Source organism: Rana temporaria, chromosome 6, assembly GCF_905171775.1.
Source record: "Rana temporaria chromosome 6, aRanTem1.1, whole genome shotgun sequence".
Taxonomy (NCBI): Eukaryota; Metazoa; Chordata; class Amphibia; order Anura; family Ranidae; genus Rana; species Rana temporaria.
The window spans coordinates 12,543,773-12,604,720 of NC_053494.1; the positions used below are offsets into that span (position 1 = coordinate 12,543,773).

General features: G+C 48.7%; 1 gene segment (V, D, J or C); it reads right to left on the reverse strand.

Moving 5' to 3' along the window:
• Positions 1 to 35,065: 35,065 nt before the first annotated feature.
• On the reverse strand, positions 35,066 to 55,119 carry LOC120943113. The segment is given in 7 exon segments: positions 35,066 to 35,357; positions 40,292 to 40,396; positions 40,511 to 40,810; positions 42,835 to 43,164; positions 45,200 to 45,526; positions 51,310 to 51,415; positions 55,033 to 55,119. Coding segments are annotated over 6 exon segments (1,209 nt in total).
• Between the last annotated feature and the right edge of the window lie 5,829 nt (positions 55,120 to 60,948).

The window sequence follows — 60,948 nt, forward strand, 5'->3', positions numbered from 1 at the left end:
CAACTGGTGTCTGGGGATAGAGGTTCACCATCTTCTGTCCATGGAACCCAGAAGATGCTATAGGTACTGAGCAGAGGTTAGCAGAGCTCGGCCCTGCGGTCAGTACTTCAGCTTTGGGAATGGCCATCTCCAGATTTTCCACTGCCGATTCACTGGCATACTGCTGGACAGGCACAATCCTCCATTCAAAATCATCCCATGCAGAAACCGGATCATCAAGGTCAGTCAGCGCTTGCTGCATCCGCCATAAGACCTCCGGGTCCATAGCTACAGGGGCAGGTTGGCAAAGCCCACTGTTACTCTGCCACATTGCCGATTCTTCAGCCAGGATTTCATCACTGTCAGCTGATATTTCCTCAAAGTTCCATGTAAAGGGAACCTCACCCTGCTGCTGAGCGAAGTCTAGCAGCTGTTTGTAGGCGATTTCCAGTTCCCATTCCTGAGCGGCCAGGAATTCCAAATCTTCCTGTAACCAGTGCACTTCCGGGACATTCAGTCTTCGCTCTCTGTGCTCCATTATTTCCTCCCAACGCCACTCCCGATCGCTCCCAAAGTTGGGATCCCTGGACATCCTCCAATACAACAATCCCAGGCCATCATAGCCAAAGCCTTCCGTGGGGCTGTCATCCGCTGACCACGGGCACTCTTGGACTACATACCACCGGAGGGCTCTGTAGCTCTCGTCCAACCGCATCTCTGCCCGGATCAGCCTGCTTAACTCTGCTGTCAACTCCTGCTTCGGTTGTTCCCCTAATAACAGCATTCTTACTTCATACTGTGACCAGTACCTTACATGGATGGAGGGGAGAGCTTTTCCCTGGTGTCGCTGCTCACGGGCTAGCGCTTCTTTCCAGAGTTCGCAGCGGATCGAATCAGACCATCCAAGGAGGACCTCCTCTGATACTGGTCCTCTGCGCTGTATCTGCTTCTCTCGCAACCTCCTGCTGAATTCCTCTTCCATGGTTACTGGTATCTGTACCTCTCCTCTTCTTTCCTTTGGTGCTGCTTCTTTAGGCGTTGTCACCGATCGCCGTATTTCTGCAATTCTCAGCTCCTGTTGCCGCTCTCGTTCTCTCTGTTGTCGCTCTCGTTCTCTCTCATCCTGCCGCTGGAGGTCTCTAATGGTATTCTGTATGGCGGTCTCTGATGGGTTCGCACCATATAATGCCAACCGCTGTTGAACTCGCTGCTGGAACAAGTCTTCAACTGACCGGGGTCCTGCATCACCATCCCTCTGATCCATCTCGGCTAGCGCAATGATCAGGGTGGCCTTGTTCTTCCCACCGGTCCCTCCACGGCTCTCAAGCAAGTCTTTTAGCATGGTTCTCCTGCAGGCTGCATAGCTGGTCATTCATGGTGGTGGTTTGGAGTTGTCCCAGTAACTGGAGAGCAAATCCCACCGCTGCCAACCAATGTGACGAGATCCTTCCTCGCCCAGGTCCTGCTCTCCCGACACTCCTCTACTACCAGTGAGTCAGCTTGCAGATTGCAGCGTCTGATGGTCCAGTCATCCAAGGTTCCGGGGTCCGAACTACAGCTATGTGCCATTCAGACCCATTAAGAACAAACACCAGGCAGGCTGTATGTAAGTTCAAGCAGGACTCTTTATTTTCAATTACACAGCACACTTTTATACAGAATTTGGAACATCCCACTCCCAACAACCGCTTTCCTATTGGTCAATTGTAAAGTATATCCAGTCTTCACTCAAGTCCTCCTTGACCATGCAAATGAGGACTTGAAATTGTCAACAGGGATTGGTCCACTAGCTTGGATAGAAAGACTTGTGTAGTGAGACAGAAGCCCCAGGGGGTAATCAATGTACACAATAACCCGGTCTACTTAATTACTACCTCTGAGAGGTTACATTGCTTTAGACAATAGAATGCTAATTCAATACAGCTGACAGGAGGCTTCTGACCTTTAGAACAATAAACACATACATCTTCACACATACATTCTAGATTCAATTAACCTTCAATCCATAGTTTTTTAGCCAGACGGAGTGTCTCCGACACCCGCTCTTAGCCTGCAGAGCACAATAAAAGGTATTTCTCTAGCTGGTTCCACTTAGCATTTCAATAGCCGGTGTCCTTGCATTGAATGTCCCTCTCCTGTGTAACAGATGTCAAGTAGAAACACTTTAATATCTTAAGATCCATGACAGCCACCATCTGCCCGCCTCTGTTCGCTGTCCCTTGGTTGCCACCATCTGCCCGCCTCTGTTCGCTGTCCCTTGGTTGCCACCATCTGCCCGCCTCTGTTTGCTGTCCCTTGGTTGCCACCATCTGCCTGCCTCTGTTTGCTGTCCCTTGGTTGCCACCATCTGCCCACCTCTGTTTGCTGTCCCTTGGTTGCCACCATCTGCCTGCCTCTGTTTGCTGTCCCTTGGTTGCCGCCATCTGCCCGCCTCTGTTTGCTGTCCCTTGGTTGCCGCCATCTGCCTGCCTCTGTTTGCTGTCCCTTGGTTGCCGCCATCTGCCCGCCTCTGTTCGCTGTCCCTTGGTTGCCGCCATCTGCCCGCCTCCCAGTATGGCCCTTTGCGGCTCGGTTCACACCTATGCAAATTAAATGGCGTTTCCCCCGCATCCAATTCGTAGAATAGCAGGAGAATGTGACTGGCTCTCTATGAAGCTGGTTCACGTATCTCCGCAGCGGGTCCAGTGCGGTGTGCCGGAAAAAAGCGTGGCTTTTTTTGGTGCGTTTCAGGTTTGATTTCAGCCCAAAATTTGTATGGTTTGGTGGGGTGAAGGCAAGAGTGCAGTGTGTTGCACCCTTTAAGAATGGGGCATTCACATTATCACGTAGCGGCACGAGCGTTCCCGCTATGTGATTTTATTTTTTTGACATGCAATTCTGTGTCACCTAGGGCAGTCCATCCTCTTGAATGTGCTGCCCTGTGCGTGTTTGTCACTTGAAAAAAAGGCTCCTGCGCCTTTTTGGGTGACAAGCCTCACCCGATTTTTTGAAAGGTGAGGCTCAAATTGCACCACAAAGGTATCGGTTTCAGGTATCGGAGCATTTGCACGAGTATTGCAAATATTCGCTATCGGTGCAACCCTACTTGTATTCGTTTTGAAGTCTTTGAACCTCTGGTAGGATTTTATTGGGGTCTGTGACCTCGTTGGGAAGATTCTCCTTGTTTTCTGTCAGAAGTCGACTTAAGATAAGAAGTCGACTTAAGATAAGAAGTCGACTTAAGATAAGAAGTCGACTTAAGATAAGAAGTCGACTTAAGATAAGAAGTCGACTTAAGATAAGAAGTCGACTTAAGATAAGAAGTCGACTTAAGATAAGAAGTCGACTTAAGATAAGAAGTCGACTTAAGATAAGAAGTCGACTTAAGATAAGAAGTCGACTTAAGATAAGAAGTCGACTTAAGATAAGAAGTCGACTTAAGATAAGAAGTCGACTTAAGATAAGAAGTCGACTTAAGATAAGAAGTCGACTTAAGATAAGAAGTCGACTTAAGATAAGAAGTCGACTTAAGATAAGAAGTCGACTTAAGATAAGAAGTCGACTTAAGATAAGAAGTCGACTTAAGATAAGAAGTCGACTTAAGATAAGAAGTCGACTTAAGATAAGAAGTCGACTTAAGATAAGAAGTCGACTTAAGATAAGTCGTCGACTTAAGATAAGTCGTCGACTTATCTTAACCTCTTGACCACTGGGCACTTAAACCCCCTTCCTGACCAGATCAATTTTCAGCTTTCGGTGCTCTCACAATTTGAATGACAATTACTCAGTCATACATCATTGTTCCCATTTGAAATTTTTGTCCTTTTTTTCACACAAATAGAACTTTCTTTTGGTGGCGTTCTGGAGCACCCAGACCAATTCTGACATTTCTCTCCTACATGTAAAAATCATCATTTATTTGCTAGAAAATTACATAGAACCCCAAAACATTATATATGCTTCTTTAGCAAAGACCCTAGAGAATACAATGGCGGCCGTTACAACTTTTTATCTCGCATGGTATTTTCGCAGAAATTTGACCGCGTGTTTTTAAAAAAAAAAACTGTTTTGTGCTTAAAAAAAAAACAGTAAAGTTAGCCCAATTTTTTTTCATAATGTGAAAGATGAAGTTACGCCGAGTAAATAGATACCCAACATGTCACACTTCAAAATTGCACACACTCATGGAATGGCGCCAAACTTTGCTACTTAAAAATCCCCATAGGCGATGCTTTAATTACTTTTATTGGTTACATGTTTTTAGTTACAGAGGATGTCTGGGGCCAAAATGATTGCTCTCGCTCTAACGTTCGCAGAGATACCTCACATGTGTAGCTTGAACACCGTTTTCATATGTGGGTGGGACTTACGTATGCGTTCGCTTCTGCATGCGAGCACACGGGGACAGGGGCGCTTTAAAAAAATAAATAAAAATTATTGTTCATTTTACTTTATTTACTTGATTTTGACACTTTTTTCAACAAAAATACATTTTTTTTATCACTTTTATTCCTATTATAAGGAATGTAAACATCCCTTGTAATAGGAATATAGCATGACAGGTCCTCTTTACAGTGAGATACGGGGTCAATAAGACCCCACATCTCACATCTAGGCTGGGAAGACTGCACAGTATCGCGCAGGGTATTGCAGAGTATCGCGCAGGGTATTGGGGTATTGCAGAGTATCGCGCAGGGTATTGGGGTATTGCAGAGTATCGCGCAGGGTATTGGGGTATTGCAGAGTATCGCGCAGGGTATTGGGGTATTGCAGAGTATCGCGCAGGGTATTGGGGTATTGCAGAGTATCGCGCAGGGTATTGCAGAGTATTGGGGTATTGCAGATTATCGCGCAGAGTATTGGGGTATTGCAGAGTATCGCGCAGAGTATTGGGGTATTGCAGAGTATCGCGCAGAGTATTGGGGTATTGCAGAGTATCGCGCAGGGTATTGCAGAGTATTGGGGTATTGCAGAGTATTGCAGAGTATTGGGGTATTGCAGAGTATTGGGGTATTGCAGAGTATTGGGGTATTGCAGAGTATCGCGCAGGGTATTGCAGAGTATCGCGCAGGGTATCGGGGTATTGCAGAGTATCGCGCAGGGTATCGGGGTATTGCAGAGTATCGCGCAGGGTATCGGGGTATTGCAGAGTATCGCGCAGGGTATCGGGGTATTGCAGAGTATTGCGCAGGGTATTGCAGAGTATTGGGGTATTGCGCAGGGTATTGCAGAGTATTGGGGTATTGCAGAGTATTGGGGTATTGCAGAGTATTGGGGTATTGCAGAGTATTGGGGTATTGCAGAGTATTGGGGTATTGCAGAGTATCGCGCAGGGTATCGGGGTATTGCAGAGTATCGCGCAGGGTATAGGGGTATTGCAGAGTATTGCGCAGGGTATTGCAGATTATAGGGGTATTGCAGAGTATTGCGTAGGGTATTGCAGATTATAGGGGTATTGCAGATTATAGGGGCATTGCAGAGTATTGCACAGGGATAGCTGAGCTGAGATGGATGGATGGATGGCTGATCTGTGACTGCAATAGTCACAGATCCAGCCACAGCGCTGCTGCTGACACCCGCCCCCCCCTCCCCTCTCCTACTGTACCGAACGGTACAGAGAGGAGAGGGAGGAACCGGCGTCATCAAATGACGCCGGTTTGTTTACAAGTGATCGCTCCGTCATTTGACGGAGTGATCACGTGGTAAACGGCCGCGATCAGCGGCAATTTACCGTGATGCGCCGGGTCTTCTAGACCCGGCGAGCACGGACACTTCCGCGAGCGCGCCCCAGGGGACGCGCAAACGCGGAAGTGCACGAGGACGTCCCAGGGACGTCCTGTCACAGTAACTCGACCGCGCTGTAGCAGTATTTTTGCTATAGCGCGGTCGGCAAGTGGTTAAGTTGACTTATCTTAAGTTGACTTATCTTAAGTTGACTTATCTTAAGTTGACTTATCTTAAGTTGACTTATCTTAAGTTGACTTATCTTAAGTTGACTTATCTTAAGTTGACTTATCTTAAGTTGACTTATCTTAAGTTGACTTATCTTAAGTCGACTTATCTTAAGTCGACTTATCTTAAGTCGACTTATCTTAAGTCAACTTATCTTAAGTCAACTTATCTTAAGTCAACTTATCTTAAGTCAACTTATCTTAAGTCAACTTATCTTAAGTCAACTTAAGATAGAACTTAAGACAGAAAACAAGGAGAATCTTCCCAACGAGGTCACAGACCCCAATAAAATCCTACCAGAGGTTCAAAGACTTCAAAACGAATACAAGTAGGGTTGCACCGATAGCGAATATTTGCAATACTCGTGCAAATGCTCCGATACCTGAAACCGATACCTTTGTGGTGCAATTTGAGCCTCACCTTTCAAAAAATCGGGTGAGGCTTGTCACCCAAAAAGGCGCAGGAGCCTTTTTTTCAAGTGACAAACACGCACAGGGCAGCACATTCAAGAGGATGGACGGCCCTAGGTGACACAGAATTGCATGTCAAAAAAATAAAATCACATATCGGGAACGCTCGTGCCGCTACGTGATAATGTGAATGTCCCATTCTTAAAGGGTGCAACACACTGCACTCTTGCCTTCACCCCACCAAACCAAACAAATTTTGGGCTGAAATCAAACCTGAAACGCACCAAAAAAAGCCACGCGTTTTTCCGGCACACCGCACTGGACCCGCTGCGGAGATACGCGAACCAGCTTCATAGAGAGCCAGTCACATTCTCCTGCTATCCTATGAATTGGATGCGGGGGAAACGCCATTTAATTTGCATAGGTGTGAACCGAGCCGCAAAGGGCCATACTCGGAGGCGGGCAGATGGCGGCAACCAAGGGACAGCAAACAGAGGCGGGCAGATGGCGGCAACCAAGGGACAGCAAACAGAGGCGGGCAGATGGCGGCAACCAAGGGACAGCAAACAGAGGCGGGCAGATGGCGGCAACCAAGGGACAGCAAACAGAGGCGGGCAGATGGCGGCAACCAAGGGACAGCAAACAGAGGCGGGCAGATGGCGGCAACCAAGGGACAGCAAACAGAGGCGGGCAGATGGCGGCAACCAAGGGACAGCAAACAGAGGCGGGCAGATGGTGGCAACCAAGGGACAGTAAACAGAGGTGGGCAGATGGTGGCAACCAAGGGACAGTAAACAGAGGTGGGCAGATGGTGGCAACCAAGGGAGAGTGAACAGAGGTGTGTAAGGGGCAGAGGCAATCGGATGATTTGGAAGAGGGGAGTACCTGCACCCATAGGTGTGCACACAGGCAACACCATAGGTAACAGGTAAGTAGTCCCTTAGCAATCCTGTTGCTGTCAAGTTGCCACTAGCTTCAGGATCACACACACACACACACACACACACACACACACACAAGGCCATTACTTTCACATTTTGATTTAGGCTGGGTTCACGCCTATGGGAATCAGATGCGGTTTCCCGCATCCAATTCGCATGACGCGAGATTGTGGCTGGCTCTCTATGAAGCCGGTTCACAAATCACTGTTGCGTCTGTGGAGCAGCTTGCATAGGAACACTGTGCGGCTTTGGTTCCCTTTCAGGGCCAAATTCAGGCCAAGATTCGGCCCTGAAACCGAGACTCACCAGACCCCCCCCAACCGAGACTCACCAGACCCCCCCAACCGAGACTCACCAGACCCCCCCAACCGAGACTCACCAGACCCCCCCAACCGAGACTCACCAGACCCCCCCAACCGAGACTCACCAGACCCCCCCAACCGAGACTCACCAGACCAGGCCAACTTAAGATAGGCCAACTTAAGATAGGCCAACTTAAGATAGGCCAACTTAAGATAGGCCAACTTAAGATAGGCCAACTTAAGATAGGCCAACTTAAGATAGGCCAACTTAAGATAGGCCAACTTAAGATAGGCCAACTTAAGATAGGCCAACTTAAGATAGGCCAACTTAAGATAGGCCAACTTAAGATAGGCCAACTTAAGATAGGCCAACTTAAGATAGGCCAACTTAAGATAGGCCAACTTAAGATAGGCCAACTTAAGATAGGCCAACTTAAGATAGGCCAACTTAAGATAGGCCAACTTAAGATAGGCCAACTTAAGATAGGCCAACTTAAGATAGGCCAACTTAAGATAGGCCAACTTAAGATAGGCCAACTTAAGATAGGCCAACTTAAGATAGGCCAACTTAAGATAGGCCAACTTAAGATAGGCCAGATAATGTTTGGGGGTTAGAGGGAAGGAGATGAAGTGAAAACACAGGGGAAGCTCCATTAGCATTGCTGGTTGTATGTCATACCAACAGCCACCACAATGTGCTTAGTATTATGATGGGGATTCCTGTTCTGGTGATTGAGATGTCCAGTTTCTGGGCCATATTCTCGTAGATCCTGCGGCGGCGTCGCGTAAGCCTTTTACACTACGCCGCCCCAACTTACAGGAGCAAGTGCTGTATTCCCCAAACACTTGCTCCGTAGTTTGGGGCGGCGTAGTGTAATTGGCCCGGCGTATCCCCGCGTAATTCCAAGGGGGCGGCTTGTATTTAGATTAAGCGCGCCCCCGTTTCGAACGAACTGCGCATGCGCCGGGCTTAAAATAGCCCAGTGCGCATGCACCAGTTCTCGGCGGAAAACGTCAATGACGCCGACGTGTGCGTCATTGACGTAAAGTCGTATTCAAGAACGACTTAGTAAAACGACGTAGCCGATGGGAAAAGACGACGCGGACCCGACGCCATACTTAACATGGCATACGTGGGACTGGCGTAAGGTTACCCCTCATATAGGGGGGGTAACCTTACGCTTACGACGCGATTTCGTTCGTGAATCGGCGTATCAGGCTCATTTGCATAAACAAATGAGACCTGAACGTAAACGCCACCTAGCGGCGGGCGGCGAATTACATTTAAGATCCGACAGTGTAAGTGTCTTACACTAGTCGGATCCTAGCCTAAATGTGGCGTATATTGTTTTGTGAATACAAAACAATGATACGCCGGCGGGAATTTCGATTTACGCCGCTGTATCAGTAGATACACCGGCGTAACTTGTTTGAGAATACGGCCCTCTGTTTTTTAGGACAGAAAACAAGGAGAATCTTCCCAACGAGGTCACAGACCCCAATAAAATCCTACCAGAGGTTCAAAGACTTCAAAACGAATACAAGTAGGGTTGCACCGATAGCGAATATTTGCAATACTCGTGCAAATGCTCCGATACCTGAAACCGATACCTTTGTGGTGCAATTTGAGCCTCACCTTTCAAAAATAACGGGTGAGGCTTGTCACCCAAAAAGGCGCAGGAGCTTTTTTTTCAAGTGACAAACACGCACAGGGCAGCACATTCAAGAGGATGGACTGCCCTAGGTGACACAGAATTGCATGTCAAAAAAATAAAATCACATAGCGGGAACGCTCGTGCCGCTACGTGATAATGTGAATGTCCCATTCTTAAAGGGTGCAACACACTGCACTCTTGCCTTCACCCCACCAAACCATACAAATTTTGGGCTGAAATCAAACCTGAAACGCACCAAAAAAAGCCACGCTTTTTTCCGGCACACCGCACTGGACCCGCTGCGGAGATACGTGAACCAGCTTCATAGAGAGCCAGTCACATTCTCCTGCTATCCTATGAATTGGATGCGGGGGAAACGCCATTTAATTTGCATAGGTGTGAACCGAGCAGCAAAGGGCCATACTGGGAGGTGGGCAGATGGCGGCAACCAAGGGACAGCAAACAGAGGCGGGCAGATGGCGGCAACCAAGGGACAGCAAACAGAGGCGGGCAGATGGCGGCAACCAAGGGACAGCAAACAGAGGCGGGCAGATGGTGGCAACCAAGGGACAGCGAACAGATGGTGGCAACCAAGGGACAGCGAACAGAGGCGGGCAGTTGGTGGCAACCAAGGGACAGCAAACAGAGGCGGGCAGATGGTGGCAACCAAGGGACAGCAAACAGAGGCGGGCAGATGGTGGCAACCAAGGGACAGCAAACAGAGGCGGGCAGATGGTGGCAACCAAGGGACAGCAAACAGAGGCGGGCAGATGGTGGCAACCAAGGGACAGCAAACAGAGGCGGGCAGATGGTGGCAACCAAGGGACAGCGAATACAGAGGCGGGCAGATGGTGGCAACCAAGGGACAGCGAATACAGAGGCGGGCAGATGGTGGCAACCAAGGGACAGCGAATACAGAGGCGGGCAGATGGTGGCAACCAAGGGACAGCAAACAGAGGCGGGCAGATGGTGGCAACCAAGGGACAGCAAACAGAGGCGGGCAGATGGTGGCAACCAAGGGACAGCAAACAGAGGCGGGCAGATGGTGGCAACCAAGGGACAGCAAACAGAGGCGGGCAGATGGTGGCAACCAAGGGACAGCGAATACAGAGGCGGGCAGATGGTGGCAACCAAGGGACAGCGAATACAGAGGCGGGCAGATGGTGGCAACCAAGGGACAGCGAATACAGAGGCGGGCAGATGGTGGCAACCAAGGGACAGCAAACAGAGGCGGGCAGATGGTGGCAACCAAGGGACAGCAAACAGATGGTGGCAACCAAGGGACAGCGAACAGATGGTGGGCAGATGGTGGCAACCAAGGGACAGCGAACAGAGATGGGTAGATGTTGGAACCAAGGGAGAGTGAACAGAGGTGGGTAAGGGGCAGAGGCAATTGGGTGATTTGGAAGAGGGGAGTACCTGCACCCATAGGTGTGCACACAGGCAACACCATAGGTAACAGGTAAGTAGTCCCTTAGCAATCCTGTTGCTGTCAAGTTGTCACTAGCTTCAGGATATCACACACACACACACACACACGGCCATTACTTTTACAGTTAGATTTAGGCTGGGTTCACGCCTATGCGAATCAGATGTGGTTTTTCCGCATCCAATTCGCATGACGGAAGATTGTGGCTGGCTCTCTATGAAGCCGGTTCACAAATCACTGTTGCGTCTGCGGAGCAGCTTGCATAGGAACACTGTGCGGCTTTGGTTCCATTTCAGGGCCAAATTCAGGCCAAGATTCAACCCTGAAACCGAGACGCACCGGACCCCCCCAACCGAGACGCACCAGAGCCCCCAACCGAGACGCACCAGAGCCCCCAACCGAGATGCACCGGACCCCCCAACCGAGACGCACCGGACCCCCCAACCGAGACGCACCGAAGCCCCCAACCGAGACGCACCAGAGCCCCCAACCGAGACGCACCATCCGTCTCGGATATCCCTTGGTTGCCACCATCTGCCCGCCTCTGTATTCGCTGTCCCTTGGTTGCCACCATCTGCCCGCCTCTGTATTCGCTGTCCCTTGGTTGCCGCCATCTGCCCGCCTCTGTTTGCTGTCCCTTGGTTGCCGCCTTCTGCCCGCCTCTGTTTGCTGTCCCTTGGTTGCCGCCATCTGCCCGCCTCTGTTTGCTGTCCCTTGGTTGCCGCCATCTGCCCGCCTCTGTTTGCTGTCCCTTGGTTGCCGCCATCTGCCCGCCTCTGTTCGCTGTCCCTTGGTTGCCGCCATCTGCCCGCCTCCCAGTATAGCCCTTTGCGGCTTGGTTCACACCTATGCAAATTAAATGGCGTTTCCCCAGCATCCAATTCATAGCATAGCAGGAGAATGTGACTGGCTCTCTATGAAGCTGGTTCGCGTATCTCCGCAGCGGGTCCAGTGCGGTGTGCCGGAAAAACGCGTGGCTTTTTTTGGTGCGTTTCAGGTTTGATTTCAGCCCAACATTTGTATGGTTTGGTGGGGTGAAGGCAAGAGTGCAGTGTGTTGCACCCTTTAAGAATGGGACATTCACATTATCACGTAGCGGCACGAGCGTTCCCGCTATGTGATTTTATTTTTTTGACATGCAATTCTGTGTCACCTAGGGCAGTCCATCCTCTTGAATGTGCTGCCCTGTGCGTGTTTGTCACTTGAAAAAAAAGCTCCTGCGCCTTTTTGGGTGACAAGCCTCACCCGATTTTTGAAAGGTGAGGCTCAAATTGCACCACAAAGGTATCGGTTTCAGGTATCGGAGCATTTGCACGAGTATTGCAAATATTCGCTATCGGTGCAACCCTACTTGTATTTGTTTTGAAGTCTTTGAACCTCTGGTAGGATTTTATTGGGGTCTGTGACCTCGTTGGGAAGATTCTCCTTGTTTTCTGTCCTAAGAAACAGTGGGCCATATTCTCAAACAAGTTACGCCGGTGTATCTACTGATACACCGGCGTAAATCGAAATTCCCGCCGGCGTATCATTGTTTTGTATTCACATAACAATATACGCCGCATTTAGGCAAGGATCCGACTAGTGTAAGACACTTACACTGTCGGATCTTAAATGTAATTCGCCGCCGGCCGCTAGGTGGCGTTTACGTTCAGGTCTCATTTGTTTATGCAAATGAGCCTGATACGCCGATTCACGAACGAAATTGCGTCGTTTGCGTAAGCGTAAGGTTACCCCCCCTATATGAGGGGTAACCTTACGCCAGTCCCACGTATGCCATGTTAAGTATGGCGTCGGGTCCGCGTCGTCTTTTCCCGTCGGCTACGTCGTTTTACTAAGTCGTTCTTGAATACGACTTTACGTCAATGACGCACACGTCGGCGTCATTGACGTTTTCCGCCGAGAACTGGTGCATGCGCACTGGGCTATTTTAAGCCCGGCGCATGCGCAGTTCGTTCGAAACGGGGGCGCGCTTAATCTAAATACAAGCCGCCCCCTTGGAATTACGCGGGGATACGCCGGGCCAATTACACTACGCCGCCCCAAACTACGGAGCAAGTGTTTGGGGAATACAGCACTTGCTCCTGTAAGTTAGGGCGGCGTAGTGTAAATGGCTTACGCGACGCCGCCGCAGGATCTACGAGAATATGGCCCAGAAACTGGACATCTCAATCACCACAACAGGAATCCCCCATCATAATACTAAGCACCTTGTGGTGGCTGTTGGTATGACATACAACCAGCAATGCTAATGGAGCTTCCCCTGTGTTTTCACTTCATCTCCTTCCCTCTAACCCCCAAACATTATCTTAAGTCAACTTATCTTAAGTCAACTTATCTTAAGTCAACTTATCTTAAGTCAACTTATCTTAAGTCAACTTATCTTAAGTCAACTTATCTTAAGTCAACTTATCTTAAGTCAACTTATCTTAAGTCAACTTATCTTAAGTCAACTTATCTTAAGTCAACTTATCTTAAGTCAACTTATCTTAAGTCAACTTATCTTAAGTCAACTTATCTTAAGTCAACTTATCTTAAGTCAACTTATCTTAAGTCAACTTATCTTAAGTCAACTTATCTTAAGTCAACTTATCTTAAGTCAACTTATCTTAAGTCAACTTATCTTAAGTCAACTTATCTTAAGTCAACTTATCTTAAGTCAACTTATCTTAAGTCAACTTATCTTAAGTCAACTTATCTTAAGTCAACTTATCTTAAGTCAACTTATCTTAAGTCAACTTATCTTAAGTCAACTTATCTTAAGTCAACTTATCTTAAGTCAACTTATCTTAAGTCAACTTATCTTAAGTCAACTTATCTTAAGTCAACTTATCTTAAGTCAACTTATCTTAAGTCAACTTATCTTAAGTCAACTTATCTTAAGTCAACTTATCTTAAGTCAACTTATCTTAAGTCAACTTATCTTAAGTCAACTTATCTTAAGTCAACTTATCTTAAGTCAACTTATCTTAAGTCAACTTATCTTAAGTCAACTTATCTTAAGTCAACTTATCTTAAGTCAACTTATCTTAAGTCAACTTATCTTAAGTCAACTTATCTTAAGTCAACTTATCTTAAGTCAACTTATCTTAAGTCAACTTATCTTAGGTCAACTTATCTTAGGTCAACTTATCTTAGGTCAACTTATCTTAGGTCAACTTATCTTAGGTCAACTTATCTTAGGTCAACTTATCTTAGGTCAACTTATCTTAGGTCAACTTATCTTAGGTCAACTTATCTTAGGTCAACTTATCTTAGGTCAACTTATCTTAGGTCAACTTATCTTAGGTCAACTTATCTTAGGTCAACTTATCTTAGGTCAACTTATCTTAGGTCAACTTATCTTAGGTCAACTTATCTTAGGTCAACTTATCTTAGGTCAACTTATCTTAGGTCAACTTATCTTAGGTCAACTTATCTTAGGTCAACTTATCTTAGGTCAACTTATCTTAGGTCAACTTATCTTAGGTCAACTTATCTTAGGTCAACTTATCTTAGGTCAACTTATCTTAGGTCAACTTATCTTAGGTCAACTTATCTTAGGTCAACTTATCTTAGGTCAACTTATCTTAGGTCAACTTATCTTAGGTCAACTTATCTTAGGTCAACTTATCTTAGGTCAACTTATCTTAGGTCAACTTATCTTAGGTCAACTTATCTTAGGTCAACTTATCTTAGGTCAACTTATCTTAGGTCAACTTATCTTAGGTCAACTTATCTTAGGTCAACTTATCTTAGGTCAACTTATCTTAGGTCAACTTATCTTAGGTCAACTTATCTTAGGTCAACTTATCTTAGGTCAACTTATCTTAGGTCAACTTATCTTAGGTCAACTTATCTTAGGTCAACTTATCTTAGGTCAACTTATCTTAGGTCAACTTATCTTAGGTCAACTTATCTTAGGTCAACTTATCATAGGTCAACTTATCATAGGTCAACTTATCATAGGTCAACTTATCATAGGTCAACTTATCATAGGTCAACTTATCATAGGTCAACTTATCATAGGTCAACTTATCATAGGTCAACTTATCATAGGTCAACTTATCTTAGGTCAACTTATCATAGGTCAACTTATCATAGGTCAACTTATCATAGGTCAACTTATCATAGGTCAACTTATCATAGGTCAACTTATCATAGGTCAACTTAAGATAATGTTTGGGGGTTAGAGGGAAGGAGATGAAGTGAAAACACAGGGGAAGCTCCATTAGCATTGCTGGTTGTATGTCATACCAACAGCCACCACAAGGTGCTTAGTATTATGATGGGGGATTCCTGTTGTGGTGATTGAGATGTCCAGTTTCTGGGCCATATTCTCGTAGATCCTGCGGCGGCGTCGCGTAAGCCATTTACACTACGCCACCCTAACTTACAGGAGCAAGTGCTGTATTCCCCAAACACTTGCTCCGTAGTTTGGGGCGGCGTAGTGCAATTGGCCCGGCGTATCCCCGCGTAATTCCAAGGGGGCGGCTTGTATTTAGATTAAGCGCGCCCCCGTTTCGAACGAACTGCACATGCGCCGGGCTTAAAATAGCCCAGTGCGCATGCACCAGTTCTCGGCGGAAAACGTCAATGACGCCGACGTGTGCGTCATTGACGTAAAGTCGTATTCAAGAACGACTTAGTAAAACGACGTAGCCGACGGGAAAAGACGCGGACCCGACGCCATACTTAACATGGCATACGTGGGACTGGCGTAAGGTTACCCCTCATATAGGGGGGGTAACCTTACGCTTACGCAAACGACGTAATTTCGTTCGTGAATTGGCGTATCAGGCTCATTTGCATAAACAAATGAGACCTGAACGTAAACGCCACCTAGCGGCCGGCGGCGAATTACATTTAAGATCCGACAGTGTAAGTGTCTTACACAAGTCGGATCCTTGCCTAAATGCGGCGTATATTGTTTTGTGAATACAAAACAATGATACGCCGGCGGGAATTTCGATTTACGCCGGTGTATCAGTAGATACACCGGCGTAACTTGTTTGAGAATACGGCCCACTGTTTTTTAGGACAGAAAACAAGGAGAATCTTCCCAACGAGGTCACAGACCCCAATAAAATCCTACCAGAGGTTCAAAGACTTCAAAACGAATACAAGTAGGGTTGCACCGATAGCGAATATTTGCAATACTCGTGCAAATGCTCCGATACCTGAAACCGATACCTTTGTGGTGCAATTTGAGCCTCACCTTTCAAAAAATCGGGTGAGGCTTGTCACCCAAAAAGGCGCAGGAGCCTTTTTTTCAAGTGACAAACACGCACAGGGCAGCACATTCAAGAGGATGGACTGCCCTAGGTGACACAGAATTGCATGTCAAAAAAATAAAATCACATCGCGGGAACGCTCGTGCCGCTACGTGATAATGTGAATGTCCCATTCTTAAAGGGTGCAACACACTGCACTCTTGCCTTCACCCCACCAAACCATACAAATTTTGGGCTGAAATCAAACCTGAAACGCACCAAAAAAAGCCACGCTTTTTTCCGGCACACCACACTGGACCCGCTGCGGAGATACGTGAACCAGCTTCATAGAGAGCCAGTCACATTCTCCTGCTATCCTATGAATTGGATGCGGGGGAAACGCCATTTAATTTGCATAGGTGTGAACCGAGCAGCAAAGGGCCATACTGGGAGGCGGGCTGATGGCGGCAACCAAGGGACAGCGAACAGAGGCGGGCAAATGGCGGCAACCAAGGGACAGCGAACAGAGGCGGGCAGATGGCGGCAACCAAGGGACAGCGAACAGAGGCGGGCAGATGGTGCCAACCAAGGGACACTAAACAGAGGCGGGCAGATGGTGCCAACCAAGGGACACTAAACAGAGGCGGGCAGATGGTGGCAACCAAGGGACAGCGAACAGAGGCGGGCAGATGGTGGAAACCAAGGGACAGCGAACAGAGGCGGGCAGATGGTGGCAACCAAGGGACAGCGAACAGAGGCGGGCAGATGGTGGCAACCAAGGGACAGCGAACAGAGGCGGGCAGATGGTGGCAACCAAGGGACAGCGAACAGAGGCGGGCAGATGGTGGCAACCAAGGGACAGCGAACAGAGGCGGGCAGATGGTGGCAACCAAGGGACAGCGAACAGAGGCGGGCAGATGGTGGCAACCAAGGGACAGCGAACAGAGGCGGGCAGATGGTGGCAACCAAGGGACAGCGAACAGAGGCGGGCAGATGGTGGCAACCAAGGGACAGCGAACAGAGGCGGGCAGATGGTGGCAACCAAGGGACAGCGAACAGAGGCGGGCAGATGGTGCCAACCAAGGGACAGCAAACAGAGGCGGGCAGATGGTGCCAACCAAGGGACAGCAGAGGCGGGCAGATGGTGGCAACCAAGGGACAGCGAACAGAGGCGGGCAGATGGTGGCAACCAAGGGACAGCGAACAGAGGCGGGCAGATGGTGGCAACCAAGGGACAGCGAACAGAGGCGGGCAGATGGTGGCAACCAAGGGACACTAAACAGAGGCGGGCAGATGGTGCCAACCAAGGGACAGCAGAGGCGGGCAGATGGTGGCAACCAAGGGACAGCGAACAGAGGCGGGCAGATGGTGGCAACCAAGGGACAGCGAACAGAGGCGGGCAGATGGTGGCAACCAAGGGACAGCGAACAGAGGCGGGCAGATGGTGCCAACCAAGGGACAGCAAACAGAGGCGGGCAGATGGTGCCAACCAAGGGACAGCAGAGGCGGGCAGATGGTGGCAACCAAGGGACAGCGAACAGAGGCGGGCAGATGGTGGCAACCAAGGGACAGCGAACAGAGGCGGGCAGATGGTGGCAACCAAGGGACAGCGAACAGAGGCGGGCAGATGGTGGCAACCAAGGGACACTAAACAGAGGCGGGCAGATGGTGCCAACCAAGGGACAGCAGAGGCGGGCAGATGGTGGCAACCAAGGGACAGCGAACAGAGGCGGGCAGATGGTGGCAACCAAGGGACAGCGAACAGAGGCGGGCAGATGGTGGCAACCAAGGGACAGCGAACAGAGGCGGGCAGATGGTGGCAACCAAGGGACAGCGAACAGAGGCGGGCAGATGGTGGCAACCAAGGGACACTAAACAGAGGCGGGCAGATGGTGGCAACCAAGGGACACTAAACAGAGGCGGGCAGATGGTGGCAACCAAGGGACACTAAACAGAGGCGGGCAGATGGTGGCAACCAAGGGACAGCGAACAAGGGCGGGCAGATGGTGGCAACCAAGGGACAGCAGAGGCGGGCAGATGGTGGCAACCAAGGGACAGCAGAGGCGGGCAGATGGTGCCAACCAAGGGACAGCAGAGGCGGGCAGATGGTGCCAACCAAGGGACAGCAGAGGCGGGCAGATGGTGCCAACCAAGGGACAGCAGAGGCGGGCAGATGGTGCCAACCAAGGGACAGCAGAGGCGGGCAGATGGTGCCAACCAAGGGACAGCAGAGGCGGGCAGATGGTGCCAACCAAGGGACAGCAGAGGCGGGCAGATGGTGCCAACCAAGGGACAGCAGAGGCGGGCAGATGGTGCCAACCAAGGGACAGCAGAGGCGGGCAGATGGTGCCAACCAAGGGACAGTAAACAGAGGCGGGCAGATGGTGCCAACCAAGGGACAGCAAACAGAGGCGGGCAGATGGTGCCAACCAAGGGACAGCAAACAGAGGCGGGCAGATGGTGCCAACCAAGGGACAGCAGAGGCGGGCAGATGGTGGCAACCAAGGGACAGCAGAGGCGGGCAGCAGATGGTGGAAACCAAGGGACAGCGAACAGAGGCGGGCAGATGGTGGAAACCAAGGGACAGCGAACAGAGGCGGGCAGATGGTGGCAACCAAGGGACAGCGAACAGAGGCGGGCAGATGGTGGCAACCAAGGGACAGCGAATACAGAGGCGGGCACATGGTGGCAACCAAGGGACAGCGAATACAGAGGTGGGCAGATGGTGGCAACCAAGGGACAGCGAATACAGAGGCGGGCAGATGGTGGCAACCAAGGGACAGCGAATACAGAGGCGGGCAGATGGTGGCAACCAAGGGATAGCGAACAGAGGCGGGCAGATAGGTAACAGGTAAGTAGTCCCTTAGCAATCCTGTTGCTGTCAAGTTGTCACTAGCTTCAGGATCTCACACACACACGGCCATTACTTTCACATTTGGATTTAGGCTGGGTTCACGCCTATGGGAATCAGATGCGGTTTCCCGCATCCAATTCGCATGACGGGAGATTGTGGCTGGCTCTCTATGAAGCCGGTTCACAAATCACTGTTGCGTCTGTGGAGCAGCTTGCATAGGAACACTGTGCGGCTTTGGTTCCCTTTCAGGGCCAAATTCAGGCCAAGATTCGGCCCTGAAACCGATACGCACCGGACCCCCCCAACCGAGACGCACCGGACCCCCCCAACCGAGACGCACCAGAGCCCCCAACCGAGACGCACCAGACTCCCCCAACCGAGACGCACCAGACTCCCCCAACCGAGACGCACCAGACCCCCCCCAACCGAGACGCACCAGAGCCCCCAACCGAGACGCACCGGACCCCCCCCAACCGAGACGCACCGGACCCCCCCCAACCGAGACGCACCGGACCCCCCAACCGAGACGCACCGGACCCCCCAACCGAGACGCACCGGACCCCCCAACCGAGACGCACCGGACCCCCCAACCGAGACGCACCAGAGCCCCCAACCGAGACGCACCAGACCCCCCCCAACCGAGACGCACCAGACCCCCCCCAACCGAGACGCACCGGACCCCCCAACCGAGACGCACCGGACCCCCCAACCGAGACGCACCGGACCCCCCAACCGAGACGCACCAGAGCCCCCAACCGAGACGCACCAGACCCCCCCCAACCGAGACGCACCAGACCCCCCCCAACCGAGACGCACCGGACCCCCCCAACCGAGACGCACCGGACCCCCCCCAACCGAGACGCACCGGACCCCCCAACCGAGACGCACCGGACCCCCCAACCGAGACGCACCGGACCCCCCAACCGAGACGCACCAGACCCCCCAACCGAGACGCACCAGAGCCCCCAACCGAGACGCACCAGAGCCCCCAACCGAGACGCACCAGAGCCCCCAACCGAGACGCACCAGAGCCCCCAACCGAGACGCACCAGAGCCCCCAACCGAGACGCACCAGAGCCCCCAATCGAGACGCACCAGACTCCCCCAACCGAGACGCACCAGACCCCCCCAACCGAGACGCACCAGACTCCCCCAACCGAGACGCACCGGACCCCCCAACCGAGACGCACCGGACCCCCCAACCGAGACGCACCGGACCCCCCAACCAAGACGCACCGGACCCCCCAACCGAGACGCACCAGAGCCCCCAACCAAGACGCACCGGACCCCCCAACCGAGACGCACCGGACCCCCCAACCGAGACGCACCGGACCCCCTGCTGTGCATCACATCTATCAGAGGTCTGAACCCGGCCTTAAAGCTTAATTGTAGACAATTTATGCGAATAAACCTCCACCGATTTTTAAACAGAAATTGGTAGAAACCTCCTCACCACTTTCTTCCTCTGCCTTCTTGTTTTCACCATGTTGCTGATCTGGTGCAAACCCCCCCATTGCCAGCATGTGCCTTTTATACATTTGCAGCTCTATAACACTGCCTGTGATTGGCTGAAAATAAAAGCCGCTCCTCCCATATCCTGCAGACTGGAAAGTCAGGAGCGAACCGTATACTTGTACTGGATCGGGTGGTGATCCCCCCCCCCCAAAAAATCAGTTCCAAAAGTTGTGTGGACCCTTTATATATCATTTTATTTTCGCTGTTGTGTGTTGTTATAGGATCATTCTACAGTCTCGTACGCACGATCGGATTTCCATCGGACAAAGCCGTGGAATTTTGTGCGAAGGGCGTTGTCCGCGAACTTGTTCTGCATACAGACGACATAACTTTTTCAGCCAACAAACACGAAACTACGTTGTTTCTTATTCTCTTTAGCGCCACCCTTTGGGCAACTTCTGCTAATGTTGTCCTATGGTTAGCATTGGTTTGGAGCATGCGTGGTTGTACTTTGTTTGTTTTTTTCAACGAACTTGTGTACACACGATCGCAGGGCCGCCATCAGGGGGGTAAAGGCATTACACCTGTAAGGGGCCCGATGGTCCCCAGGGCCCCATACAGTCCCGGCTGGCCCTCCTCCTGTTTTTTTTTGGTATTACATCTTTAAAGCGGTTCTCCACCCTAAAGTGGAGTCCCGCTGATCAGAACCCTCCCCCCCCTCCGGTGTCACATTTGACACCTTTCAGGGGGGAGGGGGGTGCAGATACCTGTCTAAAGACAGGTATTTGCACCCACTTCCGGCCAGACGCTACGGGCAAAAGACGGGCATTCCGTCACATCCCGTCTGTCGCCCGTTGTGTGCTGGGAACACTCGGCTCCCAGCACACAGCGGGAGCCAATCGGCTGGCGCGGCGCGACTCGCGCATGCGCCGTAGGGAACCGGGCAGTGAAGCCGCAGCGCTTCACTTCCTGGTTCCCTCAGCGTGGATGGCGGGGGGAGCAGCAGGGTGACGAGCGATCGCTCGTGCTCTGCTACGATCGCCGCTGGACTCCAGGACAGGTAAGTGTCCTAATATTAAAAGTCAGCAGCTGCAGTATTTGTAGCTGCTGGCTTTTAATATTATTTTCCCGTGGCACATCCGCTTTAACCACTTCCATACCGGGCACTTACGCAACTTCCCGCCCAAGCCAATTTTCAGCTTTCAGCGCTGTCGCACTTTGAATGGCAATTGCGCGGTCGTGCTACACTGTACCCAAACAAAATTGGCGTCCTTTTTTCCCCACAATAAGAGCTTTCTTTTGGTGGTATTTGATCACCTCTGCGATTTTTTTTTTTGCGCAACAACTAAAAAAAGACTGAAAATTTTGAAAAAAAAAATCGTTTTTATTTTTTTCTGTTAATTTTTTTGTAAATAAGTAAGTTTTCTCTTTCAATTACGGGCACTGGTATGGTGGCACTGATGGGCACCGATGAGATGGCACTGATGGACATCGATGAGGTAGTACTCACGGGCACAGATTAGGTGGCACTGATTGGCGGCGCTGGTATGCGGCACTGATGGGCACTCATGGGCGGTACTGATGGGCACACATAGGCGGCACTGATGGGCACACATAGGCAGCACTGATGGGCACTCATGGGCGGCACTGATGGGCACTCATGGGCGGCACTGATGGGCACTCATGGGCGGCACTGGGCACTCATAGGCGTCACAGATGGGCACTCATGGGCGGCACTTATGGGTGGCACTGATGGATACTTATCCCTAATTTAAATACGACCCACCCTTCCTGTCAAGGACACACCCCTTCCTATTTAAGTCCCGCCCTGTCCTGCCAGTAGCTTCTTTGCAGCGCATTAGGAGCGGTGAATACACCGCTCTTAAAGCGCCCCTGCCCACTGAAATCAAAACGCCGCCCCCCACAAAGTGCCGCCCTAGGCCTAGGCCAAGATACAGCTCTGGGCTTGGGTAACCCGTAACATTCTGCAGCAGATGAAGTAAGACCACAAGGTGGGTGGAAGGCAGGTCTCTCCATTACAGTCTTCACATTTTGGGGACCTCAGCACAGATGGAGAATGATCGTCTGGCTGAAGCACGGCTTCTGGTTGGCCCGATCCTATAGTGATCAGTATGTCGGCTTTCTTTCTGGACTCTCAGGCTGTTCTGAGAAGAGGAAGAAGGATTTTTGGCTTCCTGTACAGTAAAAAAACAGAAGTGACATTCCGTTACCTGCAACCTGTTTATAGTTCGGAGGACATTGTCTTCTGGGGACGCGGCTGCCATCTGTTCATCGCCTGGAGCTCAGACTGCCGGGGCCACCAACATGGCAGCCGCCCTTCTACTGGCGATCCTCATGTACGCCCGGCCCTCTACAGGTAGGAATATTTCATAGAATTTATTGGACATCCACCATCGTCATTATATTACCACAATCAACTGCCAATCAGGGCCAGCTAGAGAGAACGAAGAAACCAGGCAGGGAAGTGTGGATGTTCTGTAGCTGTACATCCTGGGTGAACGTTGTGATAAATGTTGTTCTGCACACACGTTCCTTATATGTAGAGCAGGGGTGTCCAACCCAAATTCATCGGGGGCCGCATCAGCAGTTTGGTGCCGGTTGTATCTGCACTCCACCATAGTGTTCAGTCTGACCAGTCTCCAATAAAGTTTTCTTGGGCTGCATAGGGAGCGCAGGGTTCAGGAGTGCGCTGCATAGGGAGCGCAGGGTTCAGGAGCATGCTGTGTAGGGAGGCCAGGGTTCAGGAGTGCACTGCGCAGGGAGCGCAGGGTTCAGGAGTGTGCTGCGCAGGGTTCAGGAGTGTGCTGCGTATGGAGCGCAGGGTTCAGGAGTGTGCTGCGTAGGGAGGCCAGGGTTCAGGAGTGTTCTGCGTAGGGAGGCCAGGGTTCAGGAGCGCGCTGCGCAGGGAGGCCAGGGTTCAGGAGTGTTCTGCGTAGGGAGCACAGGGTTCAGGGGTGTTCTGCGTAGGGAGGCCAGGGTTCAGGAGTGTGCTGCGTAGGGAGGCCAGGGTTCAGGAGTGTGCTGCGCAGGGAGCGCAGGGTTCAGGAGTGTGCTGCGTAGGGAGCACAGGGTTCAGGGGTGCACTGCGCAGGGAGCGCAGGGTTCTGGAGTGTGCTGCGTAGGGAGGCCAGGGTTCAGGAGTGTTCTGCGTAGGGAGGCCAGGGTTCAGGAGCGCGCTGCGCAGGGAGGCCAGGGTTCAGGAGTGTGCTGCGTAGGGAGGCCAGGGTTCAGGAGTGTTCTGCGTAGGGAGCACAGGGTTCAGGGGTGTTCTGCGTAGGGAGGCCAGGGTTCAGGAGTGTGCTGCGTAGGGAGGCCAGGGTTCAGGAGTGTGCTGCGCAGGGAGCGCAGGGTTCAGGAGTGTGCTGCGTAGGGAGCACAGGGTTCAGGGGTGCACTGCGCAGGGAGCGCAGGGTTCTGGAGTGTGCTGCGTAGGGAGGCCAGGGTTCAGGAGTGCGCTACATAGGGACCTTGTGTTTGCCACCTATGATGTAGAGCCTGAAAAGACGGAGTTGGGATCAGGGCCCTTCTGTCTTACCTCTAGATCAGGGGTCTCCAAACTTTCTAAACAAAGGGTCAGTTTACTGCCCTTCAGACCTGAGGGCTGCCAGACTGTGATCATTGGGAACAGAAATTGTCTAGGTGACGGCGGGAGAAAACAGTGTACCTTTGGCATTAGGGGGAGGAATTCCTCCCACTGATAACTATTGTTGGTGTCAGTGGGAGAAATAGTGCCCCATTGCTGGTGTCAGTGGGAGAAATAGTGCCTCATTGTTGGTGTCAGTAGAAGGAATAGTGCCTCATTGTTGGTGTCAGTGGGATGAATGGTGCTCCATTGTTGGTGTCAGTGAAAGAAATAGTGCCCCATTGCTGGTGTCAGTGGAAGGAATAGTGCCCCATTGCTGGTGTCAGTGGGAGAAATAGTGCCCCATTGCTGGTGTCAGTGGAAGGAATAGTGCCCCATTGCTGGTGTCAGTGGGAGAAATAGTGCCCCATTGCTGGTGTCAGTAGAAGGAATAGTGCCTAATTGTTGGTGTCAGTGGAAGGAATAGTGCCTCATTGTTGGTGTCAGTGGAAGGAATAGTGCCCCATTGTTGGTGTCAGTGGGAGAAATAGTGCCCCATTGCTGGTGTCAGTAGAAGGAATAGTGGCCCATCATTGGTGTCAGTGGAAGGAATAGTGCCTAATTGTTGGTGTCAGTGGAAGGAATAGTGCCTCATTGTTGGTGTCAGTGGAAGGAATAGTACCTCATTGTTGGTGTCAGTAGAAGGAATAGTGCCTCATTGTTGGTGTCAGTAGAAGGAATAGTGCCTCATTGTTGGTGTCAGTGGAAGGAATAGTGCCTCATTGTTGGTGTCAGTGGAAGGAATAGTGCTCCATTGCTAGTGTCAGTGGAAGGAATAGTGCCTCATTGTTGGTGTCAGTGGAAGGAATAGTGCTCCATTGCTAGTGTCAGTGGGAGAAATAGTGCCCCATTGTTGGTGTCAGTGGGATGAATGGTGCTCCATTGTTGGTGTCAGTGAAAGAAATAGTGCCCCATTGCTGGTGTCAGTGGAAGGAATAGTGCCTCATTGTTGGTGTCAGTGAAAGAAATAGTGCCCCATTGCTGGTGTCAGTGGAAGGAATAGTGCATCATCATTGGTGTCAGTGGGAGAAATAGTGCCTCATCATTGGTGTCAGTGGGAGAAATAGTACCTCATTGTTGGTGTCAGTAGAAGGAATAGTGCCTCATTGTTGGTGTCAGTGGAAGGAATAGTACCTCATTGTTGGTGTCAGTAGAAGGAATAGTGCCTCATTGTTGGTGTCAGTGGAAGGAATAGTGCCTCATTGTTGGTGTCAGTGGGAGGAATAGTGCCTCATTGTTGGTGTCAGTAGAAGGAATAGTGCCTCATTGTTGGTGTCAGTGGGAGAAATAGTGGCCCATCATTGGTGTCAGTGGAATAAACAGTGCCCCATTGTTGTTGTCAATGTGATAAATAGTGCCTTGTCGTTGATGTCAGTAACAGAAAGGATACCCCATTGTTGGTGTCAGTGGGAGGAAAAGCGCCCCAAGGGCCGGATAAAGACAAGCAGAGGGCCGAAGTTTGGAGATCATGGCTCGATGACTCCATTTTTCTCACTTCTCTTTATTGTTCTTCATCAGACTTCACACCAGCAGATGAATTTGGTCATCTCTGCCCCATAGAGATCCACTAGGGGATGAACCAATCCTGTGCTGACCAGCTGCTGCAGGTGATGATGTCACAGTGCTGTCTGGGTGTGTCGGGGAATATTCAATCCAATGAATTATGGCCAATGTTAGGACTGACTGGTAGGATTGATTGATTGATTGACTGGTAGGATTGATTGATTGATTGGTAGGATTGATTGATTGACTGGTAGGATTGATTGATTGATTGATTAACTGGTAGGATTGATTGATTGATTGACTGGTAGGATTGATTGATTGATTGACTGGTAGGATTGATTGATTGATTGATTGATTGATTGACAGGTAGGATTGATTGATTGATTGGTAGGATTGATTGATTGACTGGTAGGATTGATTGATTGATTGGTAGGATTGATTGATTGACTGGTAGGATTGATTAATTGATTGATTGATTAACTGGTAGGATTGATTGATTGATTGACTGGTAGGATTGATTGATTGATTGACTGGTAGGATTGATTGACTGGTAGGATTGATTGATTGATTGACTGGTAGGATTGATTGATTGACTGGTAGGATTGATTGATTGACTGGTAGGATTGATTGATTGATTGGTAGAATTGATTGATTGATTGATTGGTAGGATTGATTGATTGACTGGTAGGATTGATTGATTGATTGGTAGGATTGATTGATTGACTGGTAGGATTGATTGATTGATTGATTGATTAACTGGTAGGATTGATTGATTGACTGGTAGGATTGATTGATTGATTGACTGGTAGGATTGATTGATTGACTGGTAGGATTGATTGACTGGTAGGATTGATTGATTGATTGATTGACTGGTAGGATTGATTGATTGACTGGTAGGATTGATTGATTGACTGGTAGGATTGATTGATTGACTGGTAGGATTGATTGATTGGTAGGATTGATTGATTGGTAGAATTGATTGATTGATTGACTGGTAGGATTGATTGATTGACTGGTAGGATTGATTGATTGATTGACTGGTAGGATTGATTGATTGACTGGTAGGATTGATTGATTGATTGATTGATTGACTGGTAGGATTGATTGATTGATAGGATTGATTGATTGATTGACTGGTAGGATTGATTGATTGGACATTTGTGTTCTCAGGCTGTCTGGACGGCGGGGTGTTGGGCTCGGGAGAGATCACCGTACAGCGCGGCGCATGCCTGAAACTGAACTGCACCTTCAATGGCACTCTTCAGGAGAAGAAACCTTCGCTCACGTGGACGAGAGAAGTGCGGAACAGAGAGGTGACAGTGTACCCGGCGCTCAGCGCCCGGGACAAGGCCCGCTTCCACGTGGACCCCGAGGCCTTCAAGAATCAGGCGGACGCCGGGCTGATCATGAAAGACTTGGCCCGGCGGGACTCGGGCCGCTACCTGTGCCGAATCACCGTGCTGGAGGGCGGAGATAAGAAGGAATGCCGGATAAATGCAATCTACCTGAATGTACAAGGTCATTTCCCATAATACCTCATTGCTGAATAATCCCTGCCAAATATTCATATCAATACACTATATGGTCAAAAGTATTGGGACACCTGCCTTTACACACACATCAAATTTAATGGCATCCCAGTCTTAGTCTGTAGGGTTCAATATTGAGTTGGCTCCGCCTTTTGCAGCTACAACAGCTTCAACACCTCTGGGAAGGCCGTCCACAAGGTTTAGGAGTGTGTCTATGGGAATGTTTGTTCATTCTTCCAGAAGGGCATTTGTGAGGCCAGGCACTGATGTTGGATGAGAAGGCCTGGCTCACAGTCTCCGCTCTAATTCATCATTGGCAATGGATGCAATGGGGGTTATTTACTAAAGGCAAATCCACTCAGCACTGCAAGTGCACTGCGAAGTGCAGTCGCTGTATATCTGAGGGGAAGATCTGAAATGAGGGGAAGCTCTGCTGATTTTATCATCCAATTATGTGCAAGCAAAAATGCTGTGTTTTATTTTCCTTGTATTTGCACTTGCAGAGCACAATGGATTTTCCTTTAGAAAATAACCCCCAATGTCTTATAATAGTGAGCGCCACCTAGTGGCCACAATGCAGTATGGCCACTAGATGGTGTTCACTATCTTAGAATTTAAGTAACGTATTTATCGGCGTATACCGCGCACTTTTTTCCCCTTAAAATCAGGGGGAAATCGTGGGTGCACGATATACGCCGATCCCTGCTGTCTTTTCGAGAGCCGAGCCGAGTGTACTGCGCACTCGGCTAGGCTTCTCTTGTCTCGGCTTCTCTTGGCTCCTCTAGCGTGGCTGCGGGTGGAGCCGAGCCTAGCAGAGTGCGCAGTACACTCGGCTCGGCTCCACCCGCAGCCAGGCTAGAGGAGCCAAGAGAAGCCGAGACAAGAGAAGCCTAGCCGAGTGCGCAGTACACTCGGCTCGGCTCCACCCGCAGCCACGCTAGAGGAGCCAAGAGAAGCCGAGACAAGCCGAGAGGAGCCGAACACACAGGAAATCCGGCTTCTCTCGGCTCGCGCCAAAATCCAAAAACGAACACCGGACACGCTCACCTGGATGGAGGCCGCAGATGGACCCCACGCAAGGAAGCCACAGACAGACACCCACAAGGCCGCAGATGGGTGCCAGACAAGGCGTATAGCGCGCACCCCTAATGTGGACCCGCGTCCATCTGCGGCTTCGGTGGTGTCCTCCTCGTCGGGTCCGGCGTCCTTCTTCGGCCATCGTGGCGTCCTCACCGCTCGATCCCCGCGCTGAGTTTGAACCACTGCCCCCGGCATATACTGAGCGCAGTACACTCGGGTATAGTTGGGCAGGCTCGGCTCCTCTCGCGCAAAGAACGTACAGGACGTGACCGCGAGAGGAGCCGAGCCTGCCCGACTATACCCGAGTGTACTGCGCTCGGTATATGCCGGCGCAGTGGTTCAAACTCGGCGCGGGTATCGGCGTATATCGCGCACCCACGATTTTGCCCTGATTCTCAGGGCAAAAAAGTGCGCGGTATACGTCGATAAATACGGTATATAGAGCCTTGGGGGGGGGGGGGCAAGCTGCACATGCTCAGTTTGGTGTGTATTGCTAGAGTTTTTTTTCTTATGAGTGCATGTGATCAGCACTGTCCAGACAGAGGGTCAGGGGTCCTGCAGCCTCATAGGACAATCGTGGGAGAATGAAAACTCCTACAAGCTTTAAACACACTGGGCTGGATTCAAGAAGCAATTGCGCCTGTGTAACCATAAGTTACACAGCGCAATTGCTTACTTCCCCCGGCGTAACGAATACTCCTGATTCAGGAACCTCGTTACGCCGACTGCAGCCTAAGATATGCGCGGCATAAGGCTCTTATGCCCGCATATCTTAGGCTGCATTCTTTCGATGGCCGCTAGGTGGCGTTCCCGTTGTGCTCAGCGTATAGTATGCAAATTGCATACTAACGCCGATTTACAACGTTGCGCGAGCCCTGCGTACGCAATTTACGTAGTTTCCGTACGGCGTTTTTTGCGTAAGGCTGCCCCTGCTATTAGCAGGGGCAGCCAATGTTACGTATACCCGTCGTTCCCGCGTCGCGAAATTTACGTAGTTTGCGTAAGTGATTCGTGAATGGCGCTGGACGCGTTTCACGTTCACTTTGAAGCAAATGACGTCCTTGGGACGTCATTTGCTCGCAATGCACGTCGGGAAAGTTTCCCGACGGAGCATGCGCTCTACGATCGGCGCGGGAACGCGCCTAATTTAAATGATTCCCGCCCCCTACGGGATCATTTAAATTGCGCGCGCTTACGCCGGGCATTTTGCCGGCGCGCCCACGCAATTTACGGAGCTACTGCTCCGTGAATCAAGGGCAGCGCAGTAAATTTGCGGGGGCGCAGGGCAAAAACGTTGCCCTGCGACTTCCATAAAAAAAAGCGCAATTCTACTTGAATCCAGCCCACTTTTTGCTACAGGTGAGTTTGAGGGTTTAGAATAGATGACTTTGGCAGACAATTAGTGTTCGGAACCTGCGGTCTCTCTGTGGTAAGTAATATCGGCTCTATGTATGTGTTATAGGAGAACACATCCTCTTATTCAGAGGAACTGTATTCTCTGACTTCCCCTTCTTTGTGTGCAAGTCTCACATACAAATCACACCGATCACATACAAAACACACATACAAAACACACATACAAAACACACATACAAAACACACATACAAAACACACATACAAAACACACATACAAAACACACATACAAAACACACATACAAAAGACACATACAAAACACACATACAAAACACACATACAAAACACACATACAAAACACACATACAAAACACATACAGAACACACATACAGAACACACATACAGAACACATACAGAACAGACATACAGAACACATACAGAACACATACAGAACACATACAGAACCAGGGGTCAAGTCCTGGGGAAAAAAGTGTGGGAACTCCCACCCAAGATCCACTACCCCCCAAAAAAAAAAAAAAAAAATGATACGCTCATATGCATAATTACTAAACCGCATTTTTTTTCTTCGATCCACTGTACCTTAGTAATCCTTTATGTTACTGGCCGCTTCCTGTATATGGATTCATCGGGTAGTGTGCGGGTATTCCGTCACTTCCTCGATGCCGCAATGTCTCCTGGGAGCTTTTGTCATTGTTCCCCCGGGGACATTGCGGCATCGAGGAAGTGACGGAATACCCGCACACTACCCGATGAATCCATATACAGGAAGCGGCCAGTAACATAAAGGATTACTAAGGTTCTCCTGCCCCTGACAGTGACTCGAGCTGGGTGAAGGATTGACTCGGGCGGCTCGGCTGCTCTAGTCCTGCAAAAGGAACTGAGTTCCTGCTGTGAAAAAAGTGCAGGAACTACGTTCCCACGCGTTCCCGCAGGACTTGAGCCCTGGTTGCAGCTTTCAAGGGTTAAACAGATGTTAAACCCATAGAGAGCAATTGTTTTCTTGGTGTCCTTGCATTGATCTGCATTGATGCTCAATACACCTGGTGTGAATCAGTTTTTAGGGGAAATCTCTCTAACCAGGTTCAGATAGCAGTAAAAACCTCACAAGGATTCAAACCCTTGCTCTTTTAAATATTAAATAAAAATGCTTTAGCGGGACTTACACTACAATAGTTGTAAAGGTAATTGTGACGTCACCTGTGGCCAGGTGACAAGTGCTCCCTGTAGGGGTCAGGGATAGAGTTGCCACCTCATCCCTTTAAAACAGAACACATATTAATTACACATGTTCTGTGGCTGATTAATGTGGTAATTAAACTCACTTGTTGCCTTATCTGCATTCAATTAGCCCCAGAACCTGTGTAATTAATATGTGTTCTGTTTTAAAGGGATGAGGTGGCAACCCTAGTCAGGGATGCACCTCAGGGTAGTGAACCCTATAGCCGACTGCTGCTATCTGAGAGGAAGCGTGAACCCAAGATCGCCCAGGGCACGGAGTCTAAGACCCAGATTTGTGTTCACCAGAGCCTCTAGTGGTGAGGATGGCCTTCGCCGCAGCTGGGCCCAGGTCGCGACTCCTGGGATCCCCAAGGTCGCGCTCCACAGAGAGAGAGGGGAAGCAGCAAGCAGGACAAACGGAAGTGATGGGTAAGCCGAGGTCAGGGCAACAGGCAGACAGGGTAACCGAGGGACAGGCAAAAAGGTCAAGGGCACAGGCAAACAGGAGAAGTCAGGGACGAGCCAAAAACGATACACAGAGAGGTAATCGTAGCACACTGCAGATAGGAACTTAAACAAACAACACTGCTGAACAGCACTGCAGGCCTGTAGTGCAACAGTTAATATAGACTTCCTGGGAAGGCCTGGGTGGGGCCATACAGGAAGGAGAGGAGATAAGAAGGTAACCAGAACAGAGTCAGGCCTCTTAATGGACAGATGGAAACAGGTAAGCTGCCAGACTATTGCATATCCATTACAGTAATGCCTAAATGGATGATTAAAAACAAAAAAACACATTTAATTATTAATGCATATCTGTTTCCTTTATTTTCAGGCACTCTGTATGACACGCTCATCGCCTGCTGCCCCTTAGGTGTTTTTATCGCCGCCCTGCTGGTCCTGCACGGTATGGTGTACCAGCAATGGCGGGAGTACAAGAAACTTGGAGGCAGCAATGTAAAGAAGAGAACATGGAGGATAGAAATACCCAAATTCTTCTAGGATTTTTGTAAACGTTTTTTTCTGCTCTCTGATTGGTGGTGCAACTGCAGAATTGTGGACTTTGGGCTGGAACCAAAAAGCATAACAAACATCAGCTTGTATTATGGGACTGTTCCTCCTTACCTGTACATACACGGTATAGAATCTTATCAAGAAAAAAAAAAAAAAAAAAAGTTACAGGTTATAGAGGATGCAGCTTTTCACTCTGTAGCGCTAGTGTTTTTTTTTTTGCTGCATGTTGTTGGGCTGGCAGCCGTGTCTCTTCTAGATGTCTTCTAAAAAGTTTACTTTACTGCATGATGTTAGGCTGGCAGCCTGTCTTATGTTAATATTTCATGAAAAAGTAATACATGGAAAGTGCCTCAGTGTTCATTCAAAAACCAGCAATACATTTATATTTTTGCAACTTGAGTGACTTTAAGCTTTACAAATGGATGACACACGTAAAACAGAACTACACTGCACCCACTAATTAAAAATGCTATTTATTTACAATTTTTCATATCCCCCCCCCCCCATGTCTCTATGCTTTATTTTGCTCAGGATTCACTTTGAAATACACCACCCTAGCATTTCTGGCTGCAGCCATCTTGAGTAAGGGCAAAAAATTCATGTATGATTTACTACCTGGAATCCATCTGCTCTTAGCTCTGGAAGGAGGGTGTGCTTAGCTGAGAAAACCCATCCTCCCCTGATCAAGGCTGCTGTTAGAAATGATGGGACCCTGTACAGCCTTCCTGACGAAGCCCCCCAGACAGCAGCCCATTCACAAGAAGGAGGATGCGGAAGAAGACCTAGGCACAGAGAGACTGTCATAACTGCCAATGGCTGCGCTGCTCTCAATCCATCTGCTCTAGCCAATCAGCGGCCAGGCTGAGCGGTGAAGAGGATCTCGGGACCGAGCACGGGACTTTCGAGGGGTCAGGTAAGTAAAGGGGTGGCGGCGTCATCGGATGTTTTTTCACCTTAATCACATGGCTCTGTATACTGGGCTTTGTATGACACACTCCTGAGCACTGCACGCTACATACATTATACTCCTGACCCATGCACTGTGCATGTAATGTTGTACATTATACTCCTGACCCAATGTACTGCATTCATGTTGTACACTGTTATACATTATGTTGTATATTTTATTAAGCTGGGTGACAGAGCCCTAATGAATATTAGTTAGATTTTTATTGCTTTTTTTTTTAATAATGTTGGATAAAATTCAAGATGTACAATTTTTGCAAAAAGGTCACGTGCCCGTTATCTGGGGTAATTTTTGGCACCTTAAAAAGTCCCCCGTCTCTGTTTCTCTTTTTGGTAGATAGAATCATATGGGTAAAGACCATAGGGATATTGTGATATGCATAAACTAGTCACTAATGTAAAGATTTGAGACTTTTCTGTTGGATAAATTCGGCCAACATTTTCATATATTTTATTTAACAAAAAATAAACAAGAAAACTATAAATATTCCTTCATTTAAATGACAAGAAAAATGGCCTGCATATGAACATATAAATAACAGAAGAATATCCTGTTCATGTCGATTGTAATTACATCTCAGAAACAGATGATTATTCTAAATTTCTTCCTTCGTGTTTCTTGAAAAACTTTTTCAAGGGTGTACTTGTAGAAAAAAAATCTACAAGATATATTTTTTTTGATTTTGATATCGTCGATATCTCCATCTTCCCTGAAACCTATCATTTCAGCAATATACACAACGAGAGTTTGGGATTGTTCAATATAAAGATAAAAAGTCAAGTAAAAGGTCCAGGAATTACATCTACATTATAGTGTAAAGTCCGTACACATGGGCTAAATGTTACATTGGGCGGTTCAATAAAAAAAACGTCCAACATTCGGCCCATGTGTATGGCAGCTGGTCCAGCAGAAGCGGTGTTTGGTGGGCTTCTGTCGGAGAAACATGCTGGAAAACCAGCAGCTGACCAGCTCCCGATCAGTGCTCTCAGACTATGGAAAAAAAAACTAGTCCTGTGTACCAGGCTTTATACTGTAATAATATAAAGGCCTTTATAATACTGGTCATTGTGTTCATGGCTCATGTTCTAGCTTAAAGCGGAGTTCCACCCAAAATTGGAACTTCCGCTTATCCCACTCCTCACCCCCTTACATGCCACATTTGGCATGTCATTTTTTGGGGGGGGAGTGGGGGCTTCAGGAGGAGTGGGACTTCCTGTCCCACTTCCTCCTTCCGCTGAGAGGCTGTATAGGCGATTAAGCTTAATCGCCTACAGCAGCCCCTCCCTGTAAGCGATCGCCTAGGACACGTCACAGGTCCTAGGCGATCTCCTGTCCAATGAGACGGTGCAGTGCCGCGCGCGCATGCCGCTCACGCATGTGCAGTGGGTGCCCGGCCGTGAAGCCGAAAGCTGTCACGGCCGGGTGCCCACAGTTGAAATGAAGACGCCGGCCGGGGAGGGGGGGAGAGGAGAAGAGCCCCGGCCGTCGCGTCGCTGGAACGCTGGAGCAGGTAAGTGTATGTTTATTAAAAGACAGCAGCTACACTTTTTGTAGCTGCTGACTTTTAATAAACATAAAAATTGTCTGGAACTCCCCTTTAAGCTTACAATACGTTACTGTAAAAACTTTAAGCAATCAACTTGAGATTTACCAAAACCAGAGCATTTTTTCTCAGAAAATAGGTGCAGGAACTCAACCACGACCCCGTTCAGATTTCACAAACAGTAGAAGGGTCTTAATGGGGCATTAAATACCAGGATTGCATTACATACAGAGTGCAGAGTTCAGGGGGTTACACACAGAGTGCATAGATGTCACTTGTAAACACAGATACCAGACTTCTGTGTTTACAAGTTTTTGTGGTGAGCAGGCACCAAAGGGTCTGAGCCAGAGGTGGTGGAACTGAGTTCCCCCAAGTTCCCCCTGAAAAAAAGCCCTGACCAAAACTATGTAAACTGAACACTTAACTAAACTATCCAATCAATCGATATTATCCAATCAGGCAGCCAATTGCTTTACAGAGTAACAGATGGTAACATGTGAGGAGATTTAGAGAAATTAATTTCTCTTCTTAACTTGTGTAGAAGGAAAAATCGAATTTCTGCCTCGTTTCAGTAAGGCTCCATTCACACCTAGGCGTTTTTACGCCTGTAGCGCGACGCGCACAAACGCCAGAGGGACGAAAAGTAATGAAAGGCAATGGGGATGGTTCACATCTGAACGCCTAAACGCCTGTAGCCTGTAGCTCAAAAAAGTTCCGGACCCTTTTTTGTCGCTCCTAGCGCGCGATATGCGCGTATTTGAGCGTTTTTTTTTTTACATTGAAGTCAATGTAAAACGCCTGATACGCGCGTATTGCGCGTAAACACGCTCTTGTACAAGCGTTTTGACGCCTGTGTTGCTGAAATCCGGAAGAGGTATATTCACCCAGAAAGAGGAATAAAAAATTCCTAGGAGAGCAACAAGTGATGTCAGGGATGATCATTTTTCTTATTGGCTAATATGGAAAAAGACAAAGTACAAAAACGTCGAACGCCACTGTGCGAAAACGCGCGCATACGCGCATATACGCGCGACAAAAACGACGGTAAAAATCGCCTGTAAAAACGCCTGTACGCCCTACGCCTAGGTGTGAATGGAGCCTTAGAGTACTGGATTCCTCCTGAAGATGAGCCCAGTGATGGGGAACCTCGGCACCCCAGATGTTTTGGAACTACATTTCCCATGATGCTCCACTACACTGCAGTGCATGAACATGAAAGTCATTGTTAGTGTCTGCTGGACGTCAATCTCCTTCATATAACTTCTTCGTCTCCATTTTATGGCGGTCGTCTTCGTCTTCTTCTTCGTCTGCTTCTTTGTCGTCTGCTTCTTTGTCGTCTGCTTCTCTGTCGTCTGCTTCTCTGTCGTCTGCTTCTCTGTCGTCTGCTTCTCTGTCGTCTGCTTCTCTGTCGTCTGCTTCTCTGTCGTCTGCTTCTCTGTCGTCTGCTTCTCTGTCGTCTGCTTCTATGTCGTCTGCTTCTATGTCGTCTGCTTCTCTGTCGTCTGCTTCTCTGTCGTCTGCTTCTCTGTCGTCTGCTTCTCTGTCGTCTGCTTCTCTGTCTTCTATGAGGAATGAAGGAAAATTTTGTGTCAGCAATTTTTTACATTTTCAATATGGGCTGTTGATTTAGCTATAGCTTTGTCCTTACTTAAAGGGGCGCTCCGGGCAAAAAAATAAATAAAATTAAAAGCCAGCAGCAACACATAGTGCAGCTGCTGGCTTTTAATAAATGGAGACTTACCTGTCCTGGCGTCCGTCGATGTCGGCACCGCAGCTGATGTTTCACATCAGCTGTCGGGTGTTGCCATTGCGGGTAAGGGAACCCGGCAGTGAAGACTTTCACGCCGGGAACCCTACTGGGCATGCGCAAGGCCCGCTCCTCTCTCCTATTAGCCCGTCAGCCAGGGGAGGAGGGAGCCCCGCGGTGACGTCACGGCCGCGGTCGGACTCCCGGAAGTGGGAAAGGATATCTGTCTTTGACAGGTATCCTCCCCCCCAGAAAGGTGCCAATTGTGGCACCGGAGCGGGGGGAAGGAATCCGATGAGCGGAAATTCCACTTTAGGGTGTCAAAGTTTGTTGAAGAAAACAAAATAGATTTTCGTCATAGTTTTCATTAATGGATGAGAATGTAGTGTACTTTTCGGTCACTGTAAATATGCCACTGACAAATTTTTATAAAAATTGTTTTGTCTATGAAAGTAACACAGGGGAGAATCTCTGTCTAGAACCCCTGTACATTGTTTACTAGAGGGAGGTTGATGGTGACGAAGTATCAAGAAATTGAACGTGAGCGTGAAAATAATCTCTACAATCTCTCACAGCCAAGACTTTGTGAAGATAAGATAAGGCCATAAAACGTTTTATAGTGTCAAGGTTTACATTTTTGAAGAATATGATTTTTATTGGGAGGAAAGGTTCTTGGGAACTACAGCTATCTGTATTTCAACTGAAATATGTAGGTCGGGTTTTTATTGATATCTGTGTCTCCTTTAGACTCTTTCTAATTGACTTTCTCTAATGGTCATCAGTGTCCCAGGGAATAAAATGAGGGCAAATCCAAAGTGTTGAGTTGCCACCAGAACAGGAATGGGAGGGGGAGGGGGAAACCTTCCAATAGAACACTTGTTTTTGTGACAAGGGTCTAGGAGGGGATTTTCTTCACATTGGAAAGATATCGTCTTGCTTCCTGTTGAGTTTATAGAAAGTGAAGGAACATCTTTCTAAGAAAAAACACAACCCCGGAGTAAGAGATTGTATATATATATATATATATATATATATATATATATATATACACATATATATATATATATATATATATGCAACATTGTAGCTAAATGTCACCAGTTAGCAATATAATTGTATATTGCTTAAAGCAAAGTTCCACCCAAAAAGTGGAACATGCCATTTTTTTTGGGGGGGGGGACTTCCTAACTTCCTCTTTTTGGCTGCCCTGGTGACTCCTCCTCTTGCCCTAGGCAGCCCCTCCCTGCCAGCGATCTTCTGGGACACATCACAGGTCCCAGAGGATTGGCTGGCCAATATCAGAGCTCAGCGCGACTCAAGCATGAGCAGTGCGCGCCCAGCCGTAAAGCCATACGCTGACACGGCCAGGTGCCCACAGTTGCTATGATGGCGCAGAAGAGAGGAGGGGGAGAGGATCGAGGCTCTGGGCACATGTCAAATCTCATCTCAAATGGTACCCAGTGTGAACCTGGGCGGAAGCTGATTGTTTTCTATGCAGAGCCGCACCAGATTTTCCACTCTACAGTCTTATGCCGCGTACACACGATCAGAATTCCAGACAAGAAAAGCATGGATTTTTTTTCCAACAGAATGTTGGCTCAAACTTGTGTTGCATACACACAAAATTCCAACTGTCAAGAACGCGTGAAGTACAACACTACAACGACCTGAGAAAAATTAAGTTCAATGCTTCCGAGCATGCGTCTTTTTTTGAGCTTTGGAAATTACATACAGACGATCAGAATTTCCGACAAGAACTTTTTTCGGTCGGATTAAATGGAGAACCAGCTCTCAAATTTTTGTTGTTGGAGAGTCAGATGGAGCCTACACACGGTCGGAATTTCTGACCAAAAGCTCACATGGAACTGTTCTTGTCGGAAATTCCGACCGTGTGTACGCGCCATTAGTACGGCAACCCCATTTTCAGCTTGCCTATGCGGTGTCTTTAGAAAGGCCTCTCTGACCCCTCCTAGACTCACCCTACCTGCACTTCCTCACTGCTCCATCCCTTAAAGTGGAAGTAAACCCCCCCCCCCCCCCCTATCGTTTTCAGACAAGGAAGCAGCCATCTTGGCCTCTGTTTAATCTACAACTGCCATGATTCTGCACATGTGATCTGTTATGACACCAGCCATTGGATGGTTCGACAGTTTGGTTGAGAGCACAACCAATAGGAGTGTTACATTTCAGGCACGTGCCATAAATGAAACTGTTTTATGGACAAGTTTACTTCCGTTTTAAGATAATAGTAGGGTCTAGCAGCCAATCGTTAGACCAATGCACTGGTCACATGACTGACATCACCGCTCCCCCAGTTTACAAACACCAGTTATGCCAATGCCATCTGTGGAGGAAAAGGGAGTGGCAACGGATTGCTGGTAAGAGGAGTATATGCTATGCATGGCAAGGTGACAGTATCTTAGTATTCAAGAAGCAGAGGAGGCAACACTGAACACACAAAGTTGATTAAAAGCAAAAGTCATCCAACAAAAACATAAAACGGCATAAAAAAAAAAAAAAAAAAGGGAACGTCATGAAAACCTTTAAATCTTTATCATCTCTAAATATGTTAGAGAGGAAATTGAATAAACCCTCAAGAAATACAGCAACCATTTTAAAACTAGAATTTACAATGGAATATTATTTCAGTCTGATGATTATTTTATTTAAAGAGCTCAACGTGTGTACGTTAGAGGTCGACCGATATATCGGTCGGCCGATATATCGGCCGATATTTGGCCGTTTTTAAGAAATCGGCATCGGCCGATTATTGTAAAAAAATCGGCCGATTTTCGGCTGCCGCGCTAAAACCCCGCTCCACCTACAGCAGCACGAGAAATGAATCCTTCAGCCACGCTGCTGGTAGCCTGCGCGCCGGCCCCGCCCCCCCTTACCTCGGCGGGCTGTAGCAGAAAGCAAACTTGTCACAAGCCTGAGCAGCTGCAGTACAAGTTGTCTGCGCAAAGAGATCACAAAAGCTTCCTGCATGCTGGGACGTTGGCGGGATTACTGAACATGGGCTCTAGGCTACGGCTCCAGCCGTAGCCTAGAGCCCATGTTCAGTAATCCCGCCACCGTCCCAGCATGCAGGAAGCTTTTGTGATCTCTTCGCGCAGACAAGCAACTACTGCAGCTGCTCAGGCTTGTGACAAGTTTGCTTTCTGCTACAGCCCGCCGAGGTAAGGGGGGGCGGGGCCGGCGCGCAGGCTACCAGCAGCGTGGCTGAAGGATTCATTTCTCGTGCTGCTGGAGACTGGGGTAATGTACAGTATTCCTATCATCTCTGATAGGTGCCTCGGCTCTCTAGTGATTGTACTCCAACTCACGTGGGAGCTCACAGGTGTCATCCAATGGACAGTGCTGGAGGGAACAGTGTGTACATGTTAGAGCACACCCCTCTCCTGTATACACACTCATTTTATATATATCCATCCCCACCCACGGCCAGCTCCATCCATCCACCCCCCTCTACAAAGCATCTCCCACCCACGGCCAGCTCCATCCATCCATCCCCCTTCACAATGCATCCCCCACCCACGGCCAGCTCCATCCATCCATCCCCCTTCACAATGCATCCCCCACCCACGGCCAGCTCCATCCATCCATCCCCCTTCACAATGCATCCCCCACCCACGGCCAGCTCCATCCATCCATCCCCCTTCACAATACATCCCCCACCCACGGCCAGCTCCATCCATCCATCCCCCTTCACAATGCATCCCCCACCCACGGCCAGCTCCATCCATCCATCCATCCCCCTTCACAATGCATCCCCCACCCACGGCCAGCTCCATCCATCCATCCCCCTTCACAATGCATCCCCCACCCACGGCCAGCTCCATCCATCCATCCCCCTTCACAATACATCCCCCACCCACGGCCAGCTGCATCCATCCATCCCCCTTCACAATGCATCCCCCACCCACGGCCAGCTTCATCCATCCATCCCCCTTCACAATACATCCCCCACCCACGGCCAGCTCCATCCATCCCCCTTCACAATACATCCCCCACCCACGGCCAGCTCCATCCATCCATCCATCCATCCCCCTTCACAATGCATCCCCCACCCACGGCCAGCTGCATCCATCCATCCCCCTTCACAATACATCCCCCACCCACGGCCAGCTGCATCCATCCATCCCCCTTCACAATGCATCCCCCACCCACGGCCAGCTGCATCCATCCATCCCCCTTCACAACACATCCACCGCCAGCACCATCCATCTATCCCCCTCCACAACACATCCCCCACCCACACCCAGCACCATCCATCCATCCCCCTCCACAATGCATCCCCCACGCACAGCCAGCACCATCTTTCCCCCTCCACAACGCATCTCCCACCCACGCCCAGCACCATCCATCCTCCTCCACAATGCATCCCAATCCAAAAATCGGCCCAAAATATCGGCCGCAAAAATCGGCCTCATATATCGGCCATCGGCTGCCCCGATTTCTAAATATCGGCATCGGCATCGGCCAGAGAAAAACCCATATCGGTCGACCTCTAGTGTACGTTACCTTTACTCTTGTTTTCTATCCACCAAATGACAGCTGCAATTATCACAATTATCGCCACAACTGCTATGACAATACCGATAATAATGCCCACATTAGGTGAGGACTCTGGAGAAATAGAAGACAATAATTATTAAAAGATGGGGAGGGTGTTAGTAGAACACACATGGGGGGATAGACACAATCAAATACGTGACTTGAAGATCTGATGATTATTCGCACCTTCATAGGAGAGCTGGAAGTCCTCCTGTAGAGGTTCTTGTAGAGAAACATGTTGGACTCTGCAGGAGAACGTTTTGTACCGCTCATCATCGCTCGGTGTGATTGTCGCCGTGCTGTTCACTTGGTACGTTCCATTGTCGTATTGGAGTGGCTCTCCCATGGACTGATTCTTCAGGACTTCTCCATCTTTATACCACGTGACATTGATATCATTAGGGAAGTATCCATTGGCCATACAGGTCAGGGTGTTCTCTGTATTTCTCTGGACACTCTTGCCGAGAATGAAGAGTAGAGGTCGGGCTGTAGGGGACATGACATAGGGACGGTTAATGAAGTTGTACATTAGATACATAAAAATGTTTTGATCCACACAGGTCATAAGTATAGAGTTAGAAAAAGCAAAAATATCCAGTGAGCGGCAGTTGTGTGGAGGAAAATGTCTTGATGAGGTCAGAGGAGAATGGGCAGGTTTGAGATGATAGAAAGGCAACAGTTACTCAAATAAATGCTTGTTACAACCAAGGTATGCAGCATACCATCTCTGAACGCACAACATATCGAAGCTTGAAGCAAATGAGCTACAGCAGCAGAAGACCACACAGGGTGCCAGTCCTGTCAGTTAAGAACAGGAAACTGAGGCTACAATTCACACAGATCACCAAAATTGAACAATAGAAGATTGGAAAACATTGCCTGGTCTGAGGAGTCTCAATTTTAGCTGCGACATTCCAATGGTGGGGTCAGAATTTGGTGTCAACAACATGAAAGCATGGATCCATCCTGCCTTGTATCACCGATTCAGTCTGGTGGTGGTGTAATGGTGTGTGTGTGTGGGGGGGGGGGGGGGGGGATATTTTCTTGGCACACTTCGGGCTCCTTGGTACCAATTTAGCATAAACGCCACAGCCTACCTGAGTATTGTTACTGATCATGTCTATCCCTTTATGGCTACAGAGTCCCCATCTTCTGATGGCTCCTTCCAGTAGGATTATGCACCATGGGGGGGGGGGGGGGGGGGGGGCAGTGTCTATTAGCGGATACTACCAAACTCCCAATAAAAAGACAGCATCACTGTAGTGTCCTCTGCCCCCTTCAAATCACCACCCTCCACTGTAGTGTCCTCTGCCCCCATCAAATCACCACCCTCCACTGTAGTGTCCTCTGCCCCCATCAAATCACCACCCTCCACTGTAGTGTCCTCTGCCCCCATCAAATCACCACCCTCCACTGTAGTGTCCTCTGCCCCCATCAAATCACCACCCTCCACTGTAGTGTCCTCTGCCCCCATCAAATCACCACCCTCCCACTGTAGTGTGCACAGTAGTTTTCTGTACCCCCCAATGCTGTGACTCCTGCCCCCTTCACAATACACTCCCTGCTGTGGAGTCCTCTGCCCCCTCCACCTACAGTAGTGTTCTGTACCCCCCAATGCTGTGTCCCCCCCCACCCACTGTAGTGTCCTCTGCCCTCTTCCTCCCCCCAGTAGTGTCCGGTACCCCCTCAAATCTGTGTCATCTGATCCCCTTCACATCAAGCCCCCCATAGTGTCCTCTTTTCCCCCTACAACAGTGTACCCCCGCTCCCCCATACGCACAACGCTTTGTAGGTAAAACCTACCTGCCAGCGCGTGTTGTTCATTTGGATAAACCGTCTCCCCCCAAAATCCATACCAGACCCTTATCCGAGCATGTAGCCTGGCAGGTGAGTAAAGGGAGGGGACGAGCGAGTGTCCCCTCCTGAATCATGACAGGCCACATGCCCTCAACACCCAAACGCACCTTGTCCCCATGTTGATTAGGACAAGGGTCTCTTCCCCACTACCCTAGCTGGTGGTTGTGTAGGTCTGCTGGAGGGGGCTTATTATAAGGGCTTCGCTCTCACATTAACCACTTGGCGCCTGCGCTATACCTGAATGAAAATAGACGTCCTCCCCTTCTCGCGTTCCCCGCAGGGCGCTTGCTGTGATTGCCCGAGTCACTGAGACTTGGGTGATCACAGATCCGAGTAAGGGGCTGGTCCCGGCGCCTTAACAGGTGATCAGCTGTCAGCCAATGAAAGTCGGAAATTGTTTTTTTTTCTCCTCACGCTAACAGCTTATGTGAAAGGGACATCGGTCTGGAAGAGGAAGGAGGCACATCTGCCTCCTCTGTGCCGTCAGTACCCCCTGCAAGTGCCCACAGTGCCCATGAGTGCCACCTATCAATGCCCACAAGTGCCACTTATCAATGCCCACCAGTGGTGCCAATCAGTGCCACATTACTGCCACCCAAGAAGAAGAAGGGTATAACATTTCCCATATAAAAAATAAAATACAATTTCTGTACCTGAAAGTGTCATGCTGATCTCTCTCTTCATTAGGAAAGAACTGTAGTTGACAGAACATGTGTAGAGTCCGCCGTCTGATACAGATGGATTAGAGATGGTCAGAGAAGCATTTCCATTCAGTGCTTGATATTTATCCAATGAATATCTGGGATCATTCGATATCACAGTCTTATCATAGTTTAGGATAAGATTTCCTTCTAAATACCAAAAAACTGTAAAATATTTGGGATCTGCAGGAAGTTTATCAGCTGTGAAGATGCAGGGAATGTGGGCAATGGACCCAACTCTGGCTTCATATGTAGAAGGTCCCGTCATCTGCAGAGCACCAACTGCATGAAACGATAATAAATAATCTTTATACTTACAGTAAGGTGAACCGGTTAATATACTTTAACATTTCACTTAAAGAGGACGTAAATCCCACCCAAAAAAAGAAGAAAGAAACCCTGCAAGACAAAGGCATAATGAGCTAGTATGCACTTACCTGAGGTCGAAGCCCCCGCAGAGGCCCTCGTTTTCCTCCTCCGGTGCCGGCATTGCTCCTGGAGTAATGGGTATCGCAGCTCCGGCGCTGTGATTGGCCGTAACGGCGATGACGTCACTCCCGCGCATGCACGCAGGAGCCGTCAGTCCGACGGCACGACTGCCTTCACTAATGGCACGCTCAGTGCGCCTGCGCCGTTGGCTACGGCGAGCATGCGCCATAGACATCGGTGCAGTCTTTAACCGCTTGAGGACCGCCGCACGACGATTTATGTCGGCAAAATGGGACGGCTGGGCACAAGGGCGTACATGTATGTCCCCTTTAAGATCCCAGCTGTGGGTGGCGAGCGATCCTCTTCTTCGTGACCGTTCCCGCGGGAACAGCGGACCCGATCGCCACCGGTGTCCCACGATCGGGTCACAGAGAGGAAGAACGGGAAGAGGTAAGTGTCAACAAACCTATCCCCGTGCTTCTTAGTGAGCCTGTCACTGATGGTCTGTTCCCTGTCATAGGGAACGACGATCAGTGACGTCACACGCCAAGCCACAACCCCCCCCCCCCCACAGTAAGAATCACTCACTAGGGCACACTTAACCCCTACAGCGCCCCTTCCTGGTTAACCCCTTCACTGCCAGTGTCATTTTTACATTAACCAGTGCATTTTTATAACACTATTTGCTGTAAAAATGACAATGGTCCCAAAGTAGTGTCAAAAGTGTCCAATGTGTCCGCCATAATGTCTCAGTCACGATAAAGAAAAAAAAATCACTGATCGCCGCCATTCCTAGTAAAAAAAAAAATATTAATAAAAATGCAATAAAACTATCCCCTATTTTTTTAGACGCTATAACTTTTGTGCAATCAATAAATGCTTATTGCGATTTTTTTTTAACCAAAAATATGTAGAAGAATACGTATCGGCCTTAAATTAGGGAAAACATTTATTTATTTATTTTTTTGGGGATATTTATTACAGCAAAAAGTAAAAAATATTGAATTTTTTTCTAAATTGTCGCTCTATTTATGTTTATAGCGCAAAAAATAAAAACAAAATAAAAAGAGGTGATCAAATACCACCAAAAGAAAGCTCTATTTGTGGGGAAAAAAGGACGCCAATTTTGTTTGGGAGCCACGTTGCACGACCGCGCAATTGTCAGTTAAAGCGACGCAGTGCCGAATCGCAAAAAGTGTCCGGTCTTTAAGCTGCATAACGGATTAAAGCGGGAGTTCACCCATAAATGTATTTTTACCCTTAGATGGATGCTCATTTAGTCTAGGGGAATCGGCTAGTTGTTTTAAAATCCGAGCAGTACTTACCGTTGTAGAGAGCGATCTTCTCCGCCGCTTCCGGGTATGGGTCTTCGGGACTGGGTATTCCTTCTTGATTGACAGTCTTCCGACAGGCTTCCGACGGTCGCATCCATCGCGTCACGAGTAGCCGAAAGAAGCCGAACGTCGGTGCGGCTCTATACTGCGCCTGCGCAGCGACGTTCGGCTACTTTCGGAAAATCGTGACGCGATGGATGCGACTGTCGGAAGCCTTTCGGAAGCCTGTCAATCAAGAAGGAACGCCCAGTCTCGCAGCCCATACCCGGAAGCGGCGGAGAAGATCGCTCTCTAAAAAGGTAAGTACAGCTTCGATTTTAAAAAAAAATAGCCGATTCCCCTAGACAAAATGAGCAGGAATCTAAGGGTAAAAAGTTGTATGACCAGGTGAATCCCCGCTTTAAGTGGTTAAAAGAACCTATTTAGAAAAAAAAAAAACCTTTACAACCCCTTTAAGATATAGCGAACTGGTGGTAGCGGAGGGAACTAATGATGGTTCTTTAAGTAAGAAAATAACTATTCATGTAATAAGATAAAAAAATAAATTTCTTTACCTGAAATTTCTACTTTGATCTCTTTCTCCACTCGTAGATGTTCTTTGGTCACTGAACATGTGTAGGTTCCACCATCTGATAGGAATGTATTAGAGATGGTCAGAGAAGCATTTCCATTCAACGCTCGATCTTTATCCAATGAATATCTGGGATCAGTTGTCACGGTGTTATCATAGCTTTGGATACGTTTTTTTTCTAAATACCAAAAAACGGCAAAATATTTGGGATCTGCAGGAAGTTTATCCGCTGTGAAAGTGCAGGGAATGTGGGCAATGGATCCAACTCTGGCTTTGTATGTAGAAGGTCCCGTCATCTGTAGAGCACCAACTGCATGAGATAGAAATACAATTTATACTTACAGTAAGGTGAGGTCAGGTGATCCCACGTTCACGTACAACTTCAAATCACATCCCAGAGAGATAGAACTATTTCCTTTCATGAATAGATATTTACAGAAAAAATATGTAGCGCTAGTGATGCAATGGAAACAATAGTTTCTCATTAGATAGATGGGTGAATAAGTGAATGAATAGTCACTGTACTGAAACAGTGATAATAGTGACAACAACCAATGTCGGGTGAGTTATTAAACAAGTAAAATAAACAAACACAATCAAATATAACAGTGTAAGACCCGGTTCACACTGGGGCGACACGACAGGCGGCTCAGCCGCCTGACGTGTCGCGTCCCTCTCAATGCTATGGAACTGTTCTAATAGGAGCGACGCAAGTTCCTGTACTACTTCGGGGGCAGCTCGGGCGACCTGCATTGACTTCTATACAGAAGTCGTTTTGCAAATCGCCTCTGAAGTCGTCCTCAGGACGACTTGCAGAGTCGCCCCCGAAGTCGTGCCGCGGGAGTGTGAACCGACTCTTAAGTCCATCAGTAAAACTTGTGGATGAATGGTAAAATGACCACGTAGATCCTCAAGGGCAAACAATCATTTCATGAACTCAATAAAGATATGAGTGCGCTTACCGGAAAACGTGGATCTGCCTGTCAGCGACAACAAATCTTGTAGGCATAGAAACTCTCAGGGCAAAATCGGCTCGGCTTCCCCAGGCTGGATCTACGAATGCCAAGGATCTTCAGTAGAGGGCCGTAGATGCACGATGTCCTGGAATGGTGTACCGAATCTCCCAAGATGTCTGCCCCCCAAAACCAACGAATAAAGGGGGATGACGATAAAACCCCTTGGGGGGGATAGGACAAATAGAACTGGAAGGCTCCAAACAGCATATGGGGAAAAGAAAAGAAAACAAAGCCCCAATGGTGCAGGTCAAAAAATATAAAGGTTTTATTATAATACAACCACAGAATAACATTAAAAGTGATCACAAATAATAAAAGGGGCAATATGAGAAGTGGCGAAACCAAGCCCAAGCCAAGTGGCCTGGTTTCGCCACTTCTCATATTGCCCCTTTTATTATTTGTGATCACTTTTAATGTTATTCTGTGGTTTTATCATAATAAAACCTTTATATTTTTTGACCTTCACCATTGGGGCTTTGTTTTCTTTTCTTTTCCCCATATGCTGTTTGGAGCCTTCCAGTTCTATTTGTCCTATCCCCCCCCCCCCAAGGGGTTTTATCGTCATCCCCCTTTATTCGTTGGTTTTGGGGGGCAGACATCTTGGGAGATTCGACACACCATTCCAGGACATCGTGCATCTACGGCCCTCTACTGAAGATCCTTGGCATTCGTAGATCCAGCCTGGGGAAGCCGAGCCGATTTTGCCCTGAGAGTTTCTATGCCTACAAGATTTGTTGTCGCTGACAGGCAGATCCACGTTTTCCGGTAAGCGCACTCATATCTTTATTGAGTTCAAGAAATGATTGTTTGCCCTTGAGGATCTACGTGGTCATTTTACCATTCATCCACAAGTTTTACTGATGGACTTTACACTGTTAAGTTTGGTTGTGTTTGTTTATTTCACTTGTTTATTTACTCACCCAACATTGGTTGTTGTCACTCTTATCACTGTTTCAGTACAGTGACTATTCATTCACTTATTCACCCATCTATTTAATGAGAAACTATTGTTTCCATTGCATCACTAGCGCTACATATTTTTTCTCTATATCACTGTTCAATATTTGTCACATTGTTGTGTAGCAGCTGTTCCTTAGTTTATTTTTATTTATATTTTTCCCTTTTTTCATGATTAGATATTTGCCACAAATCTTCTTCAACTTACTTTAAACCTTAAAGGGTCACTAAATAACAAACATGTTATACTTACCTCCACTGTGCAGCTCGTTTTGCACACAGTGGCCTCGAATCTTAAAAAAAACTAAACAAAAAGAAAAAACTTGGCTGTGGCAGAAAATTTTGGGTGTTGCGTACATTTCAATCTGGCAGGCTGGCAACACTAACATACACACCCACACAGGTTGAACTGGATGGACTGGTGCCTTTATTCAACCTTATTAACTACTGTGTGTAATGATGTAAATGAATAAAAAAAAATAGAAAAAATAAATAAAAAAAACAATGGATGTGTGCTAAAGAGACGTGTGAAGTTCTCCGAGGCCCCTGTTGTGTGGTGCAGATGTCACGCAAATCTGAATGACGATGTACAACCCTGTAGATCTCGTTGTTGAGAACGTTTGGAGGACTTCTACTATCAACCCCAGTTTTTTTCCACTGCCTGAGTGGGAGTTTTGACAAGCTGGTGACTCCTATATCCTTATAAAGGTCTTTCCAACATCCGTCAAACTCTTCCTAGTATATTGATAACCAAAATGAAAAAAAAAAAAAAAAACAATTGCAGCCACTGTGCCCATCAAGCGCAGCCACTGTGCCCATAAATTGCCACCACTGTACCTATCAATTGCTGCCACTCTGCCCCAGCAATTGCCGCCACTGTGCCAAAACGCAGTCACTGTACCCAGCAATTGCTGCCACTGTGCCAAAACGCAGTCACTGTACCCAGCATTTGCCACCACTGTGCCAAAACGCAGCCACTGTACCCAGCAATTGCCACCACTGTGCCCCAGCAATTGCTGCCACTGTGCCAAAACGCAGTCACTGTACCCAGCATTTGCCACCACTGTGCCCCAGCGATTGCCGCCACTGTGCCAAAACGCAGCCACTGTACCCAGCAATTGCCGCCACTGTGCCAAAACGCAGTCACTGTACCCAGCATTTGCCACCACTGTGCCCCAGCGATTGCCGCCACTGTGCCAAAACGCAGCCACTGTACCCAGCAATTGCCGCCACTGTGCCCCAGCAATTGCCGCCACTGTGCCAAAACGCAGCCACTGTACCCAGCAATTGCCGCCACTGTGCCCCAGCAATTTCTGCCACTGTGCCAAAACGCAGCCACTGTACCCAGCAATTGCCACCACTGTGCCCCAGCAATTGCTGCCACTGTGCCAAAACGCAGTCACTGTACCCAGCATTTGCCACCACTGTGCCCCAGCGATTGCCGCCACTGTGCCAAAACGCAGCCACTGTACCAAGCAATTGCCGCCACTGTGCCCCAGCAATTGCCGCCACTGTGCCAAAACGCAGTCACTGTACCCAGCATTTGCCACCACTGTGCCCCAGCGATTGCCGCCACTGTGCCAAAACGCAGCCACTGTACCCAGCAATTGCCACCACTGTGCCCCAGCAATTGCCGCCACTGTGCCAAAACGCAGCCACTGTACCCAGCAATTGCCGCCACTGTGCCCCAGCAATTGCCGCCACTGTGCCAAAACGCAGCCACTGTACCCAGCAATTGCCGCCACTGTGCCCCAGCAATTGCCGCCACTGTGCCAAAACGCAGCCACTGTACCCAGCAATTGCCACCACTGTGCCCCAGCAATTGCCGCCACTGTGCCAAAACGCAGCCACTGTACCCAGCAATTGACACCACTGTGCCCCAGCAATTGCCGCCACTGTGCCAAAACGCAGCCACTGTACCCAGCAATTGCCGCCACTGTGCCCCAGCAATTGCCGCCACTGTGCCAAAACGCAGCCACTGTACCCAGCAATTGCCGCCACTGTGCCCCAGCAATTGCCGCCACTGTGCCAAAACGCAAACACTGTACCCAGCAATTGCCGCCACTGTGCCCCAGCAATTGCTGCCACTGTGCCAAAACGCAGTCACTGTACCCAGCATTTGCCACCACTGTGCCCCAGCGATTGCCGCCACTGTGCCAAAACGCAGCCACTGTACCCAGCAATTGCCGCCACTGTGCCAAAACGCAGTCACTGTACCCAGCATTTGCCACCACTGTGCCCCAGCGATTGCCGCCACTGTGCCAAAACGCAGCCACTGTACCCAGCAATTGCCGCCACTGTGCCCCAGCAATTGCCGCCACTGTGCCAAAACGCAGCCACTGTACCCAGCAATTGCCGCCACTGTGCCCCAGCAATTGCTGCCACTGTGCCAAAACGCAGCCACTGTACCCAGCAATTGCCGCCACTGTGCCCCAGCAATTGCCGCCACTGTGCCAAAACGCAGCCACTGTACCCAGCAATTGCCACCACTGTGCCCCAGCAATTGCCGCCACTGTGCCAAAACGCAGCCACTGTACCCAGCAATTGCCACCACTGTGCCCCAGAAAATGCTGCCCCAGTGTGCATCCCCCACCCGGCACTTACCTGTCTCAGGTCACAGCGCTGTTCTCCACGTTCCGAGTCCTCAATGTCTTATCCCTCTGCTATGATTGGATGCCTGATAGGATGCCTGTGATTAGCGCCTATGGCGCTAATCAGGCGCTTTCAAAAACACCCCCGCCGCTGTAATTCAGATGCCCTGCGCCCGACAAGGGGCGGGACACCTGAATAGTGGGCAGCAGCCGCGATCATCTATCTGGGGTGACAGGAGAGAGGGGGCGGCGCTCCTGCGCCCTTTATGGATGCAACACCACTGATGACAACCAATTGAATTTTTGACCTTCATGTCAGACCTCAGCAGGTGAGCCTTTGTGGCATGGGCTCCTTCCTGCTAATGGGGGCTAAGAATATGCATGCATCATACATACTAGGGGGGAGTACAACTGGGGGAATCCATGGTGGAGAAAGGTAAAAAAAAAAAAAGTCAAATAAAATACATAGAAAAAATAAATGCAAATTACACAGAAAAAAAAAAAAAATACAAAGGGCCAGATTCACGTAGCTCAGCGGATCTATAGCTATTTATATCTATTTAAAATCTATTTTTAAATTTAAAAATGGCGCCGGGGGCGTTACCGCTGATTTACGATAAATAATATGTAAATCAGCGAGATACGCAAATTCACGAACGTACGCGGACCCGACGCAGTCTTCTTACGACGTTTCCGTAGCGGCTTTCCCGGCGTATACTTACCCCTTCTTTTATCAGGCGCAGCCAATGTTAAGTATAGCCGGCGTTCCCGCGTTGAATTTTAATTTTTTAACGTCGTTTGCGTAAGTCGTTCTCGAATACGGACGGACGTCGTTTACGTAAGCGTCGAAACCACTGACGTCCTAGCGACGTCAGTTGGAGCAATGCACGCCGGGAAATTTCGCAGCTTAAATAGATAGATATTTAAATCAGGCGCGTTCCCGCGCCGATTTAAATGCGCATGCGCCGTCCGCAAAATTTCCCGGCGTGCATTGCTCCCACCGACGTCGCTAGGACGTCAGTGGTTTCGACGCTTACGTAAACGACGTCCGTCCGTATTCGAGAACGACTTACGCAAACGACGTTAAAAAATTCAAATTCGACGCGGGGAACGCCGGCTATACTTAACATTGGCTGCGCCTGATAAAAGAAGGGGTAAGTATACGCCGGGAAAGCCGCTACGGAAACGTCGTAAGAAGACTGCGTCGGGTCCGCGTACGTTTCGTGAATTTGCGTATCTCGCTGATTTACATATTATTTATCGTAAATCAGCGGGAACGCCCCCGGCGCCATTTTTAAATGGAAAAAAAGATCCGACAGTGTAACACAGTGTAACACTGTCGGATCTATTCCTATCTATGCGTATCTGATTCTATGAATCAGGCGCATAGATAGGACCAGTGTAAGTCAGAGATACGATGGTGTATCTGTAGATAATACACCGTCGTATCTCTTTGTGAATCTGGCCCTATGAATCAGCACCGTCATCCCTGTAGAAACACAAATATTGTGAAAACAATCATAACTGACCTGTGGAGCACAGAAGAAGGAGAAGGAAAAGCCAATCCGTTCTTCCATTCATTATGACGATTGTTCCTCTGATTGGTGAAGTGGGGACCCCCCGTGTCCGCGGCGGCTGTTGAGACAAAAACTGAACTATCACTAATCCTGGACTTTGTTTGCAGAGTAGGAGGCTGGACTCAGATAAGAATTCTTTCATTTTCCTTATTGCATTTCTAAGATGTTGTTGTGGCAATGTTCTGTGTCGGTGAACCGCTTTACTTTTCCTCATTCTGATCATAACTTTAAACCGGTTTGGAAGAGATTCCTCTACAACACCAGACTAAAGGATCACTAAAGAAAGATTCAAGGTGACGCTGGTTTAACCACTTCAGCTCCGGAAGGTTTAACCCCCTTCATGACCAGGACCATTTTTTACTATTCAGCACTGCGCTGTTTTAACTGCGCTTTAACTGCGCAGCACTGTATACAAATTAAATTTGTATCATTTTTTTCCCACACAAATAGAGCTTTCTTTATTTTTGGGTTTTTAATTTTTTTTAAATATAAAACAAAAACTTAAAGAAAAAAATATATTTTTTTACTTTCTGCTAAAAAAAAAACGAAATTTCTCAGGGGGTAAAGGGCCAATCACAGCTGATCCCGTGTAAACAAATGCTGGTTATCACCATTTCCTTTCCCTTAGCGCTGTCACTGTGTGAGGACGGGAAAGCCGAGATCCAGCTATCCTGTGACAGCACACATTTACACTGATTATCAGAGCCCTGATTATCAGTGCAGCCCCATCAGTGCCCATCAGTGCAGCTTCATAAATGCGTCCTAGTCAGTGCCGCCCATCATTGCAGCCCCGTCAGTGCCTATCAGGCACAAATACGATGTGACAGAAAGTATTGCAACGATCGCCATTTCATTCTCTAGGGTGTTAAAATAAGAAAATATATATAATGTTTGGGGGTTCTAATTAGAGGGAAGGAGATGGCAGTGAAAACAGTGAAAAAACACTTTAAGAACTGCTGTTTTACTTGTAATGCCAACGGCCACCACCAGATGGCGCCAGGTCACAGAAGTAAGCTTGGGCCTTCACAAGGCTGCAAAACCGCGGCCTCAATTCCCGGCCGTCGTGGGGGCGCACGGAGACACAGGATCCTGTGCCTCCGTGCGCCCCCGCCGCGCGATCATGGCGGGCCCACGACGGCTGGTAATTGAGGCCGCGGCTTTGTAGACCGCAAAGCCGAGGCCTCAATTACGACCGGGCGCCTGGATTTTGTCGAGCCCTGATTGCAGAGAAAGATAGCATAGATGGCGTTATTCTGCATTGCGCTGTATAATGTAATATTGCAGGGATTTGTTGGTCCTCTGTAACTGCTGGTATTCTGCATTGCGTTGTTATAATGTACTATTGCTGGGATTTGTAGTCCTCTATAGCTGGTGGTATTCTCCATTGCACTGTATAATGATTATACTGCGCAATGCAGATTACCACTGACCAGTTATAGAGGAACTACAAATCCCAGCAATAATACGTTATACAGCGCAATGGAGAATACCAGCAGCTATAGAGGAACTACAAATCCCAGCAATAATACATTATATAAAATGCAATACAGAATACCAGCAGTTACAGAGGACTACAAATCCCAGCAATAATACATTATACAGGCTGCTTAATATATTATTGCAGGGATTTGGTGTTTATTTTTAAACAGGAAACTTTAAAACAGGTCCCCCTTACCTGTTTCTGAAGCCTTGCAAGTCACGGCGGTGGCTCTGCGGGCGTGTGTCCGGCCTGTGTGGTGAGCACGGCGTGGTCTGGACTTGTCCTTCAGATGCCGCCCGCAGCGGCAGCCCACACACATTGCTGCACCCCAGGACAAACCACCCCCCCTCCATTAGTACAGACCCCCCCTCAGGACAAACCTCCCACCTCCATTAGTACATACCCCCCCATAAACCACCCCCCATTAGTACAGACCCCCCCCACAGGACAAACCACCACCCCCCCCCCCCTCCATTAGTAGAGACCCCCCTTCCATTAGTACAGACCCCCCCCCCCCACAAGCCATCCCCCATTAGAACAGACGCCCCCCAAATTACTACAGACCCCCCCACAAAGCACGGTCACCCCCCTCCATTAGTACAGAGGTCACCATAAACCCCCCCAGGACAAACCCCACCCGGGCGGCAGCTGGAGAGGACAGTGTGCAGCTGCGCCACCCGGGTGGGGAAGATGACGACCGTGACAGAGGAGGACTCAAGGAAATTCCGCGGCGGTGGAGAGCGCGGCTTCAGACAAGGAGAGGAGAAGGGAGCGGAGCACTCTGGCGCTTGAGCCTCTGTGGCGCCTGGGTGAACTGCACCCCCGGGCGGCACACTCCCTGCTGGATTGCTGATCTGAGGTCGCGATCGGGCGGCCTCGGCTGATTTTCCGCCCTGTCCCCTGGCCGGCTCCGGCGCCGTAAGGCAAGTGCCAATGTTAAGCCGATCGCTGCAAATTAAATGACGTCGCAAATTAAAAGTAAAACATTTGGATTGCGCCGATCGCTGTAAATTAAATGACAAGCGGGGGGGGGTGTGTCCCGTCGATCGCTGCTGGAAATTACTTTTGACAATTACAGGGGGGGAGGGGGGGACACACGATCGCCAAGAAATCAGCCGCCCATCTGTTAGGTGTTTAGCAATGACCAGCCAATAGGGAAAGCGGGAGGGCGTGGCTTAGCACGATCTTCGCTTCTCTCCAGTATATGACAGATTGCAGTCTGGGCGGCTGATTTCTCGGTGATCGTGCCCCCCCCCCCCCCCTGTAAATGTCAAAAGTAATTGTCAGAAGTGATCGGCGCCCCCACCATCAACTTTTTTTTTTTTTTCTCCCCACCATCAACTTTATTGACCGATTTAATTAAACAGTTTGACAGTGTACAGACTAGCTCCACTGATTAGGGCGCCGATCGCTGCAAATTAAATGATAAAGGGGGGGTTTTGTCCCGCCAATCGCTGCTGGAAATTAGTTTTGACATTACAAGCGGGGGTGGGGGCACGATCGCCGAGAACATCAGCCGCCCCTCTGCTAGGTGTTTAGCAATGACTAGCCGATAGGGAAACCGGGAGGGCGTGGCCTAGCGCAATCTTTGCTTCTCACAGTGTGCAGACGTTTAGCATGTCAATCAATTGGCATGTCAATAGGAACGCCCACTCCCACGGGATTCCCTACCCGGAAGCCGCGGTGAATTTCACGGCTAAACGCTATCTACGGGGAAAAAAAAAAAAAAAGGTCAGTGTCATTTTATATGCAGAACTGGGCTGGATGTAGCGTTAGAAATTTTTTATAGGGTGAACCTACACTTTAAGGGGACAGAGAAGCAGGGGATGAAGAAAAGTTGAAAAAGAGGGTGGAACTCCACTTTAATTTACTCCCCAAATTTTTTCAGTGTACCCGCAAACCTTTTTTTGTCTAAATAAAGGGAGACGTGCGGTACACTATATAAGCCATACACAGTGAAGTGACACCCATTATAAAGTGTGCGGATGGCATGCCACATTATCACTCCCCAAATATACTCCCAGCAACAGTAAATGTGTGTATACTGGGGCGACTCCAGTCTGGAGTTGCCCCTGTACACACACAATTTTCTCAATTATAGTATATGTGTAAAAAAATATATATATATATATACACACACATACATATACTATGAGATGAATACATACATAATTAGTCTGCTAATGGAAAACTACCTTCTCCTCCTCTATGTCCTTCTGCTGGTCACTTCCTGTGTTTGTAGCCCCTCCCTCTTTCCCAACCACATACACCTGCAGCTTCCCTCCAATAGATCAGTCAGCCACGTGATCAGTCCTCGGAGGACTCCAGTAGCATTGGATGCCCAGCCCAGGAGTTCCTGTATCCCTCCACAGAGAGAAACAAGTCCCCCAGGGCTGTTTACATTCAGACAGTTACAAGTCTTTGAAAACTGCTGACATTCTGATTCCTGTTCTGGACTCTCATTATGGGGGTGCTAAAAAAAATGTTTGTGGTTATTCAGCAGGACACCCAAGTACCCACCTAGCGCCGCCCCTGCAGTGCGCCGTTTATTTGCCTTTAGTGAAGCAGCACCCATGTGTGTTTGCCATTTTTAACCACTTGCTTACTGGGCACATATACCCCCCCCCCCCCCTCCTGCCCAGGTGAAATTTCAGCTTCCGGCACTGCGTCGCTTTAGTCTGCATTCACACCTCCGCGACAAGTAACGCCGCGTACGCGGCGTATTTTGCCGCGAATAGTGTAACTTTTTTTTTTTTTTTTTTTTACAAATCCTTCCCATTGCTTTGTATGGCCGAACGCCAATGCCGCCTGAAAAAAAGGGTCCGGGACTTTTTTTCAGGCGGCAGGCGTACGGCGTCTATGAGATGTAAACCATCTCCATAGACAGCAATGGGAATTCTCCCCTCCAGCGGCACGAGCGTCAGGCGTCGGGCGTTTTGTCGCGGAGGTGTGAATGGGGTGTTAACTGACAATTGCGCGGTCGTGCGACGTGGCTCCCAAACAAAATTGGCGTCCTTTTTTCCCCACAAGTAGAGCTTTCTTTTGGTGGTATTTGATCGCCTGTGCGGTTTTTATTTTTTTCGCTATAAACAAAAAAGAGCGACAATTTTGAAAAAAATACAATATTTTTTACTTAAATAGCCCAATTTAAAAAAAAAAAAAAATTCTCAGTTTAGGCCGATACGTATTCTTCTACATATTTTTGGTAAAAAAAAAAAAAAAAAAATCGCAATAAGCGCAAAAGTTATAGCGCCTACAAAATAGGGGACAGAATTATTATTTTTTATTATTTATTTTTTTACTAGAAATGGCGGCGATCTGCGATTTTTATTGGGACTGCGACGTTATGGCGGACACTTTTGACACATTTATGGCGCCATTCACATTTATACTGCGATCAGTGCTATAAATATGCACGAATTACTGTATAAATGTGACTGACATTGAAGGGGTTAACACTAGGGGGTGAGAAAGGGGTTAAATGTATTCCCTGCATAGTGTTTCTAACTGTAGGTGGGGAAGGGGGGTGACTGGGGGAGGTGACCGATCTGTGTCTCTATGTACAAGGGACACAGCATTGGTCTCCTCTCTCCCTGACAGGACGCTGTCTCTGTGTAAAACGGCAATGAGAAATGATCTCATATGTTTAGATATGAGATCATCTCTCATTGGCTGCACAGATCGCATCGCAAACGGCCACTCTGATTGGCCGTTCGCGGCGATCTGTAATTGGCTGTGTCCAAGGGACACGGCCAACACAGAGTTTCCCCGCTGCGCGCGCGGGGAACGCGCAAAGGGGCGGACGTCAATTGACGTCCACTTGGATTTTGGGATCCGCGCTGTAGCCGTCATTTGACTATAGCGCAGATCCCAAGCGGTTAAAAAGCAGTTGTAAATCGCTGGACATTTTTTTTCACTCCCGCTGGCAGTTCCCGATTTCGGCCTCGATTATAGAGACACCAGCGCAGGTTTCTGCACAGATGTCAATGTAAATCGCGGCCCAAAATCGCAAAAAGTTAGTACAGAAACTACTTTTTGAAATCGGTGCAGCGCCACAGATGCGGCGTCGCACCGATTAGGACGGTGCAATTGCCGTCAATTACCGGCAAATCCCGCCGATTTGACATTCGATTTGACGTACCAGTGTGAACCAGGCCTCCAGCCTTTTTTTTATGTTTATTAAAAGTCAGCAGCTACAAAAAGCATAGCTTCCGGCTTTTTAATAAACACGCACTCACCTGCTCCACTGTCCATCGACGCTCGGCTCCTCTCCCCTGGTTACCCAGCATGCACCTCTCCAAAGCAAACCAGGAAGAGATATCGATTGGGCTTCACATGCCCACAATAATGAAGGAAACGGCCACAACAGGAGGGAGAATGTATTAAAGGGGTTGGAAAGGAATTTTTTTTTGTTCCCTAAATATCTTCCTTTACCTTAGTGCCGTCCTCCTTCACTTACCTCATCCTTCCATTTTGCTTTTACATGTCCTTATTTCTTCTGAGAAATCCTCACTTCCTGTTCTTCTGTCTGTAACTCCACACAGTAATGGGAGGCTTCCTTCCTGGTGTGGAGAAAGCCTCCTGAGGGGGCGAGCAGGAGAGTCAGGACACTCTCTACTTTGCAGATAGAGAAAGGAGATGTGTGTTAGTGGGCGTCCTGACACTTCTGCTCGCCCCTTCCCCCCTCAAGAGGCTTTCTCCACACCAGGGAGAAAGCCTCGCATTACTGTGTGGAGTTACAGACAGAAGAACAGTAAGTAAGGATTTCTCAGAAGAAATAAGGACATTTAAAAGCAAAATGGAAGGATGAGGTAAGTGAAGGAGGACTGCACTAAGGGAAAGGAAGCTATTTAGGGAAAACATTTGTTTTCCTTTTTTTTCCTTTTTACAACCCCTTTAAGTAAGTGATTTATTAGAGAGATGGGTACATACAGTGAGAGATCAACAGGACAAATTTAAGGATATATGGGCAGGATGGTTATACTATTCCTCCGAGATAGTGACGGACTGACCCTGGGGGTGGGGCAAGGGGAGGAGAGCCAAGCCAGGGGTTTTTTTTTTTTTTTGGGGGGGGGGGGGGGTTTGGTTTGTCCTGTTTAGTTGGTGTTTTCCTCTTCTTCTTTTTGGAGATTGGGGGATACTGTGTGTATGTGAGTGTTTCCTGCCACCCAAGGGTGCTCTGGAGGGAAGAGCAAGGATATGTGAGGGGCAAGAAATTCCTTTTTTTTTCTCTCTCTCTCTCTTCCTCTCTCTTTTAGGGGGATCTGCGCAGGATAGGCGCGGAGTATGTTTATACGTGCTCAGGACGAGAGCGAAATTAGAATGAAGAGGAAAATTTCAAGTAATGAAAGGATTGGGGGAGGGGGAGAGGTTCAAGATAATTTTATTAGATTAAGGTGGTACTTTTTCGGTTTCCCCCGCCGCCCTACTTTCTTGCTCTCCTTCCTGAGGGGAAAAGAGAAATATAGGGTATTATTAAAGCGGGGGTTCACCCTATCGACGGGAAAAACATTTTTTTTTTTCTTTTACCTTTAAATCAGGCATTGTAGCGCGAGCTACAGTATGCCTGTCCCGAATTTTTTCCCCCCATACTCACCTTGTAGTCGTCCATCGAAGATACCGGGGAATGGGCGTGCCTCTGGAGACGGAGGATGATTGACGGCCGGCTCTGGCGCGTCACGCTTCTCCGGAAATAGCCGAAATAGGCTTGGTCTTCACGACGCGTGCGCATAGCCTGTGCGCACGCGCCGTGAAGAGCCGAGACCTACTCCGGCTGTCTTCGGGGAGAGTGACGTGCCAGGGCCGGCCGTCAATCATCCTCCCTCTCCATAGGCACGCCCATTCCCCGCGGGAGCCGAAATCTACGATGGACGACTACGAGGTGAGTACGGGGTTAAAAAAATCGGGACAGGCATACTGTAGCTCGCGCTACAATGCCTGTCTCGATGGTAACATCAAGTACGAGAGGGTGAACTACCGCTTTAAGCTCCTTTTTAAAAAAAAAATAATAAAATAGAATGAAAAGGATAAAACAGGAGCACAGATCCAGAGCAATCCAAGGGGAAAGGGGAACAATGGTTATATGTTAAAAGGATTTTATAGGGGGAAATTGTATGCATTGTTTTTGTCTGTCTCTGTTTATTGTTTCTTTTTTACTTTGATTGGAAAATGAGATTTGTTATAATAAAGGAAAAAAGTGATTATAAAAAAAAGTGATTTATATTTTTAATAAATACATAAGGAACATTGTCTAGACCAGGGGTCTCCAAACTTTCTAAGCAAAGGGCCAGTTGAGTGTCCTTCAGGCTGAAAAGCCATAATGAGCTAGTATGCACCGCATACTAGCTCATTATGAAATACTTACCTTAGAACGAGGTGTGGGGAATAAGGATGAGCTCCGGCGTGTTCGCATAGAACACGTGCAGAGCCCGCCAGGAAGTCGGCACCCGCGCTGCGCTAATCACAGCCAGGCAGACATTGTCCGATGCTCGGCTGCAGAGATCGGGAAATGTCTGCCTGGCTGTGATTAGCGCAGCGCGGGTGCCGACTTCCTGGCGGGCTCTGCACGTGTTCTATGCGAACACGCCGGAGCTCATCCTTAGTGGGGAACTTACCTGGTCCACGCCGAGGGAGATGTCATCTTGCCTCGGCGTGTCTTCCGGGTATCGCCGCTCCAGCGCTGTGATTGGCTGGAGCGGCAAAGTTGTCACTCCTGCGTATGCGCGCGGGAGACTTCTTTCCGGCAAGGTCCGGCGGCTGCCGGTCCTTTAGCCGAGGCTCCCCGCTGCGCATGCGCTGCTGCAGTCAGCGGCGCATTGCGAGGGGAATATCTCCTAAACCGTACAGGTTTAGGAGATATTCTTTATACCTACAGGTAAGCCTTATTATAGACTTACCTGTAAGTGAAAGTGGTAGTACAGAGTTTACTACCACTTTAAGGGGGCCAGACTGTGGCCAATCGGAATAGATACTGATAATCCCTCAGGCATTAGTGCTCTAGTATTGATTGTAATGGGAGGAATAGTGCCCTACTGTTGATATTAATGAGAAGAATAATGCCCCATTGATGGGGTTAATAGGGGGAATGGTGCCCCATCATTGGTGTCAGTTGGTGGAATAAGTGCCCCAAGGGCAAGCAAAGGGCCACATCCGGCCGCAGTTTGGAGGCCACTGGTCTAAATGTTATTGTATTTAATTAGTACTAAGGCTAGGACCAATAAACAAAAAAACTTTTTGGCCAGAACTCCGCTTTATAGATCTCAGCAAATGAACGTATGTGTGGTGAAACATAGCATCCATCATTCACCAATCACCTCGCCAATGTCACAATTTATATATATATATTTTTGTATTTGTAGATATATTGTGCTGAGTATTCATACTCCATTATAGACTTTGGGTCAGATTCACAAATGAGATACGACGGCGTTTCTCCTGATACTCCGTCGTATCTCTGTTTCTATCTATGCGACTGATTCATAGAACCAGTTACGCATAGATATTCCTAAGATCCGACAGGTGTAATTGTTTTACACTGTCGGATCTTAGGATGCAGTACCGCGGCCGCCGCTGGGGGGAGTTTGCGTGGTAAACCAGCGTCGGGTATGCAAATTAGGAGTTAAGGCGGATCCACAACGGTTTTTCGCGTTCGCTACGTCGCTACGTCGCTACGTCGCCGCTAGTCTAGTTTCCCGTCGTTTTTGGTGCCCTAACTTTAGTCAGCAAGTGTATTGCTGTCTAAAGTATGGCCGTCGAAATTCTAAATTTGACGTTGTTTGCGTAAGCCGTCCGGGAATACGGAAGTACGCTACGCGCGTCGCCGTTCAAAAAAATTACGTCACGGAAACGGAGCATGCGCAGTAGGTCCGGCGCGGGAGCGCGCCTAATTTAAATGGCACACGCCAATTTGAATTGGCCCGCCTTGCGCCGGAGGCCGCGGGCGTAGTTTTCATCGCAAGTGCTTGGTGAATCAGGCACTTGCGATGAAAAATTGCGGCGGTGTAACGTATCTAGGATACGTTACGCCGCCGCGATTTTACATGAATCTGGCCCTTTGATCCTATCAGAAATATTTGATATAAGACAATTTACACAGCATTAGATTAAATATA